The following is a 71,696-nucleotide window of genomic DNA, read 5'->3' as shown; positions in this document are numbered from 1 at the left end:
CTATTTTCAGATTATTATTGATATTGATGACCAAGAAAAGACTACCTTCACATGTCCTTTTGGAGCGTATGCCTATAAGCGAATGCCTTTTGGCCTTTGTAATGCTCCCCGGAACCTTCGGGTGTATGCTTCATATATTTAGTGACATGGTAGAGCTTTATGGAAGTTTTCATGGATGATATTTCTATCTATGGAGACTCCTTCCGCAATTTGTTTATCCCAACTTGTCTAAGGTTTTGACCGGTGTGAAGAAAAGAGCCTCGTTTTAAAGCTGGGAAAAGTGTCATTTCATGGTGAAAAAAGGCATAATACTAGGTCACATTGTATCTAGTGATGGCATCGAAGTAGATAAGGCCAAACTAGATAAGATAGTGACTTCTACCTAAACCACGCAATTTGTCCGGGTGATATTAGAGCCTTTCTAGGCCATGCGAGTTTTATAGGCGGTTTATTAAAGACTTCTCGAAAATAGCTAGGCCTTTAACTAATCTGCTTTTGAAAGATGCAATCTTTGATTTTAATTTTAACTATCGTAGGCTTTTGAAACTTTAAAAAGCGCTTTAATATCTGCACCAATTATCTGACCTCCCCGATTAGGTCTAAACCTTTCGAACTCATGTGTGATGCTAGTGACTATCGCAGTTAGTGCGATCTTGGGACAAAAACTAGATAATAAGTCCATTGTTATTTATTATGCTAGTAAAACCTTAAAAGCGATGCTCAATGGAATTATTCAACTTCTGAAAAAAAATTCTTAGTTGTCATTTATGCTTTAGATAAGTTTAGTCCTTATTTGGTTGGTTCTAAAACTTTTAGTTTACGGACCATGTAGCCCATAAGTACCTTCTTGCAAAAGAAGGATGCTAGCGAGTGTAATCCGTTGGATCCTTCTCCGCAAGGAGTTCACATTAGAAATAAAGGACAAAAAGAGTCGAAAATGTAGTTGCCAAATCCACTTATCTAGACTCCTGGCGATGATCGGTGATTAAGTCCATCTGGGACTCTTTCCTTGATGAGCATCGTATGCGATTTTTCAGCACCATGGTATCTTTGACATTTAGAAATTATTTAGCGGCTGATGTTATGCCTTTATAATTGGTCAAGAAATGAATGTAAGAAGTTTTGGCCAGAGTTAAGTTATAATACTGGGATGAGCCATACCTTTTAAGTATTGTCTGGCGGATCGATTATTAAAATCGTTGTATTCCCGATTAGGAATTGCAATGAAGTTCTATCGTTTTGCCATGACAAAGAGTGTAGTGGCCATTTTAGTGGGATGAAAACAGTCGCTAAAAGTGCTTGAATGTGGATTTTATTGGCCTACCCTTTTTAAGGATGCCCGTTGCATTCAAGGCGTTATTCGTGCGCCAACAACTTGGGCAAATCAATGAAATTAATATGATGCCATTAAATCCAATCTTAATAGTAAAAATTTTTGGCGTTTGGGCATTGATTTCATGGGTCCTTTCTGTTTCCCGGTTTCATTTATATTCTAGTTGCGGTGGACTCACGTGTTTAAATGGATAGGAATTTTTGGCTTGCGCAAATGACCATAAGACGTTGTATTTTTATTAAAGAATATATTTTTTCTTCGGTTTGGCATTCCTAAAGCCATCATTAGTGATGGTGGAACACATTTTACCTTGAGTTGTTGCATCCCTAGTATGGAAGCTGAAGTTGAATACGCAACTCCTTATCATCCCTGAAACTAGCGTACAAGTAGAAGTTTCTAATAGGGAAATCAAAAGATTTTAGAAACAATTGTAAAACCGATAGGGAAAAGGCGGTCAAAGGAGTAAGAAGCTTTTACTCTTTGACTTTTGACTTTTTCATTTAGCATCCATGTCTTTAATTTTGTTTTTGGATTCTATGCTTAGTTTTAGATAAAAGTCAGAACTTGTTAATGGGAACTATACAGTTTTTAATAAACTCTTTCTTCATTTAGGTAAACAGGTTGTAGTTTTTTCTTGTTTCATTCTCTTTTTCTTTTTTCATTTCACATATCTTCTTGTAGTTTAATTCAATCCTAGGATCATGAGCTAAAACTCTCCCGGGAGAGGTTAATGATATTTCGTGTGAGGATCATCTTTACAAATTTAGATTCCAAAATCACTACTTTAAAAACTTAGGTTCTATTTTTCATCCCGTCCCCAAAATGGCGGAGATTGACAATTATCTGATCAATTGTTGTAAAAGTAGAACTAGAGTTGGAATGATATTCCGGAGATGAAATATCATTTCAATTCGACATGCTAGCATGATATGTTTAGAATAGGTATATTATGTTGAGGGATTGAGATGGTAGTGACTGTTTCTAAAAGACTTGTAGCTAGGCCTTGCATGAGTAGGATTAATCCTTCCTATCTCTATCTCTCTTTCATTTAACTATAAACAAACTTACAAATTTTAGATAACTTGTGTAAAAAATCTGCTATAAAATCTTTCTCACTTAGTTCTCCAAAGTGTAGATTCGGTTGTGATCATTTAAATTCTTGTCTTAAGTTGGAGCGAAATCCCACTTTCGAACTAGACCGACATTCTCAAAGAAAAAAAATAAAGGAGTAAGGAATTATCGAAGTTTTAGAAGATTAGTAAGTCAACTTCTAAAAACACCGAAAAGTCAAAAGATCAAATGGCGCGCTTATTCTAAAGACCCCAAGGACACGCGCTTGCAAGGCGGAATTGCTCAAGGAAAACCCCCACCTCATCCTTTCATATATTTCTTTTCTTATGTTTTCTTTCGCTTTTTTTAAATTTCCGCATTTTTCTTCTTGATAAAACATTCGTTTTGGTTGAACCGACAGTTCCAAATGCTAGGACTGAAACTAGGCTACAAGAATCACTAAGCTTATCGCGGAAACATTTCGTCTTTTGTGCCGTTTCTTTTATTTCATGGACTTGGCGGAAGCTTTGGGTTCCAAATTTTAAATATTTTTGCATGCTTCACATGTATGTAGTTATTGTGTTATAGTTAATGGACTATATTTTCATGTATTAGGTTAGTAATATGCATGAATCATAATGAATAATCCTGGAGTATATATATGCGGTTAGCGGTCATGAATTACATATTAATGTATATATACAAAAATAGAACTGTTCTCAAGATGGTTATCTATATATATATATATCTAAGTCACATGTTTAGCATATATATTCTTTGGAGTGAGTGATTATTTGCATGTTAACATCTATAACTTAGGAGTTATACATAATAATTAGGATGTGTTTTGGTATTTTGGCCATAACTTTGGCTCTGATTCTCCGAATAGCGTGTGTGAGCTCAATTCGAAAGATCGGCCGACGGCGCCATTTGTCTCCACCCAGCTTTGCTCGGTGGAGGTCATTTTCGAGGTCAAAATCAACTGTTTTCCCCTCCAAAATCATCATTTTAGAAAATGGTGTTGTTTAATAAGTCGATTTTGTCATGAAAGGATGGTGAACATTCCAACGAGGGTTAAAATCTGAGTTGGGTAAGTTGTTTCTAAAACCCTAAGGGGTGAAGCTGCTCTCTATATGACATTTGCAATCTCAAGGAGTATTGACAAAATCAATTATTATGCAATACAAAAGTAAGTTTTAGTCTGCGTAAAATCGTTTGCTGTTAGTTTACGTTTTCACATTTTAGTATATATATGCACATTATAATATTTTCACATGCTACCATATCTAAATAATGCATGAGTAATTCAAATTTACTCAGAATCGTAGATATCGACTCGAATATCGATTTACAAATTAGCGTACATATCGATATGTATGTATATTTGCACATGACGTATGGAAATATTTATCGATGATACAACCTTTGCCTATTCAAGAGGCTAGCTATCGTATGATAGTAGAAGATCTTCACATACTATCAGATCTAGCATCTAGTATTGTAGTATGAGTAGATAAAAAAAAATAAAAATAAAAAATTTGTATGTTTGTATTTTCATAAATCGTAAATAAAAAAAATAAATAAATAAATAAAAAATAAAAATTAAAAAAAATTAAAAAAAAAAAAAAAAAACCGACCTTGCATAAATTTTAATTCCATAACTCTTAATCATATTCCAACGGTATGCAGGAAACTTGACGATTGAGGTTACTTAATTAGAACCGTGCTTGCGAATTAAAGCCATATCTCTCTTGTGACTGTTGGGTTAGTTTATTAACGTATTCTAGTTTCATTTCTTCGTTAAGCAACTTAGGCTCACGTTGTTCAACTCTAATGATTGAACATAATTATAAAATTCAAGAAATAATAAGTTCCTTACATCAATTAGATCTAAGTTTATGCTTGCATGAGATTAAGGTCTGGATTCTACTAAAAATTTCAACATACTTATCGTAGGAGAAAATATCGATAGCGATTCGCGTAAGTTCTCACCTCCACAAAGTTCTTCATCTATTAATCAACAAGATTCCTTGTCACATTTTCCATCATTCATTACACGATTTAAATCCGGTGCTGAGAAGCCCTTTTCGGACTTCTATCACCCCTTACGGAAGGACCTTCTTCTGCAAATCAAACTCGAGGACATTGTCGGTGATTTTGAATTCGCCAAAGCGTTTTTAGTTTGTTACCTATGTATCATGGTTTGGATCATGAAAACCGTACAATCATCTTAAGTAGGCTACAACAAGTAGCCACAACATTTCACCATCACCGCCTCTAAGGAACAACTCTTGCCGGTTTGTTTCCATTCACTTTTAGCGGATAAAGCGTCAATTTGGCTAGCGAGGGACAACAGCCACAATCCATAGACACATGGAATAAACTTGTTCAAGCTTTCATGCTTCAATTTTACACTTTCGAGGAAGAAAAACCTTTGAAATCTTGAGAAAATTGATTCTTTTCGTCAAAAATCCTCATGAATCCTTTTACGGAAGCATGGAGTAAACTTCTTGATCTTCTTTTAGAATGTCCTCATCACCAACTAGACAAAGCTGTCCTTGTTCGTTCATTCTTTAATGGACTTTTCGATCATCAAAAAGAAAACTCTTGATATAATGAGCGGCGGTTGCTTCATGGACAAAGGAGCTCTTTGAAGCATATACTTTTCTTGACAAACAAAAGCGAAAAAAGGTACACATTGGGGTAACACTTGATTCTTCTAGGTCATCTAAGGATAATGTTACAAAAGCTCGTCTATTTTTGAGGTAAAACCGATCGAAGTTGAAAAAATTGATAGAAACCCTCACTAAAAAGTAGATGCTCTTGTAGTTCAAGTAAGCGATCAACTTCCACAACAGGCCATGAGCGTTAACACTTCCCCATGTGTTCTATGTCTTAGTCCGGACCATCTTGATGCTTATTGTCCCTTGTTACATGCTACCCCCTAACCAAACACCGGAGAGGCATGTGCATTCAACATTCTAATGCACCATGGAGACAACATCTAATTTAAACGGCGCGAATAACCAACAAATGGCTCCTCCGGTTTGCTAAAATCCACCTGTTCGACCAATCAACAATTTTATTCCATACCGCCAAGGAAATAATCAGCAATACCAACAAAGTCAAAATCAATTTCAAAGTAATTCAAATGCTAACTATCAAAACAACATGACCTTGTTCCGACTAATCCAAATTTCGGCTATAATCAACAACTTCTCGGCAATAATCGTGAACTAGTAATTTGTTGCACAACCTATGCCTCCTTCTTCGATAGGACAAGTGAGATGTTCTTCGCTTACATGAACCAACAATCACAAATCTAACGTCTATCCAACAATCAATTCAACAATTAGCATAAGACAAGAGCCGAAGGTGTTTCTGCCAAGCGATTCGAACCCTAAACCCGGCAAACACGCCTTTGAACTCACTAATATACCTGGTACAAAGTACTCCAACCCAAGGTGAGGTGAATGCAATCACTACTCTTCGATACAGGGAAACCGTTGATAATCAAATCCGTATGCGGAGGATGATAAAACAAAGCGATACGGAGGTTCAAAGGAATCTGTTTGATAATGAATCTCAAATGGACACACCAAGTTCAGCGTCACAATCTAAAAATTGGGAAGCGAGCGGGTGGACCATTATACCAAATTCCGCCCTAAGGCACCATTTCTGCCCGTTTGGCAAAAGAATAAACGGATGAAAACTTTTGATGAAATTAGGGAAACCTTTAAAAATTTGACAATAAACTTACCTTTTCACCGATGCCCTAAAGCAATTACCAAAACATGCAAAATTTTTGAAAAGACATGTGCACCAAAAAGAAGAACAAATGTGCCTCGGCGAGGCTTTCCTTCTTGAGCGGTTTCCTTCCATCATCGAATACAATGGTATAGTAAAATACAAAAGGACCCCGGACCCAGCAGTTCCATGCACATTAGGTGATAAGTATAACGACTCACGGCATTACTAGACCTAGGAGCTAGTGTGAACTTACTTCCTTATTACTTATTCAAACAACTAGGTCTACATGAGCTTAAACCTACCACGATGACTTTACAATTAAGCCGTCGATCCATTAAGCATCAGGAAGGCATTGTGGAAAATGTCCTTGTAAAAGTCAAGATTTTTTTATCTGTAGATTTTGTCATTTTGGATAGGGCGGTGACTCCATTCCTATCATATTAGGGCGTCCATTCCTCGCAGAAGCTGCTAATCGCTTCATAAACTGTAGGGATGGGTCCATGACCATGTCGCCGAAATCTTTAAATGCGAGGTTTAATGTGTTATTGTTGATGAAACAAATTCGAGAATGATATTGATGGTGAGATTAACATGATTGACACCCTGCATGCAAGAATATTTAACAAACTTTTCACGAAGATGAAGTACACCAATTCCATTCTTTTGGCGGTTCTGAATTTGATGTTGATGATTATTCAAAGGAGGTACATGAGTTTTTAGAATCAATACCACCAATTGACTCTACTACCATCCTATCGGCGACTTGGGACGAACATAAATCTGTTTTTCTCTATGGAAGGCGACTTTCCTCAAGAAATCTTTAATACCCGCTCCTCCTTTGACTTAAAGCCTATTCCGCGGACTTAAAATAAATTACAATTAGATCCGGATGGTAGTCCCGATTATCATATCATCACAATTGATTTGCTTTGATCGAGGGAATCCGCGGTTAATTAAGGTCATTCAAGAACACCGTTACGCTATTGGATGGTCTCGATGACATTAAAGGCATTGACCCACTGTGTGCACTCATCGCGTACATCTTGAAGACAATGCCAAGACATCCGTGAACATAGCGTCGTCTAAATCAACCATGAAGGATGTGAATGCGGGAAGAAATTTTAAGGTTACTTGATGCGGTATTATTTACCCCATCTCGGATAGTGTTTGGGTAAGTCCGGTCCATGTTGTTCCCGAAGTCTGGAATTACGGTTGTGCAGGAAATGATAAAGATGAATGCATATCCGCTCACATTCCGGTGAAGTGGCGAATATGCATTGACTATCGAAAAACTTAATGCGGTCACTTTCGTAGGATCATTTTCCCACTCCCATTCATTGATCGGATGCTTGAGCGGTTGGCGGGTCATGCATTTTGCGTTTTCTTGATGGCACCGGGGATATTTTCAAATCGTCATAGATCCTGGCGACCAAGAAAAAACAAGCGTTCACCGCCACTTTTTGGTACTTTTGCATATAAGCGAATGCCATTTAGCCTTTGCAATGCACCGGTACATTCCGGGCGGCTGTATGCTTCATATCTTTGGTGATATGGTTGAGCGTTTTATGGAAGTCTTCATGGACGATTTTTCATTATATGGTAATTCTTTTTGATAAGCTGTTTATCAAATCTTGAAAAGGTTTTAATGCGTTGTGAAGAGAAAAATCTCGTTTCTTAATTGGGAAAAATGTCATTTTATGGTTACAAAGGAATAGTACTAGTCACATTGTTTTGAAGGGCCGGAATCGAAGTCGATAAAGCAAAGATTGAAAAAATTGCTTCCTTGCCTATACCAACCCGGGTTCGGGAAATACGTGCATTTTAGGACCGCTTGAGGGTTCTATAGGAGATTTATTCAAGATTTCTCAAAGGTTGCCCGACCTTTAACAAATCTCTTACTTAAAGATGTAGGTATTTGACTTCACTTTCGATTGCAAACAAGCTTTTGAGACCTTAAAAACATGACGACTCACTCAGATAATTCAACCCACCGATTGGTGCAAACCTTTTGAATTAATGTGTGGCCAGCGAGTGACCACGCTATTGGGCTATCTTAGGCGCCGAGAACAAGCCAATTGTCATTTACTATGCTAGTAAAACTCTTAATGGCGGCTCAAGCGTAACTATACCACCTTTGAAAAAGAATTTCTAGCGGTTGTATATGCCCGGATAAGTTTAATCCTTACCTAGTTGGTTCTTCTACAATGTCTACCACACACGACCATCTTGGTGACTAGCGTTATCTATTAGCAAAGAAAGATGCCAAACAGAGGTTGATGGGATGGATCCTCCTTTTGCAAGAGTTTACTCTAGAAATTGGGAGATAAAAAGGTTGCAGAAGCGTGGTAGCGGACCATTTATCACCGACTTCGTTAATGATGTCAATAATGAGTCGAACCAATCTGCGATTCATTTCCGGATGAACAATATGTATTCCATTTTTTCATCTCCTTGGTATCTTCGATATAGTAAACTACCTAGTTCTGGGGAGGTCCCTTCATCTTGGACTCAAAGCGGACGAAAGAAGTTCTTATCCTTTGTGAAATTTTATTTTTGGGATGATCCCTACCTCTTTTAAGTATTGTTCGGAGCCAAGCGTGCACGCGTTGCATTCTTATTTGGGGAACATAATGGCGTGTTATCCTTTTGCCATGAACAATCTTGTGGTGGTCATTTAGGTGGTAAAGAAAACTGCAGCCAAGGTCCTACAATGTGGATTTTATTGGCAACTTTGTTTAAAGATGCACCACGAGCATTGCAAAGCATGCACAATTTGTCGGACTAGGACGATTACTTTCAGCGCAATATGATGCCCTTAAATCCAATTTTAATTGTAGAAATTTTTGATGTATGGGGATCGACTTTATGGGTCCTTTTCCAAATAGTCATGGCTTCCTATACATACTAGTAGCTATTGACTATGTGTCAAAATGGATTGAAGCGTTGGCATGTATGGTGTGAATGATCATAAAACGATCGTATTTTTAAGTAAAGGAACATATTTTCTCGATTTGGCGTTCCCCAAAGCTATAATTAGTGATGGGGAAAACATTTTTGTAATAAATTTTTTGAATCATTAGTAAAAATATGGAGTTACTACACAAAGTGGCAACTCGTATCATCCTCGGAACCGATGGCCAAGTAGAAGTCTAATAGAGATTAAATCAATTTTAGAAAAGGCGGTTAATCCATCTAGAAAAGATTATGGTCTCTTCGATTATCGATGCCTTGTGGGCATATAGAACGACTTTTAAGACACCTATAGGCATGTCCCTTACGCCTTCGTTTTGGTAAACCTTGTCATCTTCGGTTGAACTCGAAAGCATCGCGGCTCTATGGGCTATCAAAAGCCTAAATTATAATTCCGTCGCGGTGAAGGCGAAATTTGCGGTTAAATGAGCTTGAAGAGATTGAGGAGTGATACCTATGATCTCTCGAAATCCTATAAAGCCAACATGAAAAGAGTGCATGATAAGCACATATTAAGAAAAAGAATTCAAAATTGGTCAAAAGTTTTGTTGTATAACTTCGAGATTACACATTTTTTCGGAAAACTAAAAACTTCGATGGTGCGGTCCTTTCACTTCTCTATTTGTCAAACCTTATGGGGCTATCTCTTTGAAAAATGAAAGCGATGGCCGGCCAATTTCAAGTAAATGGCGTAGCGCGCTTAAACATTATCATGAGTTATGCGTTCTCGGATGTCGAAAAGACTCTTCTCAAAGATCCGGTCTATAAAGACTAAAGATTATTTGGTGTTTTTTTTTCCGGGAAAGTACACCATTAGAATGGTAGCCGGCCCTCTTCTATTTTCTTCTCTAAAAGCTCCTAGAGTGTGTGGTTGCAAGCGGAACCTTAGTCCACAAAAACTCTATTTGAACCCGAGTATAAATGTCTTACGTTCATCGAGCAAAGCGTGCCTTACGGTAAACAATGGGTACCAAAAATTTCCCGACCTTCCTTCTCTTCCCTTTTCTATTCTCTTCCTCGCGAACTCCACTCATCATTTGGTGTAAATCTCACCCATCTCGAATAGGTAATGGTCGATATTTTTCTTTCAGCGGCGTCTTGCTGAAGGATGGGGTGGTGTATGAATTGTCAAACACCTTTACTGTCAGTCTTGATTTTACTATCCGATATGAGCGGTATAAGGTATATTATTGTCCGACACCAGCTCAATGGGGGATAAACTTCGTCGTCGTCCGTTACTCCCACGGGTGGGATTCGTCTTGAGGATCGACGTTAAAAGACTCACATTCGTCTTGAGGATCGGCGTTAAAAGACTCACATTCGTCTTGAGGATCGACATTAAAAGACTCCACATGTATATACTGCGTGTATTTTATTTTCACCCTTGCATTGTGCACAAAAGAGTCGTGATGAACAACACCGGATAGTCCCATCGCCTCGCGGCAATGGATTTCACCGAACTGACCCGAATAGTTTTCTATTTGATGGCAGTTGAGGCGGTTTGAGGATATACCATATGTACTAAGGGTAATATTATTATTAGACCATTGACATTGGTCGGGGATGGTACCGATCCCGAACCCTAGGCCCCAAAAACATAAAGGTTAAACCCGCGGATCGATTGGGATTGGGTTAAGCCCAGGCATGGCCAGCGGTTACGATTTTTCTTGTAATGATTTTCTTCTTGTAGTCGGTGTTGTTGTCCGCGTTCTTTTGTATAATGACACATACATCTTCCCTTGTACATTGCCACGTTCATCTCCACTTGTACATTTTGTATATAAATAAAAAAAATAATAATAATAATAATAAATAAATAAAAAAAATAATAATAATAATAATAAAAAAAAAAAAAAAGGTTGAAGGTGCCTTCTTCATATTCCAGTGGATAGCATTTTTAATGCTGATCATTTTAGCATTCGATTCGTTTAATTTGGAATTGAAATGAATTAAAATTCGTGTTTGAAATTTTGGGACATAAGCGAAATTTCCGAATTCATTTGGGCTTGGACCAAAAAATTAGAACCGACCCAAATCAAACGTGTCGGGTCACAAAACCCAAATGTTATCTCCATGTAATTATTAAAAAAAAAAAAAAAATAAAATAAAATAAAGCGGTCGGATATCCACAAGCGATTCGGATATCCAAAAGCGGTTGATTTTGCCAATAAATTCCGACACTCCTCATCACCCTTCTTTCACCTCATTCTCTCACTATCCAAAGCTTAATCTTCACATATTATCTTTTCATTCCAAACAATGGATCCGATCGGCGATTGGAAAAGGAGAAAAGCGATGAATGGAAACATCCACAAATATTCGTGATAAGGTATTTGTCATTATTCATCATGATCATGCATAACTTCATCCGGAATCTAGATCTATGTAACCTCCATATCTCTTTCCCTTTGTCACTTTGTATATTACTATGGTGTGTTAAATAATTCTCAACCATTTTATGTTTACGTTACTAAATGGAGGAGCATCCTTTTAATAAATTGGGTATATTAGTTGTATTTTTACCTTATCATAAACATAAAATAGTTATCAAAACCATAACAAATAAGAAAAATCAATAAAATAAAATAAATCAAACTCAACTTATTGTTTTGGAGAAGAAGATTGCAAGGTCATTACTAGACGCTACGATGCGCCCTAACACTTGTCACGACGCAGATAGAGCTCAATTATTCTATCTATCTTCTATTATTGAGGTATGATCATAAATTTTGAAATTACGTGAAGGTCTAACCGCCCCTGTGAAACTTTCCTCCGAATTCTCTATCATTTTAAGACCTCATTAATTGTTTTGGACACTGACATGAAAAAGACATACTATGGATACCCATAGCTGCTGTACATAATTAGGGATACCAACATCACATGTTTCACTTGTAAGTTGAGATCTAGATGCACTTGACATCCCTGATTAGTACCATATCCTATATTTGCTATAAATCTCTTCATTTCAGCCATTCTCATTACAGTTTCTACACTATCCTTCCATCAATTATCCTTCCAAATGGATCAACCAAGGAAGATAGTACAGAAGAACTACTTGAAATTTTTTTGATGATGGCCGATTTTTCTCCTTTTATGACACGAGAAATTGTATGCGCCGAGGATGGATGCCTCTTCTATATCATGCATGCGGCCTATTCCGTAGATTTGGTCTTGATGTTCTACCAATTTAGCGGACTGAAAATGGAAAATTCTGTTTCCATGCCTATGGACAACGCTTTGAATTAACTAAGGAAGTTATCTCCGACATACTTCAAATTCCAATGAATGACTCGGGTTCGATCTTTTCGAGTCCCCATTTAATTCCGTCAAAAAAATTACTACGGGCCACCGTGATCTCATGGCGAAGTCGGAAATAAAATCACGTTGTTCTTCAACGCTCTTTGAAACAAAATCAACGAGATGTGCTCCACTGGTTGGGACACAATGTGGTGGGTACGTCACACCAATCGAAGTCACCAAGCCTCAATTACACCTACTTTGGATTATCACGCAGAATCAAAGAGATGATTTTTGTATAATCCAACACCTCCGAACGCAATCACCGAGAAGAACAAAAAGGTTAGCACCTCCGCCTACTTTAGTCACGAAAATTATGATGCGTTGGGGTTATCCAAATATTTCTCGAATCCAAATACCTCTTCAAGGAGCACTTGTTACAATACTTCACAAAGATTGTGCGGTGGTTCTTGGACGCGGATACTCGCCAAATGAAATGGATGGCCAAAACTCAAACTCGCGACATTTCTTTGATGAAAGTGTCATGCGTAACATTTTTAATCCCATGGAAGGTATTCAAATTCTTCATCAAGGAATGAGGGAACTCCACACACGCCGAAATCATCATCAAAAGTCTTATGGATTTCCAAGAACGTCAAGCGATGCATGATGCCGATCAAGAGGCACTATGGAAACTCTCTCAGGTCATTAGAAAATCACACTCTTCTAATAGAGAATCAAACTACGATCTCGGCAACCGGGGAACCCTTCAAATCCAAATTTTAGCCAACAAATTAATGAACTGAACGGTGTTGTCCATAATCTGCATTCCCATCACCATCCTTATCATCATTTCGAACCATAAAAAATAATAATAATAATAATAAAAAAAAAGGGGGGGGGTGCTCGCTTTTTACAAAACTCAACTTTCCCCAAAATAAATAAAATAAAATTATTATTATTAAGTATTTTCTGTTGTTATCTTTGTATCTTCTTTTGTAAGAAATGCCTACTAGGATTGTCATATTTCAAGTTGTGATAATAACAATTTTAACGTGTTCTTTTAAACTTGATTACAGGAGGTTTTATCTTCTTGCATACTCATTCCTCCATCCAGTCAAAATTTTCTTGGACATATTTCTTCTCATATCTTTCCCCATCACTCCACTCCATCAAACATGGCATCTTCATCGAACGTAGCATCTTCATCAAACAGGACACCTCCGAAACTCATCCCTGAGCAATCATTTCAGGCCATGATGGATTCCAATACTTATGGACTTTATTTCCATGATTGCATTACTAACATCGGGTGGTCTTCCCTTGTTATTCTCGCCTCGACCAAACTTATTCTCCAAGTTTGGCGGCCTACTTTTATGCTAATATGGAAGATACACCAAAGATTCAATGCCGCTCATGGTTTTTCTTAGACGGATTCACAATCAAAGTTGGTGGCACAAACCATGTCTTTTCGTGAGGCAACACTTGCCCCGACTTTAGATCTTCCATATCACGAGCGGCAACAACATGGCCATACATTTATCACAACTCTACTCGTTCCTTTTCATGGCTCGCTTACAAGCAAAGATATCCGGTGACGGTCTTGAAATTAAAGATGAAGGAACTAAACTTGGCAGATGGCGGACATCACCATTCCCTTAGCCCGGCATGACCATGAACATGGGAAATGCGATGTTGTTTGTCCTTCTTAACATCATGGGAGATTGGCATTTTTTACCGCCAATGATGCCGCATGTGTAGTCTTCAATGCGCTTTGCTCGAGGTCATACATTCTTTGATATCTTAAACCGTGTTATCTCCAATTTGAAACGAGCTCAGACTTTTCGGGATCAGTATATACTTTTACCCAGAATCGCTTGCGAATTATGAAGACACATTTCCACGTTTTCAGCTACTTTTCATGACTGGGGTCAAAGTAGATTCTATGTGCCCAAACAAACAAGATAATTCGTTCATTAAGGTTTAGGCAATGGAAACGTCCCCGCGACGATACTTGAGACATGTTCGTTGTTATCCAAGCGATGATAAAATGATGAAACATTTGAACGAATCCGTGAACAAGAATGGGCCACCATTTGGGAATACGTTATCTTTTGGCCGATACTAAGGAAATGCATTTCATGAAGAAGAGGCGGACCTTCACCACATCCTGGATGGTAAACTTGAGTAAGGAATTGTACATATATCTAATCGTATATAATTGTATATAGTGTGCCACTGTTTTTCTTTTTTTTGTTTTTCAGATAATATATTATGTTACCACAATTTTCTGTTCCAAAGAATCCAACTCTAATTTTGTTTACGGTTATCGTAATTCCTTTCTTTATCTATTTCTATTTGAAGACTAATCATCACTCTGTTTTGGGAGTGATATATATATATATATATATATATATATATATATATAAAAAAAAAAATGAAAAAAAAAAAAAAAAAAAAAGGCAACTTGTAGTCTATATATAGTTTCTATTTTCTTGTTAGTAAATGTAATTAGTGACAATGTCTTGTTTCTTTTTCAATGATGAAAATTATCTAGAAGTCTCACATTAGCATTCGAATTATGATTCGTTTTTAAGAAACTTAAGCTATAATATGCATTTAATAGTTTTTTTATATCTTTTATGAGTATTCATGCACCGAGTATCATTGATTGTACATGACAATAAGTTTCTGGAAACCACGGTTAGTCTACTTAAACTATCAATCCTGTGAGAATCTAACCAAAAGCCTCGATATGAGTGATTTGTGAGTAATGACACAGAGGAGTAGTTTTTCCGAATAGAGAAAATCACGCATCGACTTACTTGATCACCATCCAGAACCTAGGGCGAATTTAGGCATTCTTTGGATCGACATAGCTATAAATTATTAATTTTATAAATTTTACCGCTTAGTCACCTAATCGAACCTTTCATCAAACCTTTCACTTTCACCAAAAATTCCTTACCCATATATTAACCCCAAATAAAAGAACCTACCTAAGTGATGAGTATGAGAAATAGGACGAAATGTAGAAAAATCAAAGAAGACTTGTTCCAAATAAAAGTTAGTTACCTGCTTCAAAAATAAAAATAAATAAATAAACAGGATCATGTTTCTTTTAAAAAAAAAAAAAAAAAAAAAAATGAAATAAGGCTTAAGAGCAAGGTAGGAAAACTCAGGTAGGAGCAGGAAAAGAAAACAAGGATTTCTCAAGTGTAAATATCTTGAAGACCTTATTCTCTTATACTTATCATTTTTTATCTTCCACTTCCATTTCTTTCTACACTATCACCTAAGCCCCATAATACCTAATAAAGACCTCTAGCTCAATTAGGAGTAGGATGGTGTGATAATAAGTAGTAGATGTGATTGATCGACCTCGGCTCCTCTGACTGTCATCGAGTATGTGAGGAAAAGTGTGCCCACTGCACACTGGAGTTAACAAAACCTGAGTGGGAAAATTATGAGCGAATTTGTGTTTCTACACATACATGTGAGAACCCATTTAGGTACACTCTCCAAAGAATCCAGAAACAGCCCTGCTTGTGCAATTCAATGTAAATTCACTGAATGCATACTCATATGTAGATGTTTTAATTATTGTATGCATATTAACTTGAGTTTCGAAAGAATTAATCCTCGTTCCCCGCTAAGGAGATGTATAGATATCTGAGATTAATTTAGGAAACAAGCTTTTGTTACTAAGTCATTGTAGTATAAATGAAGTTTGTGAGTATCTTCTCTGGAAAACTCTCACGAGGCTATAACTCGTCCACTAGGGAATTCCTAGTGGTTTTAAGGCCTTGTTGCATATGGTCAATGCAACCGCGACTCTGTAAACGAGACTTAGCTTAGAATGCAGGTTTTTGCCACTTATCCTGCTTTTTTTAATGTCTCTTCTTTGCTTCGAGGACAAGCAAAATGCTGTTTGGGGAGTGATGTGATAAGCATCCCAAAACTGTATTATAAAACCTCGTAGAGACATAACATTTCGGGTCAATTTTGTGCTTAATAATCATGAAATAATCGTGATCTTCGCGTGCTTTTTGCGTGTTGGAGCAACTAATGTAAAAATTATGATAAAGCCGCATTTAAGCACGGAATAGGAGTATACACATGCCTTCCGATCAAGCCCATGTGAAGCCCAACAAATTCGGACTAAAGCCCAAAGACTCAAATAGTACGTAATCCAATCGTAAAGCGGGATTACACGCACGAAGCATCAAACTTCCAAGCTCATATCTCTTGAACCGGGACTCGAATCGCGACGAGAGTGAGCTGCTCCGACGATCGGGTCACGATGAACTCTACAAATAGGCGGGGAAGTTGTAAAATGCCAAAAGACCGGACCGCCATCGACATTTGACGTGGACCCACTAAGGCGGGCCCATAAGATTTGATGAGTCATCATGCAAGTCAAGACAAAGGTACAAATAATTGGTGCAATTTTGACACCTTGCATGAAGTTAATGAAAGTTAGTTGGATTTAGGTGATGATTATCTAAAAAATGAAAGGTGTCAAATGGGAGTTAGTTGTGGATAAGTGAGAAATAAATGAGAGGAGAGTGTTTCACGTGGGATAAGAGAAAAAGGCTCTCTTATGTAAAGGGGGGCTGATTTTGGGAGTAAGAAGCTTTTACTTCTTTGACTTTGACTTTTTCATTTACATCCATGTCTTTAATTTTGTTTTTTTAGTTCTTAGTTTTTAGAGAAAAGTTTGTAACTTGTTAATGGGGGAACTCTCTCTAGTTTTTAATAAACTCTTCTTCATTTAGGTAAACAGGTTGTAGTTTTCTTGTTTCATTCTCTTTCTTTTTCATTTCACATATCTTCTTGTAGTTTAATTCAATCCTAGGATCATGAGCTAAAACTCTCCCAAGGGGAGGGTTAATGATGCTCATGTGAGGATCATGCTACAAATTTAGGATTCCAAAATCACTACTTAAAAGACTTAGGTTCTATTTTTCATCCTGTCCCAAAATGACAGAGATTGACAATTATCTGATCAATTGTTGTAAAGTAGAACTAGGAGTTGGAATGATATTTCAGAGATGAAATATCATTTCAATTCGACATGCTAGCATGATATGTTTAGAGATAGGTATATTATGTTAGGGATTTGAGATGGTAGTGACCTGTTTCTAAAAGACTTGTAGCTAGGCCTTGCATGAGTAGGATTAATCCTTCCCTATCTCTCTCTCTCTTTCATTTAACTATAAACAAACTTACAAATTTTAGATAACTTGTGTAAAAAAATCTACCTATAAAATCCTTCTCACTTAGTTCTCCAAAGTGTAGATTCCAGTTGTGATCATTTAAATTCTTGTCTTAGAAGTTGGAACGAAATCCCTACTCGAACTAGACTGACATTCTCAAAGAAAAAAAAATAGTGAGTAAGGAATTATTGAGTTTTAGCACGTAGTAAGTCAACTTCTAAAAACACTGAAAAGTGCAAAGATCATCTCCTTTACCAGCAAAAACCTCCTCAGGTGCCAACATTGCTACATGTGAGACTGCAATGGGCGCAATCTGCAAAGAAGAAAAATATGCTTCGACTCAAAAATACAATTAAGTCTGTGTATTAGTACTACCGTCAGACCTTTTTATGAAAGAATCTTAGAATTTGGTGGTAGATAGTCTCTGCCTCTTCCATTGCAAGAGTAGGAACATTTGTTTGAATAGACATATCCTCAATTACCTATTCAATATGACCACATACTAAATAAGTAACAAGATCTTACTAGAATGTTGAGTACATAACAAGCAAAAGTATCTTTATATATATATTGTAGTTCTCCCCTCTTTAATTGAGGAAGAGTAGCTAGAGTGTCCACGTGTACAGACTAATTACGATAAATTAGGAGGAAAAAACTACGAACCCCACAAATAAGATTCTAAACCGCACGAGTCCCCCAAAACCTTCTTTCTCCGTCTCTGAATTCACGTAGAAAAGCACAACTAAAACTCTATGAGCGAAAATTAAAAATACGTAGACATTACAATACCAGATTAAGAATTGAGTCCACCTCTCCAATGTGTGCATTTTCTCTGATCGACACTTTGGAGTTTGGATCTCCGACAAAATTAAGAACTCGCAACCAGGTATGTCTTAAACTCTTAATCAATTTCTCCAAATTCTTTCCCCTTAATTTATTGGATTGGGTTTCTTCTATTGAACCTTTATCCCATTTATGATTTCAATGATTTCAAATCTAAGATTCATTTTATGTTCGCATTGTTCTTGCTGAATTAATTGGTATCAACATGGTGTTATTATTATTGTTGTTATATAAAATGAGTTGAATGCATTCTATTGACCACCGTGCTAATGTCAGTTTGCTTGCCAAGAGTAATTATCCTTCGATTTGGGTTTCTAATTCCATTTAGTATGCTATTTCTTCTATTTGTTAGAGATGGTACCGATCACTGTTTCCAGTTTCAATTTTCTAACCGAACACACTATTTCAAAATCCAGGACTATACTTACCGTGTGCATCATTGGAATTGTTTCCCATCAATTCAACTTGGTTGTTGGTCAGCAGTACGAATGGAAGTGAAAGGTCCACCATCCATGGAATGTGCCGTACTGGGGTCAAAGAGAGATGGATGCAGAGTTTGGGCCTTCTTCCCAAACACAAACACAAAAACAACAACTTCATCAGACGAAGGAGAACAAGATGCCACCGACAAGACCGGTGCCTGTATCCGGCTCATACTATTAGCAGACTTAGTTGCATCCACTATGGGCTTATCTATTAATACACTATGATAAGCATCACCCCTCTCCTTACGACTTACGAGTGTTCATCTTCAAGTTTCTATTCTAAATAACAGGTGTTCTCAGTCATACCCTCATGTGCGTTCTCTCAATCCTCCTCTAGGGTTGATTGTTCTACGCTTCAAGTTGGGACTTTGCTACGGCCTCCGAAGCAGCTTAGCCTATTCAAGGTACAAGAATTTTTTTACTCTTTTTGTCTGCATTGTTCTTTCGATTTGATATAGAATATATCTTATATTAGAGCATATCTCATAGCTTTGCTATATATTTATCTCTCCCTCCCCAACGATAGTTTCTTCAATAATAAATCTTTTATCAAATGATTCAACTTTTTTTTTACAAGTGTTGTCTTCTTTGGGACTCCTCTTTCAATATCCTCGGCAAGCTTCCTGACTGGCAGCTAGCAACCATGTATGCATCCTATTCTTTTAACCAAATAGTGCAACATACTTGATTTATTCTCATTTTTTAGATATTGTGATGAAGGATTGGTTTCGTATGGGTTCTGTGGTCAATATGAGGTATTGCCAAACCATATCGTTCTGTTAATTGAGCAGAAAATTCTTGGTTTTGTTTACGTTGACTCAAAGTTGAAGCAATTGGTGCACACCATTCAAAACCCAAATTTGAAACAATTTAACAATGGTCACTCACTCAGTTGCACATTTGCATAAAACACTATTTGAAGAAAATTGAAACTCATGATCACATTATCATCACTGCAATGGGTTTGTCAAACTAGGCATTAGTATCGTGCACAAGTAGTTACCTATGAGCAACTGCACATGGTTATGCAGGTGATCAACTCATTACTCTTCCAGTTCTTAAGTATGTGACAAAGCATGAAATGGTACACATACTCCCTGTATTTATGTCATCCACTAAGTTCATTTGATGATTGGTTTGGGAATGGAAGCAGTGGAGGGGGGATTATGAGAAAGGTGGAGAAACAAACTGCGAACAAAAATGAGAAAAAATTGCCGAGAGAAAAACTACTCCAACTCAAAATGGAAACCCAACAAAACCCACGACTAAAAACTTTAAAACTAAAAAACCCTACTTATTCAAACCCAGACGAAACTCTATTATCTCAAATCCAAACCCTGCGCTAATTGATTCCCCACCTCAAATCAAAACTCTATTCATTTTTGCAATCTAAAATAAATAGTTGGGAAATTTGTAGTGTGGGTGAACTATACATATTTTTGTTATTGTCTCTTTACTTGACTTTTGATGATTATGGCTTATTATTTTAAAGACCCCCCTTCAATTTAGAAGTTTCAAGATATTAGTATTCATCGTTTGGATTTGGTTTCTGTATTTAATAGGATGAAGTAGAAGTTAAGTTGTCCGCGTAAAAGAAAAATTAGTTTTGTTGAAAGTACTTTAACCTGTCTTTTCAGCTTGGTCTAGTGATTGATCTGACAAACACTAACCGCTATTATCCGACATATGATTGGAGGAATCAAGGTGAGAAACAGTTTTCATTTTTGCCACCAATGGAAGTATAATATTATGTACAGTTTTTCTTAGGAATCCTTATTATGGTTTCGTGATTGCTACTTGATTGCCAAATATTCTGATGTCCAAAGTCTTTTCTGTGTTCTAGGTAGCATGCGGAGGAAGGGGTTCCTATCCCAAGACGAAGTGCGTAAATGACTTCATGTATGAGGTTAGTTTCTTTTTGCCTCATTTGCGACGAGCTACTCATCATTTCCAAGTTTTACATAGTCATCCTATATCGATAATTTCAGTAGTTATTTTTAGTTGGATAGATGTTAAACTATAAAATCATTGATGGATAATTTGGAGTAAGTGAGTTGGGTTGTGTTATGCGGTACATTATACATGTCTCTGTAATAACAATGGCCGCTGGTTTGGAACTTCTCCTTAAAGATTGTTTAGTGTGAAATGGATAACTCTCTCTCTCTCTTAAAATAGAGGAAATGTGTGGTTGTAAATTGTGTTTACGTGTTTGTCATATTTATTGTCATCATTATTTCTACAAGTCACACTGGTTTGACCAACTGACTGCGTAAGCTTATAAGCCTCTTACCTTTAACCATTAGTTTTTAGAATTATTGTCAAGGGTTTCAACATTGTAATCATACACTCGCTAATTATTTACTCGGGATTTTGTGTTGTATTGGTTCATGGAGTTGTGTGCTAAAATGTTCACCGTATGTGTAGGAGGGGGAGGGGGATATTGATCTGTATGGCGACCAATGCATAAAATTGATAATTCTAACAAAGAGCCCACACACCCACAATACAGAAAAACAATTTATAAGTTGGAATATAATTATGTTTTATCCCTTTTTATTCCAGGTTATGCAATTCTACTCCATCAAGCAACATTCAAAGAAAAAGTATGATGAAAACCCAATGATTTGTATAAAGGTATTATAAAAATGAATGCACTCTCCTGGAATGTTTTTGGGTGGCATGCAAATGATGCAATCCACATAGCCATATTCATCCGCATGATGATCGATCTGCTTTTGCACAAAATATGCAATGCACAAGGCCCCCCTCATAGTTCAGGAAGAATTCATTCTTCAGCGCCATGGGAATCTCAGGTGCCTATTTTTCTTTTATCTTGATAATATTACTTAATTAGAGATGATGTTCATTTTGGTGGTCTTATCCTTTGTACCACACCCAGTTAGTTGGTGCTGACCCCATTGAAAGACTGGGATTACTTAAGTATAGCTTCCAAACAGACACGTTGGGTTATCACCTTTCTGTCTTGGAGTGGCTATTTACAGATGGCCTCAACGTTTTATCACTTTTCAGCGGAATCGGAGGGGCAGAAGTTTCTCTTCATCGTCTAGGCCTTCTTCTGAAAGGCGTTGTCTCAATGGAGTTATGTGAAACAAATTGGAGGATCTTAAGAAAGTGGTGGCAGTGCAAGTGGACAAACAGGGGAGTTGGTGCAGATTGAAGACATTAACAAGTTAACATCTAACAAGCTTAAGTCTCTAATAAATGATTTTGGTGGTTCTGACTTGGTCATCTGTCAAAATCCATTTACTAATATTCCTGGAAGTTCCAAAGTAGCTCTTGATGGTGGAAACCCAGCAGGTTTTGACTTGACTTCTTTCTTTGAATGTGTCCGTGTTCTGCAAAATGTAAGGAGCACAATGGGATATAGGTGACACAACTTCCATATCTGAACCACCATCCTTGCGATGGTTTATATAAAATGTCAATGTTTGAACATGGGGTATCCTTTGCGGCGACTTTCTAGTTTATCAAATGGATGTACTTGCTTATTCTGCTCATGTAATTACAATGAGAAATATTCACTGCATGTGTTATAGGGTTGCATTTATTACTTTGGTAGTTAGGTAAACTCATGAAATTTGAAGACGTTAGCCATGTAAACTGTGATTGTAGCATTGCAATAGGCTTCAATGTTTTTTTTTTTATTGGTAAGCCTGTTTTATTGCTTAAATTGTTATAACCACTATTGCTGAGAAACAAAATCTAACAGAGAATCCTTTTTTTCCGATAGTAATCTACAGAGAATTCATGACAAACAAAATACTATCTAAAACCCACCACACCTCTTTCCAAAATCCAAACAACACTTAATCTTCCTGTCCCTACCAATCCCATCTCATCCTGTGAAGATTAATTCACTGGATGACGATTAGAAACAGTTCGAAGTAAGCACCCACTTCCATTGGGGTGCAGGGCGGCCATTATTATAGCATAATTTAATTTTCCAGTACTCTAATATGTTTCTTTTTGTTGATCAGAGCAAAGCAATACATTCTTATGCAAAACAAGTAGTAGAGTTGGATCAACTGTTGAGGAGGATATACATATATTGTGGGAATGTCTTGATAAGTATAGTTAATCTTTCCATATGATTGGGAACTCCTTGTTATTCAAGTAGCTTCAATATATATGAATTTTGCCTTATAGACAATCTCATAAAACTTCAATCAAACTTCTATTATTAAACAACAAAATGAAGTTGATGGGTTTTATCAAATGTGAGTTTTTTTTTTAATGGAGAGTGAGGTTTTTACGTTATACGAAATTTGGGTGAGTAATCAATATAATATTAATATATAATAGTTATGCATATTTGTAAATGTTTTTTAGAATAATTATTATAACAACACCCGTTCGTAGATAATCTTTGAAGATTCACATAGTGAGTCATGTATAATTTAAAGAATAATTAACGGAAAATTAGGAACTGGATAATCTTCAATGATCCCATAAATAATAAATCAAGCATAATTTATTTTTTATGTCATATTTGCAATGACATTACAGTGGATCAGTAGAAGTTGGTATTACATATCACCACATTGGATAATTAAAAGGAAATCAGAAACTGGATTCAAATACATAACTGGGCTCAAAGAGTAATTAATGGGAAATCGGAAACTTTATACAAATACAATAAACTAAACTCAAAAAGTAATTAACTAGAAATCAGAAACTGGAAGCAATTGCATTAAACTAACGTCAGAGAATAACTAATGGGAAATTAGAAATTGGATGCAAATCCTTAAAAAATATTTAACGGGAAATCAGAAACGGTATGCAAATACATCAAACAAACCTCAAATAATAATTAATGGAAAACCAGAAACTGGATGCAAATGCATTGAACTAAACTCAAAAAATAATTAACAGAAAATCAAAAATCGAATGCAACTGTATTGAACTAACCTCATAGAATCATTTGTGGGAAATGGAAACTAAATGCAAATGCATTGAAATAATCTCAAAGAATAGTTAACGGGAAATAAAAAAACTAGATGTAATTGCATCAAACTAACCTCAAAGCATAAATAATTAGAAACTAGATGCAGATATATTGAACTAACCTTAAAGAGTTATTAACGGGAAATCGAAAACTGGATGCAAATGCAATGAACTAATCTCAAAGACTAATTAACGAAATATTGAAAATTTGATGAAACTGTACTAAACTAACCTAAATGAATAATTATCGGGAAATTATAAATTTGATGTATGTAACTACGTTGAAATAATCTCAAAAAATAATTAACGGAAAATCGGAAACTTGATACAAATGCATTGAACTAACCTCAAAGAACAATTAGCATAAAATCGGAAATTGGATGCAACTGCATTGATCTAACCTCAAAGAATAATTAACGGAAAATCAGAAACTAGATGCAACTGCATTAAACTAAAATCATATATTAACTAACGGGAAATCAGAAATTGGATGCAAATGCATTGAAATAACCTCAAATAATAGTTAACTGAAAATCGAAAGCCGAATGTAACTGCATCGCACTGACCTCAAAGCATAAATAACTAGAAATTGTAAACTATCGAATTAACCTAGAAAAATAATTAACGGGAAATCAGAAACTGGATGCAGATGTATTGAACTAACCTCAAAGAGTAATTAACATGAGATTGGAACCTAGATGCAAATGCAATTAACTAATCTCAAAAGCTAATTAACGAAACATCGAAAATTGGATGCAACAGTACTGAATTAACCTTAATGAATAACTAATGATAAATCATATAGTGGATGCAATTGCACTGAACTAACCTCAAATAATAATTAACGGAAATCGAAAACTTGATGCAACTACATTGAACTAACCTCAAAGAATAATTAACAAGAAATTGGAAACTGAATACAACGTACTATATTGAACTAACCTCAAAGAATAATTAATGGAAAATCATAAACTTGATGCAAATATATTTAACTAATAACCTTAAAACATGTTTGCATTATATGTAGGCGGAATAAATATTTCAACAAATATAGTTTTGCATTTTTAGTAGTGTTTATCATAATTCTTTATTATGATTGAGAATGTTTTGCTATTCAAGTAGTTTCAATATTATCTTCGCCACATTGGGCATTCTCACAAAACTTCAATCAAACTTCTATTATTAAACCTAACAACAACAAAAAGTCGATGAGTTTTATCAATGTTTGGTACTTCCTTTTTATAGAGAGTGGTGCAAGAAATTTAAATGAGTGATTAATATAATTTTTATATCTCATAGTTATGCATAGTTTACTAATATTTTTTAGAATAATTTAATATAACGGCACCGTTCGTAGGACGGGTTTGAAAACTAGTTATTAGCCAATTAACCTCACAATGGCCCTATGAGCTTAAATACCAATCTGAATTAACTAATGTGGGTCGGAGCTGGCAGAAAGAGCTAGTCTTCACTTGTGGCCTTGCTTAGATTTTCGAGTTTTGATCATCAGTAACTTGGAAGAACTCTTTTTTGTGGTACTTTTCTGGTATATATGGGAATCCCGAGTTTCCAATTCGTCGAGCTCAATGGGAAGTTCTTCCAAGTTTCAAACCGAATGTGGACACTGCTTGGCTTTGTGCGAAAGTGAATGAATTTGTTGAAGAAAACGAGGAAGACCAAGAATGAATTGGCAAATTTGAAACATTTGAAGGACCTAATTAACAACCGCGAATTGATTGATATGGAGTTCATAGGCCCAATTTTTACTTGAAGTAATAAACAAAAATTCAAAGATCAGTAGTTTCCAAAAGAATTGATGGAGCTATGTGCAATGATTCTTGCGCCAAACCTTCCAAAATGCAATTGTTCTTCACAAAACAACATTGGAATCGATCACAAAATTATGCATGTTTAAACGGAGAATCCAAGACTGATTGAGAAGGCCCTTTCGGTTTGAGGTGATGTGGGCATCTGATACCTTGTGTAAACAGGTAATCAAATAAGCTATGGATGTAAACTTTAGAGGGTCGCCTTCTTATACTCTGCAGGAGTTTATCTGAATGTCGAGGGGGATTAACTTAATGGAACCACACGCATTTTGGTCACTTAGATACCAAATTGGCCACTTAAACAGAAACTTGATGAATGTCAACAAGGACAAGCTTTGCATATAGAGCCAACTGAGCAGCAATTAATGGAAGAAGAAGATATACTCAAGGAAGCATGACTGGTTCTGCAGATGAAGGGTATACCACGGCATGATTGGTTTGGACAAGGGGAGCTTAATACACGATACTGTGAGGATTTCTCCAATACCCAGAATACATGTCAATCAATAAAGAAAACCAAATAATAATAGGACATACCTGAAGTCATAGCGTTGATCAAGCAAGTCCTATAAGCAGCAGCGGAACGTTGTTGTCTTCCACTCCAAAACCCTTCTTGTGTTCTCTCACAGTGGATGGAAAACTTATGAGAATCAGAATAGGGTTTGGGGTGGGGACCTCAACTTATATATTATGGGTGTATTTCTATTATAGCCCATCATGATAATAGAAATACGCTTAAGCCCAAAAAGTATCTACACATATCGTTAAGCCCATACTCACTTTATACACGTGTCATGACTTGACACGTGTGGTTTGAGACATGTAAATGACTCAGTCATGTTACTTTAAGATCACAGTTTAGTGAGTCTTCTCAATGTCACTCGGACGTAATTCGACAATTAACAATTGTGTAATGTGTATGATCTATGTAGGTACACCTTAAAGAGAAAAGTTCTAACAATCTCCCACTTGTACCACATAGGTCATAACCTGATATTAAACAATGTTGACCTTAAGAGCTCTAAATTTTATTGTCGAAATAATGAGTGACGTCTCAAAAAACACAATCTGGTCCATTGAAAATAAAAATATAGGATATGATCACAGCAGCCTTTGCCACATTTAGCATGACTTGACCCATCTGTGGTCACAATACTAATATCTCCAACGACATAGATTAAGTATGGATGTGTAGCATGAAAATAACATATAATGTGATCCCGGAACATGTTCATTTTCAACTGGTCCAACCTTATGATTTATAATGATTTCTTTATTCTACTTAATCAAATTTTATATGCGCAACCATAAATGAATAAGTAGATAACTTTATTTCAAAAAAAATAATCATCAATAGTAAACAAAAAATTAATACAAACTCCCACTAAAATGAAACATCAGAAGGACTAACCACCCCCATACGAGCTACATGCTCCTTAAATGCCTTAGGTGGTAAGCCCTTAGTTAGCGGATCAGCTATCTGGAGATTTGTATTAACATACTCAATTGTCATATGATGATCTTTAACCCTCTCTTTCACGACAAGAAACTTGATGTCAATGTGCCTAGACTTTGTTAACTCTTGTTGTTCTTGGAATAAAGTTCTCATGGGCTTTATTATCACAATAAACTGTTAATGGTTTCTCAATGAAACCCATTGCATGAAGCCCGAAGTGTGAAATTTCTATACCACTTTACTTGATTTGATGCTTCAAAACAAGCAATAAATTCTGCTTCCATAGTGGAGGAGGCTATTAGTGTTTGTTTGACACTTTTCCATGATCTGACACCTCCAAACTAACATGAAAACATAACCGGGCGTGGATTTTCTACTATCCAAGCAACCAGCAAAATCTGAATCCGAATACCCAATCAACTCAAAATGATCGGTTTTGCGGTATGTGAGCATAAAAATTTTTGTCCTTTGCAAATACCGCATCACCTTTTTAGCCGCTTTCCAATGATCCATTCCCTGGATTACTTAAGTATCGCCTAGCATTCCAGCTACCACGACGCAATATCCGACGCTGCATAAACTTGAGCATACATAAGACTCCCTACTATTGATGCATAAGGAATATCTTGCATTTGTTCTTTCTCTAAATCGTTCTTTGGACATTGAAGCAAACTCAATTTATCACCCTTAGCAATGGGCGCATCACCTAGTGCACAGTTTTGCATGCCAAACCTACTTAGCACCCTTTCAACATAAGCCTTTTGTGATAAGCCTAGAATGCCACGTGATCTATCACGATGAATTTCAATGCCTAGCACAAAAGATGCTTCACCAAGATCTTTCATCTCAAAATTCCTTGAAAGAAATCGCTTGGTTTCATGCAAAAGGCCTATGTCACTGCTCGCTAGTAAGATGTCATCAACATATAACACTAGAAAAATAAATTTACTCCCACTGATCTTGTGATAAACACATTGATCCACATCATTTTCCTTAAAACCAAAAGAGGAAATGATGTGATCAAACTTTAAATACCACTGACGAGATGCTTGCTTTAAGCCATAGATGGATTTCTTTAATTTACAAACCAAATGTTCAGAGCCTTTGGACTCAAAACCATGAGGTTGCCTCATATAGATAGTCTCCTGAATGTCACCATTCAGAAAAGCTGTCTTAACATCCATCTGGTGTAACTCTAAATCATAATGAGCTACAAGTGCCATAATAAGTCTAAAAGAGTCTTTCGATAAAACTGGAGAGAAAGTCTCTTTATAGTCAATGCCTGCCTTTTAAGTAAAGCCTTTTGCAACAAGACGTGCTTTATATCTGTCAATGCTGCCTTTTGAGTTTCTTTTGGTTTTGAAAATCCATTTGTTAGCAATGGGTTTGACTCCATTAGGCAACTCGACAAGATCCCAAACATCATTGTCTTTCATAGACTTTAACTCCTCTATCATGGCATTCATCCAATCTAAGAAGTGAGCACTTTGTTTGGCTTGAATGAAAGTAGAAGGATCATTTTCCATTCCTATATCAAACTCATGCTCTTGGAGATAGACTATATATTCATTTGAATTGATAGCTGCTCTCCGCTCCCTAGTTGATCTCCTTATTGGCACTTCCAATTGAATTTGTTGAGGTTCTTCTATAATAGCTGGGGCCAACTCAGGAATATTTGGTTGATCTACAACCGCATCCTGCCTAATGACAGGTGTGATCAACTCATCTCTGTGGATATCCATTAAAGGAATATCAACATGCTCTTCTTCAAAAGCAATATTCCTTTGTTGTGTGCTCCCACTATCCTCAACATCCTCAATAAATTTGGCATTATCCGTCTCAATTAGGGTATTGGAAGAGGGGTAATAAAACTTGAAACCCCTTGACCTTTCCGAATAACCAATAAAGTAGCAACTAACCTGCGTTCTTGAGTCCGTTTTTTCTTTCATTAGGCCTATATGGCCTAGCCTTTGGACAACCCCAAATATGTAAATGCCTTATCTTGGGTTTCTTTCCGGTCCATAATTCATATGGGGTTTTAGTTCTTTGCTTTACTAGGTACTCGGTTAAGGATATATACTGCAGTCTTTAAGGCTTCACCCCAAAGAGACTCTGGTAAGGTAGAATGACAAATCATACTCCTAACCATGTCCTTTAGAGTCCAATTTCGTCTCTCAAATACACCATTTTGACGTGGAGTCCCTGGCATGGTGTATTGAGGAACGATGCCACATTCCTCCAAGTATCTTGCAAATGGTCCTGGATGTTGGCCTTTTCCATCATACCTACCATAGTATTCACCACCACGGTCGGATCTAATAGCTTTAATTTTCTTAGAATGTTGATTTTCAACTTCAGCTTTATAGGCCTTAAATACATCCAGTGACTGTGATTTTTCATGAATTAAGTATAGATACCCATAACGAGAATAGTCGCCTCAGAACGTGATAAAATACCGTTGACCATTCCAAGAAGCCGTAGGAAATGGACCACAAATATCGGTATATATCAAGTCTAAGACACTTGAACTCCTGCTGGCACCAAACTTCCTTATATTTGTTTGTTTACCCTTTATACATGCAATACAAACTTTAAAGTCTGAAAAATCAAGGGCACCAAGAACTCCATTTGACACAAGCCTTTCAATTCTCTATTTAGAAATATGACCCAAACGCTTGTGCCACAATGTAGAGGAGTTCTCATTAATTAATCTACGCTTAGTACCATAGTTATTAACATGCAAAGTTTCATTTAACCTTAAGTGAGAGGCATCCAAGTCTAACTTGTATAGATTATCAATCAAAGAGCTCAGACCGATAAGATTTGAATTTTGAAAGAGACTAAATATTCCTTTTCCAACTGAACAAGTATAACCAGATTTGTCCAAACAGAAATAGAAATTAAATTTCGCCTAAAAGGCGGTACATAAACATCTCATCTAAATCCAAATAAAAACCAGACTCTAATTTTAATCTAAAGACTCCAATGGCCTCAACACATGCCTTATTGCCATCACCCATGTAAATGAACCTTTCGGTATCACTTGGCTTGCGGCTCCTTAGACAACCCTGCATGGAAACACTAATGTGAATAGTTGCTCCCGTATCTATCCACCAAGAATTAGAAGGTACTTCGGCAAGATTTAATTCAGAACAAACAAAACTAAATTCATTACCTGCTTGCTTTGCTTTCCACTTTATATACTTTGGACATTCTTTCTTAATGTGACCTGCAGGTTTCTTACAAAAGTAATGTAAAGTAGCTTTGAACACGTTTATCTTTCGTGATTCAATTGTGGTGTCGCATTATCTGCAAATCCCTTTACCCTTATTATTCCATTTTCTTTTCTTAGTGCCTGAATTGCCAATAGAGGAAGTGGCCAAGTGAGCACTTTCTGTCTTCTCTTGTTTCAGCCTTTCCTCTTCTTGCACACACTGAGCAATGAGCTCATTAAGAGTCAATTTCTCCCTTTGAGTATTATAATTGATCTTAAAGGGACCAAATTGTGCAGGAAGAGAAATAAGAATGAGGTGTACAAGGAGATCATCAGAGAACTCCAACTTTAGTGCCCTCATTTTGGCAACAAGATTAGATATTTCCATAATGTACTCTCTAACATTTCCTTTGCCAGTATACCGCATGGTGACAAGTTTGCTAAGGAGCCGCACTTGCCTCCACCTTTTTTCCGATGCAACAAATCGGTCTCAAGAACTTGATTTAGGAATTTCTTGGCATTTTCTTCCTTAGGCATTGCACCACCTAAAAGTTTTGAAATAGAGTGCTTCATTATACTAAGACTAAGGCGATTGGAGCGCTCCCACTTTTCGTAGGTAGCCTTTTCCTCAGCTCCACTATCAGCCTTAAGGTTAGCAGGCTCATCAACACGTAATGCATAATCCAAATCCATACATCCAAGAACGATTAGAACATGCTCTTTCCATTTTGTAAAGTTGGAACCAGTAAGAACTGGAATACTAGTTAAATTGGCAGATATAGAAGATGTATTCACTGAACATGATACAAAAGATAACTCACATTAATACATATGCCATTTTCTTTAATGCATAGACAATAATAAACTGTAATATTATCATGCATTCATTAGTCTAAATGAAAATTAATAATCAAATAGACAAATGACAAGAAAGAAAAAACATTTATAAAACTTTAGTAGGGGACCTTAATGAGAAACCTAACACACCGTTATAATTCAAGTCTTTGGACAAGCATTTAACGTGTAAGTGGTTTCCTCTAAACACATAAGGCTAATCGACATATGTAAAACAAAGTTAGGCTTGGCCAAACAATAAGTCTTCCTTAGGGCCGACTATTGAATGCATAAGTAACTCCTAAAATTATTTTACATATATTAATTACCTTATACCGTCACTAATCCGGCCAAAATAGTAAACTTCCTTTGGGCCGATTATTACTTGCATGGATTAAGACGCAACCATATACAATCTAATAAACTTTACCATTAAACCCAAATAAATTTTCCATGAAAGAGGCCACTTAGGCAGTGTATCACGTTGAACTTACCCAAATTTCATGGTTTAGATTGCTAATTTTAAAATGTTTGGAACATGCTATTATTCAATTCTATTAATTAACATGATAATAGTAGAAAAGAAAATTCCAATAGCAAAGCTCATAAATCCAAACATGATCAAACTGAAATTTAAGTCCATCTACTTTATTGGGCCCAAAAAAACACTTCAATTTGACTATTCATATGCCCAAAACGGACTTAAAACAAGGTATATATATACAACTGAAATAAGGTAATTGGGCCCAAAAAATACCAAATAGGCCCAAAACCGGGTCAAACTAGGTCCATTCAGCATGAGTAGGACCCGGTCAACACAAGTCAAACTTTGTTTGCAAAGTCAGACTTGGCATACATGGGTTAGACCCAAGCCTAATATAGTTTATGGGTCAAGTTGGTTTATTGGGCTTTTAGTGTTGGGCTTTGAGTGGCAGGCCTTTAAAAAAATAGATATGTTTTCTGTTAAAACTATTGAATCGCAATTAAAACTCAGATTTTGGATCGACGAGTTGACGCAAGGACAACTCATCGTCACCTTCCTCGAGTCTGAAGCAACAGTAATGGAAAACAAAACTCTTTTTCCTTTGGCAACCTTACTGCCACCCCTGAACGCCACCACCAGATGATGAAAACACAAATCCAACCGTACAGATATAATCTAGAGTGTAGTACGACCCTACCCACCAAATTTCAGCACAATCCAAAGATAGATTATAAAGATCCATGGATTTAAAGTCGAGAAAAAAGCAAGTTTTTAACGGGTTATCGGCAACGAATCAAAGCATATTAATCGAAATCCGTCATCCACCTTATGAACATGATTCTTGGATAACGAACTTGCGACCCTATGAAATCCTTTTACCGGAACAGATTCGGTGATCCGATAAAAAACGAAAAAAATATTTCGCAAACTTAACCGCATAACTTAAAAAAAAAAAACTCGATTTTTACTCAATGTTACACAATAATAAAATTAAATTGTATGTTTTCTTCATGATTAACATCTAGGCAACTGATACCAATTGTGAGGATTTCTCCAATACCCAGAATACATGTCAATCAATAAAGAAAACCAAATAATAATAGGACATACCTGAAGTCATAGCGTTGATCAAGCAAGTCCTATAAGCAGCAGCGGAACGTTGTTGTCTTCCACTCCAAAACCCTTCTTGTGTTCTCTCACAGTGGATGGAAAACTTATGAGAATCAGAATAAGATTTGGGGTGGGGACCTCAACTTATATATTATGGGTGTATTTCTATTATAGCCCATCATGATAATAGAAATACGCTTAAGCCCAAAAAGTATCTGCACATATCGTTAAGCCCATACTCACTTTATACACGTGTCATGACTTGACACGTGTGGTTTGAGACATGTAAATGACTCAGTCATGTTACTTTAAGATCACAGTTTAGTGAGTCTTCTCAATGTCACTCGGACGTAATTCGACAATTAACAATTGTGTAATGTGTATGATAATATGATCTATGTAGTTACACCTTAAAGAGAAAAGTTCTAACAGATACTTCCTCACAGTAGCGATAAAGAAAAAAGAAGGAACGACACAAATCTTATAATCCTACCCACTGGCACAGAGTTACGTGCAATATATGAAATTAGTGCCCATATGATTAGCCACTTTTCATTTCAATTCTTCTCACTTCATCCGAACCAACCAGATTTAGATTTGGAGCTTTTGTATGGGAAAGCCTATTGTTTCTGATACCGATGAAACAAGTCACGGTTGAGGAGATTACTTGGGTAATAAAGAGCCTTGGTTGAATACTTGCATCCACAGTTTTCCTCAGACCCAGTTAAACACACCCAACTAAGTTCCGACTTCCCAGGCAACTAAACAACTTCCCACAATATCTTACCTTCACGATCATCAAATAAATGCAACCACAATCATACCCAGACCGGTTAGCATGCCCTATGAGAATCTAACCAAACTAAGTTGGAACCACACCCACCCTTGAGGGGTAAGTTGTCTTAACTCTTAAGACCTTAGAGGCCCAAATCCCTCTGAAAACTACTGCACTATAATTAATAAACAAACCACATTGACACCACAATACAAATAAGTGAAGAAAGCACAAGGCTCTCACTTGGCACACATCAGAAGTCCGCCCCCCGCACAAACCATTGATCAGTGATAAAAAAAAAATTATCTGCTAAATAAAGAAGAGTGACAAACCAACTTAGTGCTGTTGAAATCTCCAATTAAAATAGAAAACTTAATATCTGAGATTTGAAGGGGAAAACAATGAAATTCAGATATCTGTAAAACAAATAAGACAACTTCTGATGATAAGAATCTCAAAAAAGAGATCCATCCAAAAATCCCATTGTCAAGCTCAGAAGTAACTAAAAACCCTACAGAGATAAAACTACCAACAACCGCATCGCTCTGACATCCAGCTCCCTCCTTACACTTTAATTGCATATTTCCTCATTGGAAAATACATCTCTTTCTTCTTCTCCCTCTCTGTCTTCAGTGATGCCTGCAGTAAAAGAGTCCGCCATTTAACAAGAATACAATGCTCAATGCTAAATGTAAAGAGCAAATGCCAGCTATTCTAACGAAGGCATTAGGCAAAAGAAAGATGCAATTGTAAGACATGCATAAAGCGTGAATGAGAAACTCATTTATGACATTCCAACCAATTTCAGTTGCAACCCTTAATGATAAGTGTAAGTGTAAGTTCTGTTGGGGGTAAACACGTATCAAGGATGAGTAACTTGTATACATCAATCGATCAACATGGAATATGAAAATCACAATAAGTAGAATTGACCACATTTTCTGGATGATATGCTGTTCTTTTATGACAATTAACATTTATTATTCAAAAATAAATAACCGAAGAAATATCTACAAATCCACAATATGCAGCGGTCCAACAGCCATAAAAAATAACACTCACAAACCAATTAAAGACTTCAGCAATTCAAGAGGAAAAAAAGAGTGCTCAGGGGAAAAATCAGACATAACATACTGAAAGTAAAGAAAACAACATTAAGCCATTCCTTTCATGTAAACTACCCACATGGAGAAAAATCAAATTTGAAATTACACAATCAATTGAGATTTGGGATCGTTCATAAATTAAGACATATAGTGGGAAAGTTCATTAATTACCATGAGCAAATCATTGAACAGGGGTCTGGAATAAACTTTTATACCCCAAGCAAAACCCAGTCTTCGAAAATGCTCATAGCAAATTCCAGTGCTCATCTTTTAATTATACCTCTTCAAATTCAACTCTTACAACTCCGCAGATATTAATATATAGTTCCCACTACATGTGAATATAATTTCACATGATCAACTGGCATGTCAATATAATCACATACATGAAACAGACTCTGCAATCAAAAGCACTTACAAAAAAAAACACTATCACATAATGAACTAATTTGTCCACATAAACCAAACTTTACATCATTTATATACTAGACTCTAAAGCTCAACATTTCCAATACATGAATACTTCCAACACTCGTATGGTCATCATACCTACTATAATCAACTTTTACAGTTTTGGAAATGTCAATCAAACACACTACAGATCAACCCATTACAACATATCGAAAATTTTCAATTTTCAGTTACGCATTATAACCTACAAAACAGAATTATATACAATTTACAGTATTAATTTCCACACACAATATAGTAAAAAAATAAACGAACTACCTGATGCTTGGTAAGACGCCTACGGATAGCACGAGTCTTTTTAGGCCTAAGATCCAAAGGTAAGAACTTCTTGTTCTTGTAAGCGTCTCTCAAAGCAGCTTTCTGTTTCTGACTAATCACAGTCAGCACGCGTGCAATCGACAACCTCACCACCTTACTACACAAACACACAAAACAAATCAACCCACAAATACATAAAAATGAATGGAGAATAGGCCACGTACATCTTGGAAAGCTTGTTGGGTGCACCACCAGTGACTTTAGCAACACGGAGTAAAGCAAGCTCGCCTTTCAACTCATTGAGTTGGGTCAATAAGTCTGCTTTTGTTTTGTTACGGAGTTCATGAACCTTAATACGAGCTACAATAAATAAAAACAAAACGATTAGATTGAAAAATGGAGAAATAGATTACTCATTTTTGCTTACCCATTGAAGAGACAAGTTGAGGTGCGGCTTCGGTTTTTGGGTGGAGACGAGGGGTTTTGAGGTCAAGTTTGTTTATATAGTGTCCAAGTACAAACTAGGGTTTGGGTGGGGGACGGATATGCCTTTTGGGCTTTGGCCCACTAACTTATTTTAAGTCCAGTCGGCTTCGCATATTCTTTGTTGTTCTAGTATGGCTACTACTCTACTACCTTGATACCAATAATCAGCATGGAGAATTCATGTGGCTTTTTTATTTAACTGTCCTAAAATTTTCTTTTCTCTATCATAAAATTATAACTTCTTATGAACATTGTCTTTTGAGTCGAATGATCTTTTATTGTTTATGTCAAAGTTATAGTTATGATGGTCTGTCCTCCCTCACTAATGACGGCAATCCATCTGCTTTAGTTCTTCATGTGGTCGTTGTGGAATCAATAAAATCTTCAATTGTGGTTTTCACAAATATAGTTGATTTGTCTTTGCTTTTCTTTATGTGGTTTGTTTTGCTAAATTGTGTCAAAGTTCAAAATCACAATGCCTAATAAAACGTTAACCAACTAGATCTCCCTATCAACATTGTCTCGAGCAGACTAAAAATACCGATACCCGGTTGTGAAATTCCGTAGCTTTTTAAATCGATAAATTGAAATTTCGAACCATGGATCAGTTTATTGTCCATTTCACCCGGCCCAAGATTAAACTGAAAAATTGATCACTCTCTCTCTCTCAAGTCGAAAAAAAGCAAGAGAGTGAAGGTCAGTTTAATATTGTTAAGTATTCCTTACGTAATTTGTCATTAAATCAGGTAATGGGTAGAAAGGCAGGAACTGTAAACTGGGCAACTGCGAGTCTTGTTGGGTTTTTTGCTGGCTTGTTGTATGGAGGTGGCAAAGAAGCTGCTGCATCTGTTGTAAGTATATTTCTTTAACATCCCTTCACCTGTCGGATGGAACAGTGAAAATATGCTGTTATCATTTTTGACAGAGCAAGGATGCAGAAGTGACGTTAAAGATGGGGAGCACTCCCGATAAACGCGAGCAGTACCGATTGATGAGAGATGCCATGGAGAAACGGTTCATTCGAATAACTCGTGGGTCAATAGTTGGTGGAGTCCGCCTCGGAATGTTCACGGCTTCATTTTGTGGCCTACAAAATCTGCTTGCTGAAAAACGGGGTGTTCATGATGTTTACAATGTTGCTGCAGCTGGTTCAGCTACTGCTGCAGTATTTGGCCTCATCAGTAAGGAACTCAAACTCCTATTTGTAATTTTTTCTAGTTCTAGCCAGTAATTATTGGATTCAAGCTTCCTGATCTCTTATTAGATGCATCGGTCTTCCTATAGAACATGTTATGAGTGTTCAAAGTAATTTAAAAGCCACCTGCTGAAATAGCAGATTTATCTCAAGCGTCATTTACGATTGTTGGAGTTCAGCTTTTCTTCCTTGTAATTTTAAATATAGTATTACATATTTCATCAAAAGTACCGAGAAAAGCATCATACCACTACTAAAGATGGAGAGGGAGAGACCATTGTAGAAAAGAAAGAAAAAAACAAGGACTCCTTCCCTATAAGTTGCCACCCACTGAAAAACTAGTTCCTCCAAACAATGGTCTGTCCTTAGTGGACTATTTGATAATCAATACCGTAAAGTAATGTCACCTTGATAGATAAGTAGATAACGATATAGACTCTACTTTACTCCCGCAGCCAGGTTTCTGGAGGTGAGGGCATTCCACACTGTCTGGCCCTGGGGTTTCCGCACTTGGAGAAAAAAACCTGGGGCGTATCACTCAACATGCAGCCACTGGTATCAGGTTTGATTGGACTGCACCTAAACCAGTACCCTCTCTTTGTACCATTTTTGTATCACATCATAGGCTATACCGCTTGACCAAAAAGGCTGCATTCACCATGGCAAGGTTAGATTGTCCTAACCATTTTGATCATCTAGCAAGCCAACGTAATGTGATACAGAGGCTTTGGTTCTGAGTTGCACAACTCTCACTCTAGCTAATACAGGCTGCACTTCGCCACCTCTAGACCAGGTCAGATGTCCCAAATATGTTTGTATAGTGGCAAGCTAACATGAAGTGAGATAGATTAAAAGGTGACTACTACTCTAAAGATGCAACTCTGTGTATGAAAGAGAGGAAAGCCCGGAGATTTATAATTCCTCACTTACCTTTTATTTTCTTTTTCTTGGAACACCTAGACATGTTATGCTTACAAAATGTATCTTACAGGTATCCTTAAACCTAATGCCCAGAGATGTACTTTGAAGGGGCCACCATGGCAAAAGATGTGAGAGGTCTTCCCGTTCAAACGTCTAAGCTACCCATTATACACCCTATTACTATCAGATATACATCAACCTATATCTCAAACTGTGGTGTGAATCTTGAAGCAGCATGGCCATGTGGTTGTGTTGTTCTATCATCTTTTAATTATGGCGTGTTCCGTCAAAGTAAATTAATAATTCCCAAATGCTATTTTGAGTAGAACTGCAGAACATTGGGAAAAAAAATGTGAGATGGAATGTCCTTGTCAGATAGGTATTCTCAGAACTTGGAAAGATTAGCGTACTCTTGTTAAGCCTTTAGACATATTTTCTGAGTTCTGACCATATCCTTCCTAACATATTTGCTTAAAGATGATAGGAAAGATATGGCTGAGACGATACTTGCTGTAAAATGGAGTCAGTTCACGCAAAATGTGTTGTTTAAAAAGGAGAAAAAACAAAAAAACTTAATTGATAATAAGGTAATTGAGCGTTTTCTTTTCTGGTATTTTTCTCATATCTTTTTTTGTTTTTTCCTGTTCCAAAGGATGGTTTTTTAGCATGTGAGAGATATTGTTTGCTTAAAAGTGTTATACTAATATACACAATTGTCCAGGTTTGCTCAAGATCAGAATGAGTAAGAGAAATTATTGAAACTGGTAATCTTCTGTGGCTGATATTATCACTTCCTTTGTCTCAGTGCCAGGCTCTCTATTTTGGCGTGCCAGAAATGCGATGATGGGTTCAATTTTAGGAGTTGCATTGTGTTTTCCACTGGGTAATAGATTCATATCTTTGTTGTTTATTACGAACTATCTGGTAACTTACCTCCCGTTTTCTGCTCCAAATCTTAATAAGTTTCCTCTTACATTAGGATAACTGTGAAGAATTGACATTTCTATGGTTTAGATGTGGAACATTTTTGTAGTTATTCAATTCAGAACTACTTTAAATGGACGATAGGGTGTCTGTTAGTTGTTAGGTAATGGTGTTCTTCCTTTTATAACATGGGATTAATTATAAAAAGCTGCCAAACAAGTACTTGTTTTCTTTCACCCAACCACACACATTGCATTGTTGTGTTTTTCCTTCTTGGAAAACACAACTTGACTCGTGCCGTCGTTTCGGTGTGCATGGTCGGGAGAAACAGGACCTGTAAGATTTATACGTATCCAGGATGAGCCAAACCAATTTGGTTAACCACATTTTCACTTTCTTTTTAGCGAGAGTGTCATCTCTCTGGCGCAACTGGTTGAAAATTGAACTTCTTCTTCTTCTTCTTGAAACAACTTGATTTTGAAAAAAATCCAGCTCATTTTTAACACTTGATTTGATTTAGAAATCAGTTTTCTCTGATTTCATCTATAGATATCAATTTGTTTTAGATTTAGATCAACCAACTAGGCACTCCAGTGAACTCCAAACCTATGACAAAATCAACTGACAATAAACTTAATGATTTGGATTTTTTTTATGTGGATTTTCTGTTCTATGTTGGTAAGAGTTAGGAGCATGATTGAATACAACTGAATTAAATCTATGGGGACAATCCTTTTACAGGTTGGGTTCACTTGAAGCTTGTGGAGAAGGCAAATGAAGAAAGTTTGTCTGCGTTTTCCGAGTCAGATGAAAGGGTCAAGGGCGGAGTTGGTGGTGCAATCGAGAGACTCGAGGGGCATCTAAAACGAAATTAGATTTCAGAAGCTTCCCTAGTATAAAGTAACTGCAAAGAGAAGATTAGAGCAAGAGACTTTTGTTTTCCATTTTTGTATTTTGTTTGTGAGTTAAAATTTTGTAGTCTGTCTGAAATAAACCTGATTTTAAGGAAGAATTTAGCTTGTAAAATTCTATGTGCGGATAACTGCATGGAGGTGTTACTTCTCTTATTTTTTTCCCTGCATTTTTAGGAATTTATGGTCATGTCGGCTTCTTTCCTATTTTTCTTTTTTTTGAAAATGTGAATTCATTGAGCTAAAAGATGGGCCTTCTGCACAGAAGCAAGGCAAAAAGATAGCACTAATAGGACATGACAGAGTTTGCAAAATGAAAGGTAAAACACTGAGAATCTGCTAAGGTCACCATTTTTAATCATCTCAAATTCTCAATGACTGCTTCGTTATCTGGAACAATATGCCTTCATGTCAATACAACTTTGTGCCAACAACATTGCAACTTCAGCCCCAATATGTGTGCTTCCTCATCATCTCATGTTCTGGCATTTCGTGTTTTGCTGGTTATATGAACCTGCAGTCAGCAATCTCAGTGTCTAAGTACTTTAGAGGAAAATTGACTATATTTATTTCCCATATCAGAAACAAATTCCAATTTTCGGTCGACCCTTCTAAATGGTTTTCTGTAACAGTTTTAGAGGCCTGTTTTAGACTGAGATTTGTTTCATGCATTTGAAATTCCTTTTCAAATTTCCTAATAATCACATTTGAAATTCCACAAGTTTTATTGGGTTTAATTTGAGTGCCACAAGCAATGTACGATGTGTTGACCGAACTTCTTAACTGAAAAAACTAAAACCCAAATACCTTTCAGGGTTGCCCAATTCTTCAACATTTAATGTGAAAATTGTGAAAAGAAAAAGCCATGAGCTTAATACAAAACTTACGTCACAACTCACAACCATATTTTTTAATTAATACAACCTTAATTAACTCAGATGAATGGTAACTTTTAACACCTTCGCTGGTGGTGTTTCTCCATTCCCTTGTACGTTTTGTCTTAATGTTGTGTCTCTGTTCTCTGATTCTCCCATCTGTCAAAAACTCGGCAGCATTCATAAAACCTGAATACAGGGAGGCTCCTCAGGACTATTTGAAGACCTCGAAAGGTGTATTCCAAGATAACGGAAAGAATCCTCCGAAGCTATTTCATGATTATGCCTTCGTTCCTGTAAATTTCAAAATAAGATCATTGAGAAAAAACTGGGAAGAAAGATGGGCTTGTAGAATTGAGAACTACGAATTACCATTGGAATTATCAGGCAATCTGTTCCCCTGTACTTTGTTCACCAGCCTTTTAGATGCTTCAACTGCAATAATGCCAATAATATAATTTAAAAGGAGTCCACACACACAGACGATTAAAAGGTGCACTTTTTTCTCTAGGGGAAAGCTCAGCTACCACAGAGGCATGTATATCTCAACATTCAGAAAAAGTAAGGGCTTGATCTCCACTACATGTCACTCCTGCAACTCAAAGTCAAAATAGCGTAATAAAATAAATATACATGGAGGTGTATGTGTACACGATCTTCCTATGTGGTTTTGGTTCACAATGTCTTAGACACATCTACACCTCATCCAGATTCCACAGAAACATTTTGATATTGTTTTATTAGACAACGGTTACATAAAATATGGAGTAACATTCTTTATTAGTGATCTATTATCGCTTCTTTTTTTCTAGGTGTGAGCTATTACCTCGTTCTTGTCCTAAATCCATTCAGAACGTCAAGTTATCAGTATCACCTAGAAGGATGTGAAGGGATTCAATGTGGCTGGATGAAATATGATTTTGAGACCTTAAAGATCCCCAAAATGGATTGACTGAGACTGATCTTAAGCTTCCATGAGTCCATGACAGCACCAATCATATATGGCATGTGACCCTTAAGATGGGAACTATACTTTTGTATGGTCTAATGACCATTAGCGAATGGATCATACGCAATTGAATGAAGCAAGAAGACAACAGGAAAATTACCCTTGTACTTCCGCTTCTTGTTAGCCCTCCTACGCTTCCTCTCTTCCTGTGTTAGCTCTGCTTCCTCTTTGATGTCTCCTTTACCAGCAAAAACCTCCTCAGGTGCCAACATTGCTACATCTGAGACTGCAACAGGTGCAATCTGCAAAGAAGAAAAATATGCTTCAACTCAAAAATACAATTAAGTCTGTGTATTAGTACTACCGTCAGAGCTTTTTATAAAAGAATCTTAGAGTTTGGTAGTAGAGAGTCTCTACCTCTTCCATTGCAAGAGCAGGAACATTTGTTTGAATAGACATATCCTCAATTACCTGTTCAATATGACCACATACTAAATAAGTAACAAGATATTACTGGAATGTTAAATACATAACAAGCAAAAGTATTATTAGCATTCAACATGAAAAAAGGGAAAAAAAAATTATATATATATATATATAAATACCGGTTTTGGCCTGAAGTGGGAATGAGACAAACCATCCAATTTCAAGCAAAGTTTGTCAAAGAGTAGTTGTGCCTGAACACAGATAAAGACAATAAGTTTCAGAAGTCATTGAGGTAAGATTTAAGTCAATTAGTTTCACTTGCATTGAAATCTCTATGCCACAGGTTGAACCACCCACACATTAGGGAACACTTAGGTCTACAACTCTACAAATTTACAATGTGGCACTAGTACCATACACAAACAATAACGGAGGACAAAAAAGGGAAACATGATTATAGACACGAGCCTAGATCTTTGAAATGATTTTCATGCTCAGAATAGTTTCTGGATTTTTTTTTTATAAAAAAATAATAATAATAGAGGAATTTTGACTTAACCCCCCAAAACTATGTAGCGTTTTGACTAAACCCCCCATTTTTAAAATCATTTGAGTTTTGCCCCCCCTCACTGTCAATTATGTCTGTAACAGACGTTGGTATTATATCTATTTACCATTTTGCCCTTCTGATAAGATAGAGCCGTTGGGTTTTATTGTTTTGGGGTTTTTTGACTTAACCCCCCACAAATATGTAGCGTTTTGAGTTTGCCCCTCCTTTCAGTAGGTTTTAGAGTTTTGTATAAAGCCCCCAAAATTTAGCATCGAATTTGAGTTTACCCCTAGTCAGTTTGGGTCAATTAACATCGGTTAAATCGTAACCCAGTTGGTTCGGTTCGGGTATCAATTCGACTGGAAATTAGTTCGGTTCGGTTAGTATAACACAACCGGTTCGGTTCCAAAAAAATATAAACCGATAGAGTCGGTTCGGTTGTCAATTTAGACCTAAACCCGACCCGTGCACACCCCTATATGGGAGAAATATTTTTTTTTCTCCTTAGTTTTTTTCTTTTCAATTTTGCTAATGGGGTAAACTCAAATTCGATGCTAAATTTTTGGGGGTTTATACAAAACTTACAAAACTCCAAAGCCTATTGAACGGGAAGGCAAACTCAAAACGCTACATATTTGTGGGGGGTTAAGTCAAAAAATCCCAAAACAATAAAACCCAACGGCTCTATCATATCATAAGAGCAAAATGGTCAATAGATAAAATATCAACGTCTGTTACAAACAAAATTGACGGAGTGGGGGACAAACTCAAATGATTTTAAAAATGGGGGGTTTAGTCAAAACGCTACATAGTTTTGGGGATTAAGTCAAAATCCCCCATAATAATAATAATAAATAAATAAAACAGCTGAAACTATAGTTTCTTAATCAATAGAGTTGAAACTAAAACAAAAAAATAAAATAAACATTTTCCACATAGCTATCCTTAGGGTGGAGACTTGGGCTTGAATCCAAGCAGCCACAATACCATATTCCTAAGTCAAAAGGTTAAGTGAGAGATGGAGAGCTCTGCAACTTAGTGTGGAACTATATTAGAGAGATCTTGCTTTTGGATAAAACTTAACCAACTTTCTTTCTATTTCAGATAAAACGCAATATGCTAAAACGGTTTGAGTTTCTCAAATTTCTTTAGATTTTGACTTTTAGCCTTCTTCCCCAACCATTCTCTAGGAAAGCGCAGTTTTTGCTCTCTTTTCACCTCTAACCAACTGATGGAAGTGAGAATTGAGATTTACAGATCTGGTTAATACAGTGAGATAAAACTCTTACGAACAAATAAACATTTTGTTTTGAGCGTCATTTACACAAGTAATGGTAGGAACGGAAGTTTACGGTTGTGGGATGATCTCACGGTTATTAGCAGCAATTTCTCAAAGCTTTGCTGTCTGTGGAGACTTTAATAGTGTAAAGTGGCCTCAGAAGGTGATAGCTCTGGGTGCAATGGGTAGTATGGGAACAGCACATGGAGGGAAAAGCACTTCTGAGTAATGACGATACCTCAAGATACCCCCTGGGTATGGACGAACATTGTAGAAGCAAGAAGCACAGCGGGGAGAAGTATAAAGTACAGTATTGCTACACGCATTAATACTATGCCATAGTATGATCTGTGGTTTAACAACAAGCTGTTTGACGCCAGGGAAAAGTTACAACTCCCACTAAATGCTAAAGTGAGTTGAATTATAACAAATATAGAGTGGAATGAGCATGTATAGGCACTTCACCAGGTGAGTTAAAAGAATTAACAGAACAATACTACCAAAGGAGAATCAACATGTTCCGACTGCCTAAGCCCATTTGATACTAAGTACATAGGAAATTATAGCTTAGAGGAATCTTATCTGTGTCACATTCAGGAAAAATTTGACAGCAAAGCACATTATATTTATGTATGATTTTTGGGATCGTTAAATCATTGGTTTGCAATCCACTTTATCTCCACTTAAACAAGAGAGTTGGAGACGGGAAGTTCACCAAGTAAGTGCAATCAAAATAGTACGTACATTAGCTTAAGGTAAATTTCTGTCGACTGGTCGCTAAAAATGGATATAAAAATATTAAAACTCAAACTCAAACCTCTTTCTTCAATTGATCTGAAGAAGACAGTGGAGCAGTTCCTAAGCCCGTCTGGTGCACATACTCCTCCTGCAATTGGTAAAGAAAGGATTAGAGTTACATTCTTGCTGATAAGAAGAAATCAAAGTTATAACAGAACCCACAAGATCTAGCTGATCACTACAAACAGTAGCTTAGAACTCGAGGACACAGCACCATTACTTGACAACAAGATTATATAACTTACAAAATACCACAAGGCATTAGCAAATACTGACCTCGTATATTTCTGCAAGACCTTTCTTGCTCTTATTCTCATCCTGAAAGTTTTGAAGAAGGACAAATGGAAAAGATTAGATCAAAACGGTCACCAGAAAATGTGTCCTCCTGAAGAAAAAATTACTTTACATGGAAACAATGCATACCATCTCTTTCAATTCTTTCAGACGTTTAGATGGTAAGCTAGCTGCCCTTTCAGCATCATCAAAACGACCCTGAAATAATGCATCATATTATTATTGCTCAACCAATTGTGGCAATGTTAACGATGATGATAATTATCTGTAGTAGTAAACAGTTATAATAATGGATAGTTCGATATCTGGATGCTACACATCCAAGGGGATATATAAAACCAAAAGAAAAACATAGATAACAATGAATACCAAGTGTGAATAAAGAAAGGATAAAATTAAAGAAAAATGAAAAGGACATGGATAGCCAATTGGCCATATTGAGCTTTTGCCATGTTATATTGATAAAAGGAATTGCTGAATCCAGGATGTTGTTACTAGGGTTTCATTTTGGTTTGCACAGCTTTAGTCATCAGTTACCACTACTTCACCTGCCTTTCTTCAGCATCGTTGTGGAAGGCTAAGTTTCCTTATAAATTATTCCTCTCTTGCTGTGCCATATTGAGGAGAAATATTACTATTGACATCTAATGTGAAATAAAACAGACACTTGGAATAACTGTTTGCTTGTGCAAACCAAACAAAATGATGAATTTGGTTGTACCAACTACTAAGCCACAAATGAGTGGATTTACCTATTTCCCCATAACACCTCGTTGCCTCTATAAGGGTGCACCATTTTTCTTCATTATTGAAACAGATACGTTTTCCTCTTTTCCATTATCCAAAATCAATTATATCCACTCCACTTAATAGCATGGTAGGTCATAAACTGGGAGAACTTGCACCTACCCTAAATTTACAGGGCATGTGCCACACATAACAGCTCTCATCGATAATGATAAGACAGTAAGCATGGGTGCTACTCATTTCCAACTCATCACCGCGTCTGTGTAGGAAAAGTGCAGTTAGAGGCAATCCAGACTAAGACATAAGAATTACACCTAACATGATTTCCACCTAACACCCCCTCAAAGAACTGCATATGAGAAGTATGTCTCGTACAGCTCAAGAAGAAACACCCAAATATTGATTGCATACTTGCATTTTTGTTTTATTCTTTTGGAATTTAAATCCAAAAGTTTTATGAAGTATTAAAAGTACTGATGAAATTATGGAAATAAAAAGACTATCCCAGTAATGATATTAACAGAGAAAGATCTCTCGATAAATGATATAAGTGAAATGATAAATAAAAGTATACATAATGAAATAAGTGAAATGATAAATAAAAGTACACATAATGGCATAGATGTTCTTAATTCTGACGCAACTATGCACGGTACTTATTCACTTCACAGATTTCTAGTGACTCGTGTGGTTATCACTAAGTTATTGCTAACTTTATTCTCATATCAAGCAAGATCCTTGCTCAACTGTTGTATGTGTCAGTCTTCTTCCAGTAGCCCATCTGTTAGTGGGAGGGGGTTGCTTATAAGGAAAATAAGAGTTAAAACAAAAAATGAAATCTTTCAGTTTCTAATTTTACAATGTCCAAGTCTATGTATTTGTATATCATTAAGTACATTAAACGTCCAGAAAGGGTTTATTCTTGGAGGTATTTTTCACTTTAATCGAGCGAGCGGTGGGAAAAGATGAATATCCAAGGCTGTATGCCATATAATTTGAAGGTATATACGCACTGTTCAAATAGGTCCTATGCTGGCCAGTCAAATACTACTGACTGTGGGGAGGTGGTGATTTATGTAAACAAAAGAGGAATTTGGGAAACAGGACTACCTGGCACAACAGAGGTAACAAGTACAAGCAAAAGAAAGGAAAAAAAAAAGGTAACCTAATGGAAGTTTTACCTCAAGAATTCTTTCTTTAATTAAGTCTTCAAGTGACGCGGTAACCTCCTCTGTGATCACTGGCAAGGGTCTTACATTGTGCTCAAAATCTAAATCAACTTCAAGTGCACTGTTCTTTGGCCTTTTAGTAGCAGTCACCTGTCACGAAAAAAAAACCCAAGTCCAATGAGTGATCCAATTTTAAAAAGTAAAACCTCAAGTGTTATATAACTCAAGAGAAAAATTGTTGCCTGTTGGTAATCAAATAAATGACCAACAAAAGAAGAGAGAAAACTAACTAACAAGTAACAATAATAATAGATTAACATTTACCTCTCCCTGCATAGTCCAAGCTTTAGGGTCCAAGTTTGCTTTCTCCATCTGTTCTATCTTAGAGTGCAGCTTCTGAAGCTCTTTCTCATGGGTTGAAAGGGATTCCTTAGTCTGTCACAGAAACCAGACCAAAAGAAGTGAACAGTCAAAACTTCTTCCAAACTATGTCTAGGAACTTCTCCACTAACTCACAAAACATGCATCAAATGCAAAAAATACCTGCTTGTGATCTCCCTTGTCATCTTCTTGTTCTTCGTCTTCTGGCTTATTGTGAATATTAGACTGTCTTTTAACACTTTTTTTCTTTTTGCCCCCAAAAAAATCTTCATATCTGAAAATAAATTTGCTTAACTTGAGAATCTCCACAATAACAAGGTCTCCTTATACGTAACAAAGACATGTGTGCCAGTCAGCAGTCCGAACTCAAAAGTCATGGTAACAGACTCACCTCGCATTTCCCAGCTTGTCATCACCATCCTCCCCATCGTCCCCAAAATCTCCAAGCTAATAAACAAAAGGAAATGCAAACCGAAACAACTTTTATATACATTTTCTAGTATTAACAAATGGCAAGCCATAAAATGCAGGAAATGCAGAAGCACATATACTTCTAAAAACTTCATTCCCTTTCCCAAAAGACGGAAAAGACAAATTTAATTAAGCTGAACATAATTCTTTGAAATGAAAGATTAAAAATCCTATGAAAATGAAACTGCACCATATTCAACAAACGAAAACTACAATACATTTTTTTTTCACAAATTATTTCATAAACCATAAATCATATGTAAAAAACAAACATATAAACTCAAAATCATTCTCACCTCATCATCCTCATCCTCGTCATCCTCATCTTCCTCATCTTCCTCTTCCTCTTCCTCTTCTTCATGGACATTCTTCTTCTTCTTCGAAACCTTACTTTTCACAACCTCACCACCATACTCCCTCGCCTCATCTTCCTCCATATATTGCTCCAATTCATTCAACTTCAAAAACCTATCTTCAACACCCCCTTCCCCACCTCCCTCTTCCTCCTCCTCGTCTTCCCCTTCCTCCTCTTCCTCATCTTCCTCATCTTCCCCTTCCTCCTCATTCTCATCACTGCCCACATCCTCAATATCCTCATCTCCATCCTCAATCTCCACACCCCTTCCCTTCTTCTTCTCCACACCAAAAAGTCTCAAAACCTCATCAGGATTCTTCTCAAACTCAATAACTTCCCCTTTCAACTTCTTCACTAAAGGCTTACACTGTAAATCAATCTGTTGCCATATTTGTTCAGCAACATAACCATCAAGATACAAACTTTGGAAATAAACTTTAGGACAAAATGGTTTTAGTGATGAGAATAAATACTGTGATGCTTTTCTTGCTGTTTGTGATAGTTCAGTCGATGGTGTTAGAAATAAAGGTGGGTCTGTTTGTTTCAGTTTGTTCAATGCTTCTACACTGCCGACTTCTTTCTTCGCCATTTTTTTTTTTTATGTTCAGGGTTTTAAGGAGGTTTTGAGGAATGAGCTAAAAAGGAAGAAGAAGAAGAAAGATAGAAAGCCCTGATTTTAATAATTTCGTTGGAATGGTCAAAATTTCAACTGAAATTTCGGGAATTCTTTTTTGGCTGGGACATTGAGAAATCAGTCGAAACAAGAGCAGTACTATAGATTGCAGGCCAATTGGACTTCAGTTTCAAACTTCCGTATATAACCTAAGAGCATCCAAGGCAATAGTGCCATTTTTATTTTATGTAAAAATAAGATTTTTTTTTTTTTCATTATAAAAGTGGGACGGTACAAAATTATCATGTCTCCAAAGTTATTTTTAAATTGGTGTTCACATCTCTAAAATGGAACGGCTAAACTTGTCTGCTCCCAATGTTGTTATTTTTCAAACAAATTTAGTTTGGATTCTAATAGTTGCTACATTACACAAACTATATTTTATAACATTGCATTGTGGTCCAAATTGTTAAATGAACTGTAAAAGTACACATAACAATGGTTTTTACTTTTTAGCAGTCGTTTTGATGTTCTGAGTGGGGTTCTTACTTGGAGGGTCCTTATAACATTTTATTATATTTTTTTTGTTTTGTTTAATGAGATGAAATTCAATTGGACTTGACCCAAAATCGCACACAAGGCGATAAACGTGGGGGTTTTTTTTCATGCTTATTTGTAGTTTTAGGTGGAAAAAAATAAAATAAAATAAAAATCACAGCATATGAGTAAACCTTTTAAAAGGTAAAAATCTTATTTTGGCATCATTTACAATAAAGATTATAGCTCAGTGTTTTACAACAAAATATGTGTAAAAAAATTGAACTAGTCCGCACACAACTATTTTATTTTTCATCTTTTAAGTTTCAATTCTCTAAATAGATACTTAATAAAGGTCCTATTACTGGACCCCAATTTGTGTTGGGCGGACTCCCACAAAAAAAAACAATTATTACAAATGTGTCATTGGTTTCAAAAAATCTAAAAAAATAATAATTATTACAAGTATGTCATTGGTCCCCAAAAAATTGTATTCGAAACCCCAAACTTAAACGACCCCGCCAGTCGTTTTTGATTAGAATAAACGATTGGCACACACACCGTTTGGGACTTAGTCAAAACGACGACACACCTGGTCAAGAGCCCAAAAAAACGTAACTTTGAATTTTTTTCAAAGTTCAAATCTTAACGACATGGCCACATCGTTTTGACTAAGTCCAAACGGTGTGGCCATATCGCTGAGATTTAGTCCAAACAATGTGGCCATATCGTTTGGGGATTTTTCTAAGTCCAAACGGTGTGGCCATTTTTTTATAAGTCAAAATCCCAAACGACATGGGCAAAACGACGTTTTACGTCAATGGTTTTGAACTTTGAAAAAAAATTCAAAGTTATGTTTTTGGGCTCTTGACCGGGTGGTCGTCGTTTGGACTAAGTCCTAAACGGTGTGCCAAGTCGTTGTGACTTAGTCCAAACGAATCCAAAGCCGGGTCATTTAAGTTTGGGGTTTTGAATTCAATTTTTTGGGAATCAATAACATACTTGTAATAATTGTTTTTTTTTTTTTTTTAAACCAATGGCACACTTGTAATAATCGTTTTTTTTTAGAGTCCGCCCAACACAAATTGGGGTCCGACAGTAACAAATACCTTAATAAATTGTATCAATGGTGATAGAGACAGAGAGAGGGGGTAAAATAAAATTAAAGGTATATATTTACTAATTTTACAACTTTGTTTTCCTCTAATACTTTTTTAATAAAACATGGAAAATTTAATATCTTATGATATTTTGAAAAAGAGTATATTTATGATCACAAGTCGACATCCACTCTGATAGTTTTATTTGTTTATCAATTTTTTAGCTTTCCAAACGGTTTTACAATTTTATTTGTTTATTTGTTTATCAATTTTTTAGCTTTACCTCCTTTGGAAAACCAAAATACCAACCAACATTCAAATGTTCTTATAGAAAGCCTATATGAATGCCTTACCTATGGGAGATAGGTTGGCTTCTTGGAAGATGGAGGGGGACTTTTCTTGCCCCCTATGCAATACCAGTTTGGAGGCAGAAAACCATCCTGCTTTTTTTAATGTGATTGGACCGTAAAATTGTGGTTCACTTCCAAGCTTGGGTTTAAGAATGGAGATTCAGGCGTGAACAACACTAAGGATTGGATCTCCAAATTCATAAGTGGAGAGCAACAATAAGAGCCAACACATAGGTCGAGGCAGAGTTCAAGCTTGTTATCTCCTATACAACATCCGAAAACTAGGAATGAAGCCAAATTTGAACAAAGGCTCCCTAATAGAGAAAGACTTCTCAGAAGGAGTGAGATGGAGGCATGCAACTGCTACAAGGGCTTTGCTACTACCAGAATGCAAAATGAGAACTCTCTCCCTTCTGAAGACTACTTTAATCAAAACTTTTTTGAGTTTGATTCTTTGTTCCCTGTTATTCCTAATGAGTGTATTAATATAAGATATGATCGCCTTCGTATGGGGTATGTCGGGAAGCAAACACCGGTACTATAGCTTGGGATTCAGAAGGAAAGGTAGTAGGGGCAGGTACTAGGAGATTCCGAGCAAAGTCTGCAGAGGAAGCAGAGATGGTGGCTGCTGAGGTGGCACTAGGACTTGCATTGCTTCATGGGTGGACTGCTGTGTATATAGAAGGGGACTGCTTAGAGGTCACTAAGGCTCTTAATAGCCAGACATGTTCTTGGAAGACTGAGAGTTTGAGAGACTATGTAGTAAAGTTAACCTCTAATTTTGCTTTCTGCAAGTTTAAGTGGATCTCTAGGAGGTCTAATGGAGAGACACATTTGCTTGCACAATGGGTTTTCCATAAGCAGCAAATGGACCAGCTTCCTATGTGTATCTTGAAAGACAAGTTAACCCCTGTTCTGGTTTGATGGATAAGTAATATATATGGTATTATAAAAAAAAAAAAAAAAAAAAAAAAGCTTTACCCCCCTAGAACTTAGGCCAATTAGTTTTTAACTCCCCTCAGGTTATTTCATCTAGAGGTTTACCTCCAAGATCACACCACATCCAAGTCAACTGTTATCTTTTTGGTCAATGCATATAAAAAGACTTCATTGCCCTTTGCCCTCTTAGTAATTTTATGGTTTTACCCCCTCAGAACTTAGGCCAATTAGTTTTATCCCCCCCAGTTCTTTCGTTAGAGGTTTACCTTGAGAGACCCATAACACATCAAAGTCAATCGAAGTTTGATTTGTGATGTTTTTGGTCAAGACAAATGAATAGACTATAATGCTCTTTTCTACGTATAATTACATAAATACCCTGTGATTTTGGCAAATTGGAATTTAAATCATCTAGGACACATGTCATGATCTTGTGAACTCTATCCGATAGCTACCACCAATCCTTATCAAATGACATCCACACCCTTAGCATTATAAAATTACATAATTAACCTCACAGTTGTTAAAAGCTACATGTATGCTAGGAGAAAACCAATCGTGAAAGAGCAATGAAGTCTTTTTATGTGGTAGTGGTGTATGACTTGGAGAAGATAATGCTATAGTGATGGTAGTGATGGTGTATGGCCGTCGGATAGAGTTCACAATATCATGACATGTGTCCTAGATGATTTGAATTCCAATTTTGTCTTCGCCAAAGTTACAGGGTATTTATGTAATTATATCTAGAAAAGGGCATCATAGTTTTTTTGCATTTGTCTTGACCAAAAACATTACGGTCAAACTTAGTTGACTTGGATGTGTTGTGGACTTGGGGGGGGGGGGGGTAAAACTAATTGGCCTAAGTTCTAAGGGGGTAAACCTCTAGATGAAAGAACTTGAGGGAATTGAATAAAGCTAATTGGCCTAAGTTCTGGAGGATAATGCTAGAAAACTATTAAAATGGCAAAGGGCAATAAAGTATTTTTACATGTATTAACCAAAAAGATAATAGTTGACTTGGATGTGGTGTGATCTTGGGAGGGGTAAAGCTAGAAAACTGTTTGTTTATTGGAAACAAGTATGTGTGTTTGATCACAACTACTTTCTCTCAAACATGTATTCGACAATTGTATATATATTTTATAAATAAATGTGCTCAAACATTAGTAATAGAAGTTTGATCTCTTTGAATTGGTAGGTATTTTGATTAATTTGTTTTGTCGATTTCATTACCACATTCAATCTTATTTGTCCAATTGTCACGCTTCCATATTTATTTTCGTAACATAACTCAATTCGATTTTTATAAGTAATTGTGAGAATAAAAAAAGTTAAAAAAAATACATTAAAGTTTCACCGGATGTGTTTGTTATGACAAAATAAAATGTTTGTGCAAAGATCTAATATTAATAACTCCGAAGTTTTTCAAACAATTTGCTGTAATTGTTGGGTTTGATCATGATTAAACGGTTGTACAATGGGATAAGATTGTACAATGATTGAATACAACTGAATTAAATCTATGGGGACAATCATTTTACAGGTTGGGTTCACTTGAAGCTTGTGGAAAAGGCAAATGAAGAAAGTTTGTCTGCTTTTTCCGAGTTAGATGAAAGGGTCAGGGGCGGAGTTGGTGGTGCAATCGAGAGACTCGAGGGGCACCTAAAACGAAATTAGAGCATAAAGTAACTGCAAAGAGAATATTAGAACAAGAGACTTTTGTTTTCCATTTTTGTATTTTGTTTGTGAGTTAAAATTTTGTAGTCTGTTTGAAATAAACCTGATTTTAAGGAAGAATCTACCTTGTAAGCTTCTATGTGCAGATAACTGCATGGAGGTGTTACTTCTCTTATTTTTTTCCCTGCATTTTTAAGAATTTATGGTCATGTTGGCTTCTTTTCTATTCTTCTTTTTTTGAAAATGTGAATTCCATTAAACTGAAATAAAAAGTTGCAACTAATTAGGAACTTAGGATATGATTAGGAGGATCCCCAAAGCAATGAGAAGCCATTGAGCTAAAAGATGGGCCTTCTGCACAGAAGCAAGGCAAAAAAATAGCACTAATAGTACATGACAGAGTTTGCAAAATGAAAAGTAAAACACTGAGAATCTGCTTTAACGCAAAGGTCACCATTTTTAATCATCTCAAATAATCAATGATTGCTTCGTTATCTGGAACAATATGCCTTCATGTCAATACAACTTTGTGCCAACAACATTGCAACTTCAGGCCCAATATTTGTGCTTCCTCATCTTCTCATGCTCTGACATTTCGTGTTTTGCTGGTTATATGAACCTTAACCTTTCATTCTCTCCCCTAGATGGTTGGATCCCATTGGCACTTTGGCAGTCAGCAATCTCAGTGTCTAAGTACTTTAGAGGAAAATTTGCTATATTTATTTCCCGTATCAGAAGCAAATTCCAATTGCTGGTCGACCCTTCTAAATGGTTTTCTGTAACAGTTTTAGAGGCCTGTTTTAGACTGAGATTTGTTTCATGCATTTGAAAATTCCTTTTCAAATTTCCTAATAATCACATTTGAAATTCCACAAGTTTTATTGGGTTTAATTTGAGTGTCACAAGCAATGTACGATGTGTTGACCGAACTTCTTAACTGAAAAAACTAAAACCCAATACCTTTTAGGGTTGCCCAATTCTTCAACATTTAATGTGAAAATTGTGAAAATAATAAGCCATGAGCTTAATACAAAACTTACGTCACAACTTACAACCATATTTTTTAATTAATACAACCTTAATTAACTCAGATGAATGGTAACTTTTAACACTTTCGCTGGTGGTGTTTCTCCATCCCCTTGTACGTTTTTTCTTAATGTTGTGTCTTTGTTCTCTGATTCTCCTATCTGTCAAAAACTCGGCAGCATTCATAAAGCCTGAATACAGGGAGGCTCCTCAGGACTATTTGAATACCACAAAAGGTGTATTCCAAGAAAACGGAAAGAATCCTCCAAAGCTATTTCATGATTATGCCTTCTTTCCTGTAAATTTCGAAATAAGATCATTGAGAAAAAACTGGGAAGAAAGATGGGTTTGTAGAATTGAGAACTACGAATTACCATTGGAATTATCAGGCAATCTGTTCCCCCTTTGTTCACCACCCTTTTAGTTGAATTAATAATGTAAAAGGAGTCTTACACACAATTAAAGGTGCAGATGTCCACAGAGGAATGTATATCTCAACATTCATAAAAAGTAAGGGCCTGATCTCCACTAGATGTCACTCCTGCTACTCAAAGTCAAAAGGGTAATTGACTGAATCGACCACGATAAATCCACGTTGTTCTCCAACCAGCCATGCCTTCTAATTTTGACTTTTTCAACTGGTTTTTGACTTTTTTGCCCTTCCTTACAACACTCTCTTTCCTCTGCCACACTCTCTCTCCTCTGCAACACTTTCTCTCCTCCTCAGACTACGATGTTGACATGCATGGCGGATAATTATCCGTTAGATTCTCTTAAGCGATACGCGCAATGATTAACGACCGCTGACTTTCAACCCAAAGAAAATGAAAACGGACTTTTTTGACTTTCAACCCAAAGAAAATGAATTTATGGATCTTTAACAACTTTTCGTTTGTTTTTGTAACCAAAGACGAGACAATTTATGGATCTAATATCAACAACTTTTACGTTGTTTTTGTAATTCAAAGACGAGACAATATTTACCTCGCTTTTTATTTTGCCAACCTCAAAAAGATTTTTACAAAGCTCTTTAACTTTGCTTACACTTTTTTCTCTACTTTATCGGGTTCTTTTCTTTAACACTTTTTGATCCTCTATGCTACACTTTTTTCTGGGTTCCTTTTTGATCCTCTACTTTTCTTTTGATTTTTCTAAGAATTGTGATGGATGAAAAAAACTCAAACCTCGATAATGGTCAATTTGATGTTTGTTTAGTTGTCTTTAGTGTTGGGTTGTTTCTATGTAGGTTTATGTTTCGGTTTGCTTCTTTGTAGTTTTACGTAGAAGTGTGAGTGTTTTTTTTATAAGGTTTTCATAGTGGTTTACCATTTCCAAGTTGATTTTGTTGTCATAGTTATTGTATTTATACAAGGGTTATACAATGTCATAAATGTAGAACAATAAACAAAAGAACTTTATTGTCATTTTATTAAAAGCTCATACTTTTTATTGTGCTAACTTTGTACTAGGAATTCGATATGTTTATTTATTCAGGTTCATTCGATATGTTTATTTATTATGATGGCAAGATGAAATTTGACAATCATGGTGTGCTGAAGTATCTAGGGGGTGGTGAGGTGAAATTGAGAGTGTTTGATGTCGATACTCCCTTTGAAGGATTCATGTGTCTTGTTGAAGCTGTGTCATCTCCCATTAGATTGGGTTTTTTCTGTTAGGTATTTGATGAACAAGTCCCCTTGTAGAATCGATGAAGAAACGGACTACTTGAACATAATTAAAAAGCAGAAGAAGACTCCAACGAAAGCAATGAAAGTTTGGGTTATCAATGAAGCAATCGTCTTCACACCATGTGGTATGGGAGCAGGACAAATTAGAAGATCAAGTCCTGGACAGCCTACTGTGAAAAACAAAAAAGTTCGTACTGAGCTGTTTAAAGAAGATAGTGTTACTCCTGGAAACGGTGGTGGACAACCTAGAGGGCAGAATAAACCGGTTAGTAGTGAGCTATTTAAACAAGAAATGGTTAGAAGTGCAAGTCCTGGATCAAGTTATGGAATTCCTAGTACGAAGAAGAAACAAGTTTGTAGTGAGCCGTTTAAACCTTCTCTGCCAAAGAGTGCTTGTCCTGGATCAAGTGGTTGAGAACATTGTATTAAAAATAAACTCAATGAAGAAATTCCAATTACTGATTCTCCAAGGAAACAATCTTTTTTGAAAGAAAAAGTGCTAGCTCGACAAAAATATTCTTTCAATCAATTTAAACAATTAAACTTGTGGACGAACCAATAGGTAAATCACTAATTTTATTTTAGTTATTCTTAGTTCCTATGGTTTGGTTGCTGACGGTTATAAACGTTGTGTTCTCCAAATAGTCCGCTAGAACAACCTTCAACTGCAACTCGTCAATTGCAAGATGTGGTAAATGAAAATGTCGTTGAAAATGTCCCACACAGCTTGGAGACGTTCGAAAAGGTCATGGTAGGTGAGGGATGGGGAACAAGTAGTACACCTGTAAATATGTTAGTTACGCATAAATGTCTGTTCAATTACTCACATTTAATAACCGTTTTAGATTTTTTTTCCCAAAGGGAAGCTCAAGTGCAGTTGGTAGTTGCAAATCAATAGAAGAAAGGATACCTCTTTCAATTGTCATTGAAGGTGAGCAGTATAAATATTACAGGGGATAATTATAGTTTAAGTTGCTGATAGTCCGTGCACTAATGGTTGACCTATTATAATGTAGAGGATGATCCCACTGGTATTGAAGATGCTGATCAACCAGACTATGAAGAGTTTGATTCTCAAAATCCATATGGAGATACAGCTGACATTCCTAAAGAATACATAATTGCCAGTCCTCGAAGTAATGAGGAGGTTGAAATTTCAAAATGAAGATGAAGTTCAAATACTAAATGATTTAGTTGATACAGCTGACATTCCTAAATAAAACATAATCGGCAGTTCTCGAAGTAATGAGGAGGTTGAATTTCAAAATGAATATGAAGATGAAGTTCAAATACTAAATGATTTAATTGATATAGATGATATTCCTCAAGAAAATATAATCGGCAGTTCTCAAAGTAATGAGGATATTGAATTTCAAAATGAATATGAAGATGCTACTGTGAGTGAAGTTGTGGTAGTTGAAGATGATCAAGATGATCAAGTTGAAGAATACGATCGTGGTAATGGAGATATATGGTCGACTCCGAATCGAAGTCAAGAGTATTTGTGGGGGGACACACCTATGACAGTTGTGAATGATGGCGATGAGGAAGGTGAGATTGATTTTAAATTGGAGGGAATGGTTGATGCTAGGGTTATTGGTGCTAAAGATCTGAATTCTGAAGACGTAGGTCAGGGATATGATCCTTTGTGTGGTTCTCATAGTCCAAAAACCACTACGAATCAAAGTGAGATTGTAAATCCTTGTAATGAGGGGTTGAAGTTTGCACCCCCTAAAGTAGGGCAGCATTACGCCACTCGAGATGATCTTGTGAAGGACATGAAATTTTATGCAATTGCACATATGTTTGATTTACGTCGTTGCAATACTACCTCCCAAAAGTTGGTAATCAAGTGTAAGGCAATTAACTGTCCATTTCATTTGTATGCAAAACCTGCAACTGGGTCTGATATGTGGGTGGTTATAACTTATAGAGATGCACACACTTGTGCACAAGATAAGGCTGTTTCAAAAAATTCACAAGAAGACGCAAAGTGGGTTTCAGAAATTGCTATATCCAAGCTTAAGGACAATGAAGAATTGACTGCAAAGAACTTCAGTTGGAGGTGAAACAATCACAACTAATTGATGTAACATATAAAGTTGCGTGGAGGGCCAGAGAAATTACGTTAGAAAAGATCAGAGTACTATTGTAACTGTCAGCAACTATGAGGATAACCAGTAGCAATATGTAAAGTCTTAGTACAATTCTATTTTTAGGGTATACTATGAAGAACATGTATCATCTTTTCGATTAACTTGTATCTGTCATGGCGTGTAACTGGTAGGCATATGTAACCTGAGCTGGTGTATTTTGTTTCGATGTAGATAATAGGCAACTTCAGTCAATCATACCAGATGCTGCCAGTTTATTTTAAAGAACTGAAGAAAATTGATCCAGATTGTCATACTGATATAATAACAACAAGCGAGCACAGGTTTGAGCATTTGTTTTTGAGCTATGGCGTAACTGTTTGTGCTTATAGAAGGTGCCTTCGTCCGTTGATTATGATCGATGGGATTTTCATGAATGGTAGATACAAGTATGTCATCCTAACTGCTCTTTCTGTTGATGGAGATAGTCATTGCTTTCCAATTGCAGTTGGTGTAGTCCCAAAAGAGAATAATGAACATTGGGATTGGTTTCTTCAAAAACTCAGAGATGCTGTAGTTGGTCCTACAGATAAATTTATTCTATTATCAAATAGGCATACAAGTATTCTCCAGGCAGTGCAAAAAATCATTCCAAATGCGTACCATTGCTTTTGTGCACAATATATCTCCAACAATGTTAGCAAAGAAGACACCAAAGGGAGAGTTAAGGCCGCAGCATAAACTTATAATAAAGCTGACTTTGTGAAAATCATGTGTCGCATTTGGTGTAGTGATAGTAAAGGTTATGCAAAAATAATAAAGATTCCGAAGGAACAGTGGTCATTTGCCTATGCTAAAATGAGAAGGTATGGAATTTGTTATACAAATCATATCGAGAGTTGGAATAAGATGATTATGCCTGAGCGAGCTATGCCAATTACATCTCTGGTAAATGGTATTCGAATGAACATGATGAGACACTTTTATGACTATCGGGTCATGGCTTTGAAGCTGACGAAATCAGCTGAGGATGTAATCATTTCCTCTCGTTATGTTAGTCGGCCGTTTACTACAATAAGGGCTAGTGAGTACGTATACTCGGTTACTAGCGTAGGGCGCACGGATACAGTTGACCTACTAAAAAAATGTTGTACATGTGGTTTTTTTCAACAAGTTGGTATTCCTTACAACCATGTAATGAAGGCCATTGATGATGGTCAGTTTTGTGTATATGACTTCTGCCTGTCGTGCTACTTAAAGGAAACGATGATGGATACCTACCAAGGGAATTGGACACCGATGAAGGGCAAAGAACAGTGGCATTGGGGAAGTTACAACATCATGGTTCGTCCTCCCACAGATGAGGTAATGCCTGACAGGCCCCAAAAGAAGAGGAAATGTTCTAAAGGGGAGGGTGTGCCAGTGCAAAGGAGAAGGTGCAGCCGTTGTGGTGCCCTTGGACACAACATAGCAACCTGCCCTAATGCGACAAATGATGATGCTTGGATTGACTTTTCAGCTTGGGTTCCAGCTGATTTTACCAACGAAGACAACATTTGAGTCAACCATCAGCGACAAATATAAGTACTGTGAGCAACTAAGCTTGTAATGTTATTTAGATTTTCTTTTACCTTTCAATGACTATGTAAGTTATTTGGGAATCAATGTAATGGTATTTTGTTGTTTATACTTGCAGGTGTTTTGTCTATTGAAGTTATCAATATGTAAGGTGGCAAAAAAAACAAATACTATAAAATTAACGCCACAATTGAAACACTTAGGATTGTAACTTAAAATTAGATACGTTATCTAAACAAACCACTAAATTCAAAATATTATGTTTATCAGAACGGAGCACTGCAAAATTAGACACATAAGTTTCAAAATAATAACAAACATCTGAAAATGAGAGCATTTCGATGTCCCCTAGTTCTTGTCTTCAAACTATTTTTTGTCCCTCCGGGTCGGCCAGACCCATCTTGAAAGATCCTTAGTTTTGTTGTTTTTGCATCCTTCACCAGACTACACGGCTTCCAATTTGTATCATCATGAGTCTCTTCATCTGGGTCAATGTGGAGTTGGTACTTTCGAAGAGCTTCTTCAACATCCTCCATGACTTGGTCACTTCTAGCTGCATCTGCTGCACTCTGTTGGCATTGGTTAGCCTCCAGTTGGACCAACTCATTAGCAGGTTCAACATCCTCCTTGACTTGGTCACTTCCAGCTGCATCTGCTGCACTCTGTTGGCATTGGTTAGACTCCACTTGGACCAACTCATTAGTAGGTTCAACATCCTCCTTCACTTGGTCACTTCCTGCTGCATCTGCTTCCCTTTGTTGGCATTGCTCCGTCTCCACTTGGTTCTCAGTGGCAGGTTCAACATCCTTGTTCACTTGGTCACTTCCAGCTTTAACAACCTTAGGTTCAACATCCTTGTTCACTTGGTCACATCCAGCTTCAACATCTTCAGGTTCAACATCCTTGTTCACTTGGTCACTTCCAGCTTCAACATCCTTTATCACTTGACTCTGTTGGCATTGGTCAATGTCCAATTGGTTCTGAGTAGCTGCTTCAGCATCCTTGGGTTCTTTGTTAATCCCAGCTGAATCTGCTTCACTCTGTACCTCTATGCCAATGTCAACTTGCTTCAATGCCTCTGTCCCAGTAGCTGCTACATCCATAGACACTTGGTTATAAGTAGCTGCTTCAGCATCCTTGGGCTCTTTGTCAATCCCATCTGAATTTGCTTCACTCTGTACCTCTATGCCAATGTCAACTTGCTTCAATGCCTCTGTCCCAGTAGCTGCTACATCCTTGGACACTTAGTTCTCTGCTTACAGACTTGCTTCTGTCAACTTCTCTTCAAATTCTTTTCTCTTCTTAGCCACTTCATCTGGATTTAATCCATAGGATATAATGTCCATTCCAATCCTCAGCCGCATTCTAAATGGTTGCATGTCAATATTGTTTACCCTATCAGGAACACCTCTAAGAAGGCTATCAATAAAAGCAAGGCAATATAAATCACAATTGTTGGAATCTGGTTGTTGTGTGACACTAACAAATTCATGAGCCCATGGTGTGTTCAAATCAACAGTGGAGCTTGGATCAACACACCTGAGCACATAATGAATCATTCTCTCCAAAGCTAGTTGTTCATTAGAAATTTGGTTTCCACCAAGAGAATCATAGGTGCACACTTTCATCTCTTTAAAGTTAAAGACATCAACAATCTAGTGACTACCATGAACTTGAAGAGGTACAATTACTCCCTTACCCTGTACTGGGTGCGGTTGATTTCTAATCCTTCCTTCAAAAGAGTCCAAATACTCTTTCACAATTTCATCTGTATGGTACAAACCATTAACCACTCTTTCCTCTGGGCTTGCAGCTCGAAAACTTGGGTCTTGTAACTTATTCTTGAATATCCCATACTCTTTTATCATGAATTTCTACATCCACAAAGTGATGATTAAGCTTATCAAACTTAAGTAAAATTAGTGAGTAAGCTTCAATAGAAACTTAGTATTAAAGTATAGAGAACTCACAGCAAAGTAAACATCTCCACAATAGTATACACTTCATCTTCCGGAATGACATGTTCCTTACAGTGCTGCTTATACCACCTTGTCAATAGCTTGACATATAAGCTGAGAACCTATAAAATAATCAAATAGGAATTAGTGACAATTAATGTAACGCCCCAAAATCTTCAATAAAGATTAGGAGGCGTTAATAAGATTACGTTCAATATTAATAATATAAAATCAACGATAAACCATCATATATTTTTTTTCTACAAAAAATCCGCTGAGTTTCCACTACTAAAATAAGGGTTTTTTGTGTCACTTTTTTTTTAGATCTTGTGTCATTCACTACCAAAAAGTGACACACAAAAATTTGATGTGTCACTTTTATATGGAACGAGGGTTGACGTGTTGCTTCTAAGAAAAGTGACACAAGTACTTTAATTTTTTGGGTTACTCTATTTGAAAGTGACACTAATGTTTTGCCTTCTTGTGTCACTTTTCACTAAAGAGAAAACAAATAAAAGACAACTGCAATAAAACTACTAATAAAAGGAAAAAAAACGACACAAGTATAGTAACTTAGACCAAAATACAAAATTATACTCGAAGTCTCAGACTCATATTTGTGCGCTATTTGTTTCAAATGAAAAGAGAAGAAAATAAAAAAGAGATCGAAATAAATTATTGAAGTCCTAAACCGGAAAATACTTCTCGTCTGTCGTTGCTCAATGTTCTCTCTTGCTGCCACTGCTCAATCTTCTCTCTCACTGCCAATTTAGTAAGTACCCATTCACCATCTTCTTCCTTTTCTAGGGTTTTAGTTCTTCAAGTATCACTAATCTCTCACTTTCGAATTTTTTGTTTTCCGTAGGGATTCCATTGCTAAACTAGGGTTTATACAAATTTGATCTCGCTTTCTTCAAAGGTGCAATTTTTATTTGCTTACTTGCTTGAATTTATTGAAGAACATCCACGACATAATGGTCAGCAAGATGTATGATCTGTAAGTGCTAAATTTCCACGTCCACCTTAAATATTTTGTATTGCTTCCTTGTTCATTTTATTCAATTGGCTTGTATTTATTTACATGCAGTCTCTTGTGTAGGAAACAAGCTAGGATCTCTATCTGCTAGTGATATGATAAGCATCATGCTTGAAAAGAATGGAAAGACTGTTGATTTTCTATCCGAGGGTCTCTATCGATCGTGATTCGCCATTCAGGTATAAACTTATGGTCGCATCAACATTTATCTTCTTTTTAATTTGCTTTTGAGTTCACCAATTTCGTTATAATTTGTTGTAAATGGTGAGTGCACAGGAGGTTTATTGGAGTATGGCATCTGCGTGATCCGAAGCTAATGGAATCGACTACACTAATCCTGAAGAGGTTTGATTTTTTATGCATGATCTTAGTTTTTAATGTACCGTGGCTATATGTATATTTAAGTATGATTGTGCTAATTGATGTATTTTTAATATCTGCGGCCAGCTCGAATTGGTAGTTGCAACTCTTATAGATCTTGATGCAATGGATGGTAAAAGTAGTGTATCACTATTAGCGGAATGCTCAAGCTCTCCTAACGTAAGCACAAGGTAAAGTTTTCTCCTAATTCCCTCTTATACTCTTGATATTGTTGTACGTCACATATGAAATTGTTTACAAGCTTAGCAACTCTGATAAAACACGAAACTGCACCAGTTTAAAATCTATGAGATTACAATAGTGAATTTTAGCTTGTAAGTTCAAAACGAAACAAGAATAGGAGCCGGAATCAAGGTGACAACAGTGAATTAGGAACCCTATTGAGATGATCATAGAAGTTTACACACTTCGACATCAGTAAAGCTACTTTACCTTACTACAAAATTGCCAACAATGCCAATCTTAGTGAATTCAGTGATCCAGACAGTTGTGTGATCTTTGGAGCATGGGATGTGAGTCTAGTTCTTGTTCAAATTCTAATGTGAGTCTAGTGATGGTACTGCTTCATTTTATTTGAAATTAAGAGTCCTTTTGAAACTAGAACAAAAGGAAATATATCATTATATTATATTATATTCATCTGAAATGGAAAAGCTTTTGTGGAAATATATCGCAGAGCATACCAAACAAGACATGTGTTCACCCCATGGGGCATATTACAACTACTTAAATTGTACCCAAAAAAATTACTTGATTTAGATCTTATGTTTAATTGTGATGACAATCCAGTTATCATGAAAGATTCTTACACAGAACCCAATGCCACAGTTTCACGCCTTTGTTTACGTGATTCTTGCCAGATGATGCAACTTTGGACATTGTGTTTCCTGATTGGTCATTCTCGGGTTGGTAAGGCTTCTACACTTTTTCTTTTTTTCTTTTTTTCTTTTCACCCTACACCCCCTGCAGGTGTGTTACAATTTAAAGGACAATGTTTTGTTTATGTGATACAAGTTCAATTTATCATACATTTTATTCTTTTGCAAATTTTCTCTCCTCTCTACAAAAGAAAAGAGTATGTGTTAAGAAAATTAAATACTACTATATACCATATAGAGCTTCATTACAAATCACGAAAGAAAAAATTTCTAGTTCAAATTCTTTTTCCAAATGCATTGTTATGATTTGCATATATTAACCAGGCCTGAGATTAATATAAATCCCTGGGAGTTCTTGTTGGAGAAACTCAAAGAAGGGAATGACAAGGTTAAGTGGACAGAACGGGAACCATACGCTTACTGGAAAGAAAACCCTAGAGTTTTGAAGACAAGGCAGGACCTACTCAAATGTAAGACTACGGACAAAGTGGACTGGAATGCATGTCTCTATGCTCAGGTAAGAATTAAATAAGCACTCTAAGTTACATACTCATTGTTGTGAAGTGCATTGTTGCATATGCCAAAACTATAGCAAAAATCAGTTGCTACTGCAATTAAAATATATATATGATGAGTGGTGATGATCAGATATTATTCTTAATGTACGACTCCATTTGTTGCATACAAAATTTTAATATGAAGATAGTGGAATGATAAAAAATGCTCTTCTTACTATATGTCACAGTAGCTTAAATACACAAGTTAACCCAGAGATTTCTAGGATTGGGGTGCTGAAAGAGTAAGAGGTTACAGGAAATCCAACTTAGCAGACCAATGCAACCATAGGTAAGTGTGTAAGCTTTTACTTGCGTTGAGCTTCAGTTTAGATTATAACTTTTTTTTTTGTTTAGAGATTGTTTTGACATATTCTCTCATTGAAATTATGAGGTTTTTGGACTTTTTTTCCTGAAATTTTTATACAGATATAAGATCTACATAGAAGGAAAGGCTTGGTGTTTCCTCTAGAGATTTCGGTTCTTTGGGTATGGTGGTTTATTTTCACACTTTGGTTTCCTGTTGTGATATTTAAGTAAGATTGGTTTATTTTCACACTTTTTCCCATTTTTTTTTTCTAAAAGTAATTATGTTGCTTAGTAGTCATTTAAGTGTACTTCGGTGTTATATTGCTCTGGTCTGATGGAGACCATCACATCTGTAAACCATTCAATAAACTTTTAATTTGCTATAATGACCTTTTTCTTACATACCTGCTTACATCCATGAAGACCAATATGAATGGCCTAAGTTCTTGGTACAACACTGATCTAGTCCCCCAGTTCAAGAGTAAGTCGACTAGTTTTACACTTTTGTTTAGGCGAAAGAGGTCACCTTGGCTTATATGAGTAAGTTGTTTGTGGGTTACAATAGAAGTTTATGTTTCTCAAATATATTATCATGGAGACCATTTAATTATGATAGACTATGCACTAGTGATTAAAGAGGGTGTTGTAGAGATTATTTTTAATATGCGAAACTTAATGCCTTATTCTCTTATAGAATTAATTGGTTGTTGGAATTGAAGGTGCTTGTGCCACTTCAAGCTTCTATTTATATCTTTGAACCTTAAGTTTACACACCCTACTTAGAAAGGAGCCGGACAAAAGAGAGAATAAATCCCTCACTTTGTCACCTTACCTAGTATGGTAACTGCTTCATGGAAGCTTAAGTGCAGGTAAGTATTTATTTCTAATACATATTCCTAGCATAGTTGCTTGTTGTATGCTTGTTAAATTCTCAGGTCGGGCAACACCAATGATGTGTTAGAACTCAGTTTTAACATACTTAGAGTTTGAATTGGGTTATGGGAATGGCCAATTACTTAGATTAAAATTATTCATTGATTCTGATTGTGTGTGTGTAGTTTCGTGGCTTTCAATTCATTTTGTCTTGATTCTGATTGAGTCGTTTGACGATAGTTTCACATTTACCGTATAACATGCGTGAACTTAGACCATTACATGCAAGAGCATGTGTTCAAGCACTTGCTTGATTTACGAGTCATAGGTGTAGGCTTGGTGAGTGTCATCTTAGGTACTTGATTTTTTCTATTAAGGACATGTGTGAGTATGATGTCAATGTCCTGTAATGGCTTGGGGATGACCTATAACAGCTTAGAACATAAATTTTGGTAACTAGCTAGGATGCTAAGCCTTAGTCATATTGCCATATAATATGTTCACAATTTAAAAACAAGGTTAATAAAGATTTTTATTCATCTTGTTAAGGTTTTGTGGAATGATATAGATTTTTCTATGAGCTTTCATTGTTGAGTTGTTACTAATTATTGTAGGTTGAAGAAATGAGTAGAAAGACCCAATTGGCTGATGGTTTTCCAAGGTGTGTGGTTGGAAGAATTCTTCATATATGTGGCTTGTTGGTAGAGATATGTTTGAAGGCAAGGTAATTTCTACATTACGTACTCTTGCGTGTGTGTTACTGATATGAAGAAGTTTGTTTGTTTCCATTGTTGTAGGCAATAATCTCATCTTGTATACTGCTTTCTATCCATGAGAATGTATGTTATGTCAATTTCATATGATTATGTGGATATATAGTATTCATTATAAGGCATGAGACACATGTCTTGATTGTAGAAGTGGTGCTTTTGTTTCTAAAGTCTTCGAGAATAACTCAATTAATTAATCTTTTCACGTTGGGCAAATTTTTTCTTAACTTGATAGATCATTTTGTTGTCGTTCGGTGTGTTGTGTAGGGTATCAATTTTATGGAGGGAAAAGCAAGAAAACCAAAAAACTTGCTCCCCAATCTGATGAATCATACTCACCTCAAGCTTTTTGTCAAGGTAAAAATTTAAACCCCGCCCTCCATTTTCTCATTTTACTATAAAGTTTTCTTGATTCACTTGCTTTTTAATTTTATATACTAGTCATAGTGGAATGACGACTTCATGATATGATGCAGGTGCATGGATCGATTAACAGATGAATAAATGGCTGCTAGGTTTTTTGGTGTTGGAAGTGCGCACAACAAACTAAGATATTGCTAGGATAGTATTGGCGCTATGTAACTTTTTTTTTTTGGTATTGGAATGACTTCTTTTGTTGGGAGTCAAACTAGATGATAAATACTTGGTTCGATCGATGAAATCAATAGAAGTTAATTGTTTTGAATGTTGTTTCTTTCTTCTCGAGTGGATGTTGTTTCCGTATCATAAAGTAGGTTAAAGTGATTTTGGTTGTGATGTTTTGATAAATGTATGTGGATGTTGTTTCTGTCATAAAGCAGGTTAATGAGATTTTGGTTATGACGTATAGGATGCAGGTTGAGAAATGAATATGATCGAATATAAAAATGAGAAAAAGTTTAAAAAAAAAATCATTTGTCTCGCTTTTGGAAAAAGTGAGATAATATCTATTAAAAGTGACACAACTGACCACTCTTATGTGTCGCTTTCTTTTTCATACGAGTTACATGGAGTTGATTCCCAAAAGTGACACAAGAAGTAAAGGGTTTTTGTGTCGCTTTTGACGTACTTGTGTCTCACTCTGGTCCAAAAGTGACACAACTAGTATACTTAATGTGTCACTTTTGACGTATTTATGTCTCACTCTGGTCAAAAGGTGACACAACTAGTATACTTAATGTGTCACTTTTGACGTACTTATGTCTCACTCTGGTCCAAAAGTGACACAACTAGTATATTTAATGTGTCACTTTTGACGTACTTATGTCTCACTCTGGTAAAAAAGTGATACAACTAGTATACTTAATGTGTCACTTTTAACATATTTATGTCTCACTCTGGTCCAAAAGTGATACAACTAGTATACTTAATGTGTCACTTTTGACGAAATTATGTCCCACTCTGGTCCAAAATGGATACAACTAGTGTCACTTTTGACAAGCACTGTGACACTCTTTCTTAAAAGTGACACAAGAGGCTATTCTTAAGTGTCACTTTAATTAACAAAAAGTGACACATTTAGTAAGGCTTTTGTGTCACTTTTGGTAGAACTTTACGTGTCGGGGGCTTATAGGTCACTTCAGAATTAGTTTCAAAAGTGACACAAGTGACTTCTTGTGTCACTTTTTTTAGTAGTGTTCCTTTGTATTTTCCTTCTTTTAGTAGTGTTCTTTTGTATTTTCAACATTTCATATATCTAAAACCTGTCATAACCTGAAAAACAAAATAACCTAATATTCATATATCAACCCTGTCAAGTTATATATAACTTTCCATAGTTTGAAAACCAAAACCTATCTATATACAACGCGAACCAAATATACAACTCCATTAAGAAATATACACAACACCTTTCCAAAATATATTCGGTAACGTCCACTAACCGATCCTTTACCCTAGATCGGTATTTCACATATATGCACAACCCTCTATGACATCATATATAAATTAAAGTCATGCAATACAAGCTACAATAATTTACATAGAAATAAATGAATTAATAAGCCACTATTTGTAACCGCTATTAATGTTACTTAACCCTCCGCTACATTTTCAAGATGTTTATTTGTTTCTTGAAGTTTCACCTTGAATCTTTAGTATGTATTCACCTTATAGATCTCGATATGGAGGGACCTGTTCGTCCCTGTCCGTTTACACTCCGACGATCAACATTAGATACGAAGTCAATATATAATAATCAACTTGAAATGAAATTGAATACAAAAGACAAGGTTGACACGTACCTTTAGCTGCTTACAAAAACTTACCGTTTGCTTATTAAATCATCGTAAGTGCATCGATTAACATAAACTCAAGAAAAGCATTAGCCTTCAAGATAAATCAATCTTTCTATGCATAACCCGCACATTTATATACTTTTCATGTCCAAACTAAACAACGGTAAAAGAATATAAAAACATCCGGTTCTTCAAAGGGGTAGGGGTTTTCCTATGGAAACAGCTGAGCCGGGTGGTTGCCTACGTACGCCTTTTTCTATATTTGTTTCTCTGTTAACAACTATTCACGGTTCTACCGTAACTAATCACTAATTGAACCCGCTATAACTATTTACGGCTCCACCGTCATTGTATATTAACGAACATACCAATAACGTTTTCTTATAAAATCTTTACAAGTGTACCACTTAATCGGGTTTACTACTAAATTAGAATCAACCCAGTACGTTATACGTTATCAATATAAAATTAATTAACATTATCATAACAACCCACTGTACAGAATGAAAACATTTAATCAATTTAATTGTACATAACTAATTAATTGTATATAATTAATCGCATTAAATCAAGAATAAAAACTGTAATTGAAGGTATACATGCAATTTAATGTATACAATATACAATATTAAAGTTTACTTACCTGACGCCTTTTAAACCACCAAAGATTCAGGAAGAACTTCCAATGTTCCAATGTTCAGCTAGCTTCCTAGCTACCATATTTGTTGTATTTAAAAGACCCGCACTTTAACTTTTTTCTCCGTTCATTAACTGCCGAGAATACATAAAGGTGGTAATTCCTTCTCAAAAATTCGAGTTACTCCTTCGTACCTGCATGCCATCCCATACTCCCCCTTTTATTTTCTTTTTCTGTTCCAGCTCAAGTGTAGAAAAGAAAAAGATCCACCAGCCCCCCTCCATAATTCCCCTTTTCTTTTCCTTTTTGTTTGAGTAGGAGGTGTACCTCTCTCTCCCTTTTCTCTACCGACCTCTTTTCTTTTTTTTTTTTTCCCCCCCCCCCTTTTTTCTCTCCTGCCGACCCCCTTTTTCTATGTGTCCAGCCCCAGAAACCAAAATACAAAAGAACAAGGCCCAAAAGACAAAAGCAAGCTCAATAAAATAAAACGGTCCAACATAAAAACAAGCCCAGAAAACCAAAACAATAGAAAAGGCCCAATACAATATAACAAGCCTAATATAAAGAACAGGCCCAGTACAATTGAATAGGCCCACTAACATAAGTGGTACATAAATCGAACAGTAATATAGCCTAAAATATTTGTGTAACTAACCAAATAAATTAAACAAGTAAATACTAATAATTACACCATATAAATAACCTGCCATGGCAATATTACCGAAATGTCCTTGAGAAAGTTCCGTATTATTACATTCTTCCCTGCTTGTAGAAATTTCGTCCCGAAAATTTAAAACATAACTTCATAAGCAAAGTTCCACCAATGGATTTTGTGTCGCTTCACCAACATTAATAAATTATGAGCAACCACTAAACACATGCTGAAAGATAATGCATAAACCAGTACTACTGTCACTTAAATATTAGTTTAGCTTATTCCGGATTCAACATAATATTTCACTTCAATACAAAATTGACATATTAACCATACAAAGCCATTGTAATTTGAAAAGACACCAAATTAAATAACATATGAAAGTCGGACAAAAATTTGCAAAACTTCCAAACTGTTATGAAAATTCTATTTTCAAAACTGCCATAATATCCTAACGAGTTCAATTCAAACGGTTTTCTTGCGAACCATGTAAACTAGTTCAAGTTACACCAATGATAACTATAATGAGTAGTTAACTAAATCACATACCTGACCTTGAGCCCAAGAAATTATGCCGTACCTATTATCCTGTACACATTTATTAGTTCTCCAATCATAATAACCAATCTAACTCATTTGAACTTAAAGTGTACCACCATTGCCAGTGGGCATTTAGACAGGTTAAGGCGATTAAGTATCGACTTAGTTCTTTGCTGGTAGTAAAGCTTCTCGGCAAAAAACGAAATCACGGCGTTTAGAATAACTAATACAAGTAACGACACACTCTCCATATTTGCATCTTCCCTGATCATACTTATATTGAACAAGAAAAGATCAATACAACTATCTCATGCAATAAGATCAAATAAAGATACAATCAAATAAAACCCCAAAGCCATGAGTATAGATTAGTAAATTAAAAGGAAATGATACCGACAACCAAGCTAGCACCAGTCAGCACACGTACTGCATCCATGAATCAATTAAAGTTGTGTTTGATCATCAGGATAGCCGACCATGCTTTCTTCTTAATCTTTCCTGTTATTTTTCCGCCAGATTTGGTGTTGTTCCAATCCTTCTCAAGATAAGTTCGGGCCTATCTAAAGAAGAGGTGGCATCCCCTTTTTGGCTTGTATCCATCTTCATATTCCAACGCATGTATAAGCTTCCTCCTCAAAAAGCACTATTAACATCCTACGCAAGTAAGAGGTGAAACAAAGCCACTGAAGCTTGTCAATTAGATAGGTGTCAAGTTCTAACAAATAAAAAGTTTTACTACCAACTTAATGTTAAAGCCAACACCTCCTGTACACATGCACACCAGCTGGTTAGTCATTAACTAACTTAAACTCGGACAATTTAAAATGCAACCCATGACACACATTTTCGATCAACAAAATAACATACAACTACAAGCCAAACCACAACCACAACTAATTGAATAACGACAACGATATATCTAAAGACTCACTTCTGAATAAATAAACTCGCACAAAATAGCATAACTAGAATAACCCAAGCTTACACAAGATAGTTATCAAATTAACCTCGAATATATTCTAAATTATTTCATTCTACTCACCTTTTAGAAATATGGTCCTCAAATATAAAATTAGAGTGTACCTCAATGTCCAGAAGCTAAGAACACATGCTTTGCGAGGAATAAAAATATATGACTCCCAATATTGCAAGCTGACACTCACTG

At 36.2% G+C, this 71,696-nt stretch overlaps 5 protein-coding genes and 3 long non-coding RNA genes across 11 annotated transcripts; 3 read left to right on the top strand and 5 right to left on the bottom strand.

Annotated features, from left to right (window-relative positions):
- Positions 1 to 28,429: 28,429 nt before the first annotated feature.
- Positions 28,430 to 29,089, bottom strand: LOC147523502 (uncharacterized). Its single transcript, XM_086571288.1, has one exon. The coding sequence runs from the start codon at positions 29,087 to 29,089 to the stop codon at positions 28,430 to 28,432; it is 660 nt and encodes a 219-aa protein (XP_086427414.1).
- A 1,356-nt stretch (positions 29,090 to 30,445) lies between these two features.
- Positions 30,446 to 32,792, bottom strand: LOC147523501 (uncharacterized). Its single transcript, XM_086571281.1, has 3 exons — positions 32,783 to 32,792; positions 30,813 to 31,148; positions 30,446 to 30,762 (listed from the first exon to the last, which is right to left on the bottom strand). Exons 1-3 carry the CDS (start codon positions 32,790 to 32,792, stop codon positions 30,446 to 30,448), a joined length of 663 nt encoding a protein of 220 aa, XP_086427407.1.
- Positions 32,793 to 33,881: 1,089 nt separating this feature from the next.
- Positions 33,882 to 36,128, bottom strand: LOC147523500 (large ribosomal subunit protein uL29). The gene is made up of 4 exons (XM_086598882.1): positions 35,820 to 36,128; positions 35,617 to 35,752; positions 35,393 to 35,549; positions 33,882 to 34,196 (listed from the first exon to the last, which is right to left on the bottom strand). Exons 1-4 carry the CDS (start codon positions 35,821 to 35,823, stop codon positions 34,122 to 34,124), a joined length of 372 nt encoding a protein of 123 aa, XP_086455008.1. The 5' UTR covers positions 35,824 to 36,128; the 3' UTR covers positions 33,882 to 34,121.
- A 336-nt stretch (positions 36,129 to 36,464) lies between these two features.
- On the top strand, positions 36,465 to 39,944 carry LOC147523499 (Mitochondrial import inner membrane translocase subunit Tim17/Tim22/Tim23 family protein). 2 transcript variants are annotated; one of them, XM_086598874.1, is made up of 5 exons: positions 36,502 to 36,729; positions 36,804 to 37,059; positions 38,065 to 38,122; positions 38,800 to 38,877; positions 39,660 to 39,944. In XM_086598874.1, the coding sequence occupies exons 1-5, from the start codon at positions 36,628 to 36,630 to the stop codon at positions 39,694 to 39,696; spliced, it is 531 nt and encodes a 176-aa protein (XP_086455000.1). In that variant the 5' UTR covers positions 36,502 to 36,627; the 3' UTR covers positions 39,697 to 39,944. The 2 variants fall into 2 exon arrangements, with proteins under 2 accessions (XP_086454995.1, XP_086455000.1); XM_086598869.1 differs by lacking the exon at positions 38,065 to 38,122 and having other exon boundaries at positions 36,465 to 36,729.
- Positions 39,945 to 40,593: 649 nt separating this feature from the next.
- LOC147523498 (U3 small nucleolar ribonucleoprotein) lies at positions 40,594 to 48,942 on the bottom strand. Its single transcript, XM_086598862.1, has 13 exons — positions 48,065 to 48,942; positions 47,689 to 47,744; positions 47,460 to 47,571; positions 47,241 to 47,351; positions 46,929 to 47,066; positions 45,130 to 45,198; positions 44,983 to 45,024; positions 44,726 to 44,794; positions 42,259 to 42,330; positions 42,071 to 42,124; positions 41,814 to 41,955; positions 41,077 to 41,139; positions 40,594 to 40,998 (listed from the first exon to the last, which is right to left on the bottom strand). The coding sequence occupies exons 1-13, from the start codon at positions 48,710 to 48,712 to the stop codon at positions 40,985 to 40,987; spliced, it is 1,590 nt and encodes a 529-aa protein (XP_086454988.1). The 5' UTR covers positions 48,713 to 48,942; the 3' UTR covers positions 40,594 to 40,984.
- A 5,343-nt stretch (positions 48,943 to 54,285) lies between these two features.
- Positions 54,286 to 54,792, bottom strand: LOC147523497 (uncharacterized). The gene is made up of 2 exons (XR_015196510.1): positions 54,740 to 54,792; positions 54,286 to 54,661 (listed from the first exon to the last, which is right to left on the bottom strand). It is a non-coding gene; the product is annotated as an uncharacterized LOC147523497 (long non-coding RNA).
- Positions 54,793 to 62,266: 7,474 nt separating this feature from the next.
- LOC147523496 (uncharacterized) lies at positions 62,267 to 62,874 on the top strand. Of its 2 annotated transcripts, none has more exons than XR_015196506.1 (3): positions 62,267 to 62,454; positions 62,548 to 62,679; positions 62,782 to 62,874. It is a non-coding gene; the product is annotated as an uncharacterized LOC147523496 (long non-coding RNA). The 2 variants fall into 2 exon arrangements; XR_015196509.1 differs by having other exon boundaries at positions 62,770 to 62,874.
- Positions 62,875 to 63,934: 1,060 nt separating this feature from the next.
- LOC147523495 (uncharacterized) lies at positions 63,935 to 67,168 on the top strand. Of its 2 annotated transcripts, none has more exons than XR_015196502.1 (7): positions 63,935 to 64,008; positions 64,302 to 64,494; positions 64,759 to 64,823; positions 64,961 to 65,020; positions 66,328 to 66,437; positions 66,751 to 66,840; positions 66,960 to 67,168. It is a non-coding gene; the product is annotated as an uncharacterized LOC147523495 (long non-coding RNA). The 2 variants fall into 2 exon arrangements; XR_015196501.1 differs by having other exon boundaries at positions 64,723 to 64,823.
- The last annotated feature ends 4,528 nt before the right edge of the window (positions 67,169 to 71,696 follow it).

Source organism: Coptis chinensis, chromosome 1, assembly GCF_015680905.1.
Source record: "Coptis chinensis isolate HL-2020 chromosome 1, ASM1568090v1, whole genome shotgun sequence".
Taxonomy (NCBI): domain Eukaryota; kingdom Viridiplantae; phylum Streptophyta; class Magnoliopsida; order Ranunculales; family Ranunculaceae; genus Coptis; species Coptis chinensis.
The sequence above is the reverse complement of the archived record's forward strand: the minus strand, read 5'-3'. Positions and strand labels throughout refer to the sequence as shown.

Bases quoted from the DNA above. Each gene is read 5' to 3' on its own strand.
- LOC147523499 (XM_086598869.1), top strand. From the start codon at position 36,628: ATGGGTAGAAAGGCAGGAACTGTAAACTGGGCAACTGCGAGTCTTGTT. The intron at 37,060-38,799 runs GTAAGGAACTCA...CCTTTGTCTCAG, and splicing joins TGCAGTATTTGGCCTCATCA to TGCCAGGCTCTCTATTTTGG. The intron at 38,878-39,659 runs GTAATAGATTCA...ATCCTTTTACAG, and splicing joins TGCATTGTGTTTTCCACTGG to GTTGGGTTCACTTGAAGCTT.
- LOC147523498 (XM_086598862.1), bottom strand. From the start codon at position 48,712: ATGGCGAAGAAAGAAGTCGGCAGTGTAGAAGCATTGAACAAACTGAAA. The intron at 47,745-48,064 runs GTGAGAATGATT...TTTGTTTATTAG, and splicing joins ACGAGGATGAGGATGATGAG to CTTGGAGATTTTGGGGACGA. The intron at 41,956-42,070 runs GTAGAGACTCTC...TCTTCTTTGCAG, and splicing joins CTGCTCTTGCAATGGAAGAG to ATTGCACCTGTTGCAGTCTC.
- LOC147523500 (XM_086598882.1), bottom strand. The intron at 35,550-35,616 runs GTACGTGGCCTA...GTGTTTGTGTAG, and splicing joins CCCAACAAGCTTTCCAAGAT to TAAGGTGGTGAGGTTGTCGA. The intron at 34,197-35,392 runs GTAGTTCGTTTA...CTTTTACTGCAG, and splicing joins GGCGTCTTACCAAGCATCAG to GCATCACTGAAGACAGAGAG.
- LOC147523501 (XM_086571281.1), bottom strand. The intron at 30,763-30,812 runs GCAAGTGCGGCT...ATACTGGCAAAG, and splicing joins GCATCGGAAAAAAGGTGGAG to GAAATGTTAGAGAGTACATT.
- LOC147523502 (XM_086571288.1), bottom strand. From the start codon at position 29,089: ATGAAAGAAAAAACGGACTCAAGAACGCAGGTTAGTTGCTACTTTATT.